A 72,089-nucleotide genomic window follows, 5' to 3' on the forward strand; every position below is an offset into this window, starting at 1 on the left:
GATGTTGTATCAACTTGGTTCTACCCGGTATTGGTGAGAACACATGGGTATGACCGTTGAGGAGTCGGGGTAACTGTTTGTTCTGTTGCAATGAAATTTCTGTAGTTATCTGGGGTATCTCGTTTTCTGTACGGTGGTCAGTGGGACACCATCCTATTTCCAGTTCCTTAACCGTATTAACTAAACATCCAATGGTCGGGCCTCCCATAGGTTCTTCCCATTTTTTTAGCAGATTGACATGAAAGATCTGAGACCTTTTGGGATTAGCCGTGAGTTGGACATTATAGGTAACAGGGGTTACCACTCCTATCACTTTATATGGTCCCTGCCATTTTGCCAACAATTTGTTGTCGGAACTGGGAAGAAGCACTAACACCCTGTCTCCTTTTGTAAAGGTCCGCATTTGAGTATTCCTATCGTAATATCGCTTTTGCTTATCTTGGGCCCTCTCCATATGTTCCCTTACGTTTTCCCATACTGTTTGTAAGCGGGATTTTAAGTCACTGGTGTATTCCAATAGGGACTTTTCCCCATCCTCCTCCTCCTCCCATAATTCTGCTGCCATGTCTAATAGCGTCCTAGGCTGTCGGCCGAACAACAATTCAAAGGGACTATGGCCCGTAGAAGCTTGTTCATGTGTCCTGATGGCGTATAACACTAATGGGAGTTTCCTATCCCAGTCCTTACCTGACTCTGAAATCGATTTCTTTAAGAGAGTTTTCAGGGTGCGGTTATATCTCTCCACCAACTCATCCGTTTGTGGATAATAAACCCCAGTCCTTAATTGTTTGATCCACAGAAGTTGACATATCTGTGCCATCAAATTGGACATGAACTGGGTACCTTGGTCTGTTAAAATTTCTCGGGGAAAACCTATTCGGGAAAAGAACCCTATCATGGCATTGGCAACACTCTTGGTGTTAATACTGGTGATGGGGATGGCCTCGGCGTATCTGGTGGCATATTCTACCAATACGAGTATATAACGGTAGCCTTTAGAAGAAGGTAGGAGAGGACCTACAATGTCCATTCCTATTCTTGAAAAAGGTGTGTCAATAATGGGAAGGGGCTGTAATGGGGCCCTTTTCTTTGGGCCAGGATCGATCAATTGACATTTAGGGCATTGCTGACAGAATTTTCTAATCTGTGAAAAGACCCCGGGCCAGTAGAATTTCCTTAACAGGTACTCTTCCGTTTTCTCCCTCCCATAGTGACCACCCCCCGGCTGACTGTGGGCTAGGTGTAGTACCTGCTGCCTATAAGGTTCGGGAACTAGTAGCTGTTTCTTTTCTTCTCTATTATTGCCAGTGATCCGATATAATAGATTATTAACTATCGTAAAAGACGGACCCTTGTCGTTGAGGGTTCGGGGTCGGGCATGTTTCCAGGCATTGACCAAACTCGGATCTTCTCTTTGACAACTGCGGAAGGGGGGAAGACCAGTAAGGGTATGGACCTGTGTAATTACCCTATTGTGGCTCGAGCTTCCTTGTACATAGGATTTCCTTGCTTCTCTTTTCTCTCTTCTATTAGGTTTGTATCGAACAGCCGGAGGTTGTATTTGCAGGTTAGAGAAGGGAGCGCTCCTCCACCAGGCACTCATGTCCTCTGTGTTCCTTGTACTATCTAGAAGTACCGAAAAGTCTTTGAAATTGGTTCCTATGATGGCTTCCTCAACCAGTCGTTCAACCACCCCCATCCTTATGGGGGTCTCTTTTCCTTCCCATGAAAGGGTAGCCCAGATTAGGGGATATTCTCTTGTTTCCCCATGTATACAACAAATGGATACAGTAAGTCCCGGAGTAAAGGTATGGCTATCTATTAAATCTGCCCTAATTACGGACTGACTGCACCCGGAGTCGATGAGGGCCACCGTTAATCTCCCATTGATAAAAAGTTCCTTGTATTGGGTTTCTTTTCCCCCTGTAAAGAAGACTCTCCCCCTAGTAACTCCTATTTCCATAGGTTCTGGTTTCTCAGATTTCAGGGGACAAACCCTGGCAATATGGCCTCACTCCCCACAACTAAAGCATTGGGGTTGTTGTACGTATGGCCTCTCAGGTCCACGTGGTTTTCCGGGGTCCTCTGCTGTTCTTCGCCCCAGGGACGAGGGTTGTCCGAGGTTCTGTCGGATGGGGTTGGGCGGTGTGTGTGTGAGGGGTGTCTTGAACTCGAGGGAGCGGTGAAAGGCACAGGCTAACTCAATGGTGGTGTTCGTATCAGGGCTTGGTTGTTGTTTGATCCAGTTGCGGGTATTGGTGGGTAGGGCGTCTAGATATTGCTCCAAGAGGACAACTTCAATAATATCTTCCCTGTTAGTTCCAATGGGTCCTAGCCATTTGAGACCCAAATCTTTAATCCGAAAGTATAGCGCCCTGGGATTCTCGGAGGGTCCCCACTTGTCTTTCCTAAACCGGACCCGGTAATGTTCTGTGTCAAAGCCCACCCGTTCCAGGATACTCTTTTTAATGTCCTGATAGGGTGTTGTGCCGTCCGGGTTTACCGCTTGATAAGCTGCTTGGAGAGTCCCTGTTAATAAAGGAGCGATGTACTGACCCCATCTATCCTGAGGCCAGGTGGCAGAAGTGGCAACGCGCTCAAAGTTGGTAAAAAAGGCATCCGGATCTTCACCTTCCTGATACCTCTGTAAGACAGAGCTGGGCACGTTTGGATGTACCCGGGTGGCCGCAATAGTATCTGTGAGGGCTTTTAGTGCATTCTCATGTACCAATTGATTATTGGCCATGATAGTGGCCTGACTTTTGAGGGCGCTTTGGAGTGCCTCCCTCTCCACTTTTGCTTCTTTCTGCCTTTCCTCCCACACGATTTGCAGGTGTCTTTGTCCCTCAGCTAATTGCTGCATCATGTCTGCTATCGTGGGAGTACCCTCCATGGTCTCAATCTAGTTAGCGCCTATTCCAATATCCCACTTCTGACACCACTGTAATGGGTTCTTTATCTCCTGTGGGAGAGATATTGGAATAACTAGATAGGCGCCGGTTTGAGGGGATAAGTGATTTGTTTATTCTTAATTAAGGTTGAATTTAGTCCTTTCTCTTTTCCTACAGGCTAAAGTCTTGTTAGGGTCGTTCAACTCCTTGTTCTCTTTCAGGGTTCTTGACCTGGTCCTGCTGGGGTCTGATCCTGACTTGGGAAGAGGTCCGGTCTTTTCCCGTATGGATGTCGCCCAGATTCCCCAAAAGAAAAGGAGAACGGAAAACATGTAAGTATATAGGTAAAGTAGGATCTATATAGGGTTAATAGGGGTGTGAGGATAGGTATGCGTGAGGGTTGTGTTGGGATACTTTTCACTCCAATGGTGAGCGTCGCCTTCCCGTGAGCTGTCTTGTTTCTTTCTCCGGTTGTGTTCTCTCTCTCTCTCTTTTACTTTCTTTTCTCTTCCCTGGGTTTCCCCGTGAGGTTGGGGGGGGAATATGGTTAATAAGGGTTCCCTGATTTTATAGGGTTTCCCCTTCCTGGCAGGACCTCCCCGCTATCCTCCCCGTATTCCCTCTTTGCTCCCTCGATCCCCTGAGCCACTCGGGTAGGAATCCCCAATCTCGGTACGAACGTACCTGTAAGGGCCACGCCCCTCCGGGGACGTGGCCGGCTGTTCCGCGGTCTCCCGACTTCACTTCGGTGGGGGCGGGAGGCGCCCTGTGGGTTCTCTCCTCCTCTTGCTCTGTTTCTCTCGCGTCGGACTTGGTCCCGTTGGTCCTCAGGGCCTGGGTTCTGGCTTCTCTGCTCCGCGTTTCTCCCGTCTTGCTGTGCGTCTCTGTCTTTTGGCCGTCATTCTTTTCTCTTCCCGGCAAGATGCATTCTGCATCTTACATCATGCCTCCGAGGCTCTCTTGAGTGCCCCAGGGGTATGCTCTTACGGCCCCTATGGCCGTACTGGGTCCGGCGTCGACGGACGTCCGGCTACAGGCATGCAATCTGTAATTTTGAGTTTGGCTCACGCTGGTCATCCGGGTATGTCATCCATGAAAAGATTGATATGTACCTCCTTCTGGTGACCAGGGATGTATAAAATGGCGGAGAGGACGGTTAGGGAGTATAGTGTATGTGTGAATGCTGAAAAAATGTTGAAGACTGTGCCTGCACCTTTGCGTCCAGTTCCGTGGCCCGATTCTCCATGGCAAAAATTGGGATTTGATATTTCGGGTCCCTTCCCATTTTTGCCTCATGAAGCTAGGTTTGCCTTGGTGTTAGTGGATTATCATTCCAAGTGGCCAGAAGTAAAGTTGGTACCACAGGTCACATTGGCTGTTGTCATTGAATTTCTTAAAGAGGTATTTGCTAAGGAAGGGTACCCTGAGATTCTAGTATCAGATAATGGAGTTCAACTGGTATCGAAGGAGATGCAGAGCTTCCTCAAGTACTGCAACATCAAGCATGTAACCACTTTGTTATATGAACCACAAGAGAATGGTCAAGTTGAGAGATTTAATCATGTCCTAAAGGAGTGCATCGGTTGGGCACGGAGTTTTGGAGGATCTTGGAAGGAGAAAGTGAGAGAAAAGTTATGGTATTACCGTATCACTCCCCATAGCACTACAGATGTTAGTCCATTTAGACTATTAAGAGGTAGAGATCCTGTGTCCAAACTTTGTCCCTGGTGGTTTAAAAAAAAAACGTGGTAAAGGATCTGATGGACTTGATCTTGGGAAAATTAAAGATCGTGTGAAGGTAAAACAAGAAAAAAGTAAGGAGTCGTATGATAGAAAGTGGAAGGTGAAAGAGCCGACATTAGTTGTAGGTGATTGGGTTACAGTAAGGAAACCAGGGCTGATAAGAAAAGGTATGCCTAAGTTTGGAAAAGCCATGAGGATCATAAAAGTGTTTAATGAGAAGGTGATTACACAAGATGGCAGCGTTTGGAATGTTAATAGACTGGCAAAGTGCTCTCCTGAACATGGTGATGCAGTATGTGGCGATCTTACGATTTCAGGATCTTTAATGAATGAGAGATCAGTGGAACCTGTTTGTGAGGATGTGAGGGAGCATGGTGCGAGAGGTACGGTTGTTGAGTGTGAAAATTCTGAGTACAATGGAGGCTGGGAGAGTAACGAAGGGAGTAGTATGGGTGAGAGTGTGGAAGAGGATTCCATAGCCTCAAGAGTGAAATTTGAAGGCCGTACTAGACAAAGGTCTTCACGGTTGTCCGATTTTGTGTGAATATCTATATTATAGTGCACCATGTTCTTATTTCTATAGTTAGGATACTTGGTATTTTTTTTAGGTTGTTTATTTTATATGTTTTTATTTTGTTAAGGGGGAAATGTTTTGTATTCTATTAATTAATGTTGGGGGCATCGCTTTAAGGAATGTGGGAGGCTTTGGAATGGGGAAGACGTAATGGGAATAGGAATGGAATGCGGGGAGTGAGGAAGGCTATTCAACGGTGGACGGGGATGAGAGCCAGACGTATCTTGTTCTATGCCAATAAATATTAAAATGATACCTGGATCCTGTGTGCATTATTCTACAGTAAGGATGTGTATTTTATACGAATGTTGGAGCCTAAACTTCTACCACGTTCACCAGCAACGTACCAAACTGTTGCCTTGAATGAAGCACAGAGTGATCAAGAATGTCTTGTTTGAGAACACAGTGCTAGGATAAGCAAAAACTGTTAGATAGAAGAAATTAAAACAAGACCGTAAAACTGGTTATTGTAAAAATAACAATGCGAAGCCGAATGAAATATATCTAGGTTAAAGTGCAGAGCGGCCTAGTGTATTAAACTAACGTGCATGGAGCTATAACTAAAATGGCTACACAACAGAGTGATTCTAGCAGCTGCTGCTTCTTCACTGTAAATGTAGCCATGTCCCTAGTAAAGGTTCTCTAGGTTTGCGGGTACAGAATTTTTGTGAATGCAACCCCAATCTGCTTTTAAATTGATAGGTTTAGCCAGTTTCATGGTAAAATTAGAGATCCCATTATTGGGGAACTTATCTGGTTAAGCCTTTGAAGGTGAGGTGATATTAAAGGATGAGGCCACCATATTTTTAGCTCATCAAGATGTTTTCATTCTGAGGTCCTTTTGAGATCAAGCCTCCACCCAACTGTTAAATTTCCTGGGCAATTCCCGGCTTTGTCCAAAGCTTGATTCTTTGCACTTTTACATTATCATTTTAAAACATTTTTTACCCTGTACACCCTACCCTATGTGGATCATCCAGGACGTTTTGTAACTCCTCCCTTTTAAAGGCCCTTGAACATCTTTGCCATCATGATCTTGCAAGTGACTAATATAAACATCTTCTTTAGGCTCAACCTTCTCCCCTATATTTCTTCCATCACTAAAATTCTGCTGATGAACTTTCATAAATGCATCTTTCAGCTTACACATCCAAATGTGATTGCCTTCTTTCAGAACGTATTTCTTTACCCTCATCCTGAATGATCGACGTACACTATCCTCCATACATCTAGAGTATTCTGCTGTGATGCAGAATCAGGTGTAGTCTTGATGGATCTAAGGTATCTAGTGCTACAAACATCTACAAATTACTATAATACATCCATATATCAGAAGGTGTTGTAAGCTGTGAAATACCTGCATATTTTAGATTTTAAAGTTCTATTAAAACAATCTGTTACCACTGCTTTCACTTCAGTGTGCATAAAAAAATGATGAATTAAGTGTTCTCTTAATAATCTCTGAACCTGCTTGTTCAGAAATTCTTTTCCAGCATCCATTTGTTGCTTTTGAGGTGTTTGGCCTTTGCTAAATTTGTATCTAAAGGGGGCAGTAACACTTTGACTAGTGTTGTCGTTTAGGGGATCCACAAAAACATACTTGGATAGAACATTATAGTCAATATATCTTGTGCACCATTATTATGAGTTAGTACATTTTTTATATCAAATTATATCAGCCTGCCATTGATAGTCTATAGTCACCACAACTGTGAATCTTCTCCCAAACCACTTCCATGCAGGATTCAGTAGAGAATATGTATCTTCCCCAGATAGTCACTCCTTCACCAAAGTTCTCTAAAGTTCAAACTGGTTCTTTTTCAGCCTTGACCCTTCTGAACAGAGTTTCAGCACTTCCAAAACTTCCATCTTCCATAAGCCATGTTACAGACATGTGCAATCCATAAAATGAAAAACAGGTGTTTTGTGTAAGATCACTTTATTAAAAAAGAATTGAAAAATTAATAATCAGAAACAGAGGGTTTTACATTTTGCAAATTTAAAACCTGCAGACATGAGGGAATGTTTCAGTATGCTAACTGCCTGTCACCCATGCCTCTCATTTTGTATTGAGCAGGACATTTTGTACATTTATCCATGCGCTGTTAATAGATGCATTGACGTAAAGTCACCAGTTTTGCTACTTTTTGGTTTATATTGTTAATGGCATAAAATAGGCTGTCCCTATTTGTGCCTATAATGTTTTATGCATAGTCCTCTTGCGGCATTTAATAGTTCATAGATTTCAAGATCAAGTAGTATTTATCCATTATTATTGCAATAACTTCCAATCAAATGTTCTACGGAATCTTGCACTCAGATCGTTAGTGGTAATGTCAATCCATTTATATGGTACTTGTACAAAAGCCAATAGTAGTCCATGTAGGTAACCAATTGTTTACGCAGATGGTGGCAATGCACAATAGGCTATTACAATGTGTTTTATCTGATGGAACACAAAACATCAAATACTTCATAGTAACCAGTTGCAGTTCTGCTATTCTTTTATTAAGAAGCACGTATAGAAATTTTGCAATGCATATATAGCCATATGTAGCCATGTCTAAGAGTCAGATTGTGGATGGTCATTGTGTAAATTGTCTTAAATTTTAAGAGTGTAAAAAAAGTGACCTTGATACCTAGGCAAAGCAATTTTGTGATACAGCCTTCTGGGGCTAAACAACCTCCTTCTAGAATCACCCTTTAGACAGGCATTTACAACAGTGGCTGTAAAGCTCTTAACTTGCCAAATTTCATTGAATGGTCTACCCTGGGCTTATTTTTCAAAATCACCAATATCATCAAAATAAACACAGTTCTTACACCTTTATCTGCTTTGGGTAGCACAACTTTCATTCTGTTTTGAACAGCATAAGCAATGAAAATGTAACTTCCGGCTCCATGTGAGAGTAGCAACAAGAATATCTTCATCCATAAACCCTGCATCTTCATACACGAGCTAGGAACATTTGTAGATTCATTCACAATATCCATATCAGCAAAGTTGTTTTCAGATGGGTTTTCGTTATCCGAGGCATCACTGCTTCTGCCAGCCTGAGTAGATGAAATCTGCTGGGGCACATCACGCATCCTTGTGGTTGATAACAGCTGGCAGAGTTCTTCCTCATACCCTATGAGATAATGACCAGGATCTTTAAATATCGGGTGCTGCAACTCCTCATCTCGAGATAGTGACATCAATCGACTCCCCATAAAATGAAAACCTGAGTCTTTAAGCAAGAATGGAAAAACAGGGAAAGGAACAGGGGAACAGGGAAACAGAACCTAGCTGATACTCTGTTTTAAGGATGATTTCCTTCACCCACCAAAGGTGGCGTGCTTGATTACCGGGAATCTCCTCACACTATGACAGCTGATCACAGTACGGGCTTCAACTCCCTCACCGTGAAGGATGAGCTCTGCAGATTTTATAAAGAGAGGTGATAGGTTCTGGTGCTGAGATAAAAGTGTGCACAGTGTGCAGGTGCTAGTAGTTAAAACTGACTACAGGGTGCACAAGCAACTTTAGTAGTGCAAACCTGGGTCAAGGTTAAAACAAACGGACAGAGCAGGAACACCATCAATTTATTAGTCCTAATTCAATGTGCCACACCAAACAGTTATAGGGTTCTTCCTATGGGCACATCATTGTGAGCGCTAGTACTTTTATTCATAGGTCCTGAAGAATGCCAACACACCTCTGTTGAGGGTAAAATGGCAGAAACATGTTGACCTTCTGGTGTGACACATTGAAACCGGGAAAATGACCTCCTACATGTCCATTTGTTTTAACCCTGGCCCAGGTATGCACTAATAAAGTTGCTGGTGCACTCTGTAGTCAGTTATAACCACTATCACATGCACACTCTGTGTACCTCACTAGCTTTATAGCTCACCACAGAGACCTACCATCTCTCTTTAAAACAGACGCAGAGCTCCTCCTTCATGGTGAGGGAGTTGTAGCCCCCACCTTGATCAGCCGTCATGGTGCGAGGAGATTCCTGATGATGAAACAGGCCATCTTTGGAGGGTGAGGGAAATCGTCCTTAAAAAATAATAGCTCCTTTCAGCTAGGTTCTCTTACCCCTTTCCTTTTCCTGTTGTTCCCTTTTTCTTAAAGACCCAGGTGCTTGTTTTGTGTATGTTATTACTTAGATTGAGAGTCAACTCCTGCAAGTCTATCAATCTACACTGGCCCTCCTATTTGTGTGTGAATGATGGCATAAATCAATTTAATTATCAATAGTATTCACGCCACAGGCAGAAAGCATTTTTTTTCTCATGGTAGCTGACTATCCTCATAGTTCAGGCTGATCTCCTTCATGCAGCGACACAGGCTTTAGCTGGGACTGTCTGAAGACCTCCATTTATATCTACCTTTAGGTAAAATAAAACTCACTTTCTACAATGCAACCTCCTGGTCATATGTGCTATGAGTGATGTCATTTCAAGGATATTACTTCAGGGTCAACCCTCATAGAAAGTGTTATTTCCAGAGCAGGGTTTTCGGGTAGGGAGCCATGGGTGATGTCAGCTGGACTTCTTGGTGAGGCGCCATGAGTGACATCACTTCCTCGTCACATAGCCTGGAAGTGAAGTCACTATCAGGGCGGGGATTGTGCAGGAGCAACATAATTTCTGTCTCAGTGGCTATTGTAGACTTAGGCCCTCATTACCACCTTGGCGGACGGCTGTTTTATGGGGAAAAGTACTGCCAACAGACTGGCAGTACTTTTCCCCACAATATGACATTGGCGGTTTGGCTCAAGCCAAACCGCCAATGTATCACTCCATCCTCCACGGCAATAACAGCCACCGGGCTGGAGACTTCATTCTCCAGTCAGGCAGCCGTCACTAACCCGCCCGCGTGATTATGACCCTGCCTACCGCCATGCTTTTCATGCCAACCTTACTGCCACAAAAACCATGGCAATAGGCACTGTCAGTGACAGGGAATTCCTTCCCTGTCACTGATAGGGGTCTTCCCTGCCCCACTCCCCCTCCCCAGATTTCCCCCCACCCCCCTCCCTCTCCAGACCCACCCCCTAATACACACGCACCATCACACACACTCATACATACATGCACCCAACCATGCATACATCCATTCACACACACATCCAAACACACTGACATACATACAAGCACACACTCAGTCACACAACACACAATACACGCACTCACACCCCCAAACATGCACACACATACAACACACAACGCTCACCTGCATTCACGCACACACAAACATACACACACACCCCCAAACACACACACAACACCCCCCCACCTCCCTCCCCTGTCGGAGTACCCAACTAACCTGATTTCAGGGGGTCTTCCAGCAGGAGACCGGATGGGGCAATGCTGCCAGCAGCAGCATCCGCCAGCAGGACACCGCCAGGCCGTATCATGGGTGATGATACTGTCTGCGGCGGTCTACTGGCGTGGTGCTGCTGCTGGCAGCAACACCACCTTACTGCCATCTGCCGCCATGACTGCAGCCGGAATTCTGGCAGAATTCCCGCTACTGTCATAATATGGCGGACAGCTGGTAACCGTGGCGACGGTCTTTTGGCAGCCATAGCCGCGGCAGTGGGTGTTTTTTACCACCTCTGTCATAATGAGGGCCTTAGGGACTGATTTAAATCTTGGTGGTATTACCACTGATCCACCATGGCGGTGGACCCGAGAACTCCATCAAGTTGACAGTGTTCCAACCGCCATGCTTAGATGTATTCCGGCTGACCACCATGACGGACTGATCTTCTTATGCTTCAGGATGTTACAGTTCTGCAGGCGGTGTACTGGCGGCATATTGCTGGCGGAGGGAGCCCATCACAAGAGCCAAGGTACATTGTACAATGGCAGTGTCCATGGAATAGAGGTAAGTGAAACACACACACTGTAGCTTAGCTATATGTGTCCACCTGCATAACACACTACAAAACACACTACACAACACACTACATAAACACTATTGTCCCTAGCCATTCCACCACAACACAACATGTACATGACAAAATTACACATTGCCATAAATCCTGGACACAGCACACGAACACTATTGAAACTACACACTCATACAAGACAACCACAAGAACCAACACAACTACATATCCATTTACACAAACACTCACACAAAAGCACAACTACACGCATCGCAACAATGACCACCACACAACACTCACCTATATGTTGCACAAAGTAACACAACACACAACCAAATATACACAAAATCAGACCCATATATAAGTGGCACACATACAGACAAAACCATATCACCCACTCTAGCTTCCTCTACCACAACCACTCAATCCAATCTCACACACATACACATACTGATGCACATACACAACTGGTATGAAAATATCACAGGTACAGGTTCCCTTGCAATGTGCACATATGGAAGTGGTGACAGGTGTGATGCCATTGTTATTGTGGTGCCAGCATTCATTTGGCAATGAATACTAACAATTGTGTATGTGTTTTTTTGTATGTGTCTGTACCAGTGTGCCCCCCTTAATCTCTGACACTAATGTGTCCCTGACATATGCATGTCACAGGTATTTTCAAAAAATGACTGTGGCATGTTTATGACTGCAGTGATCCCGCGCTCATGTGCAGTGTCCTTGTTGGTCTACTGGCAGCAGCAACGGTAGGTCTTATCCAGTGGTGAATGGAATTGGAAATGGGAAAAAGTTAAGTTTTTAACTTATTTCTCTTCCAATCCACGCCTCAGGTGTGGATGTAACACTGCCACAGTTGGCTATGCACATCGTAATCTCCCCTGCGGAAAGGGTGGCTGGAGTCCCGTTGCCACACACTATTTTCATTGGCACCATCGAAGCGTGTGAAGATTCTTGCTGGGGTCAGCAGGACTCAGGCAGTCTTTCACTTATGGGACCGCCAACATCAAAATAGGGCAGGCGGAAGGCCAAGGTGGCAGACAAGATTTCAGATGGAAAACCACAGCTGGATCATTACCGCCAAGATCTAAATCAGGCCCTTAATTTGCAGGGCCAGGTTCAGGAGTCATAGGTCACATTGGCTGGAAGTGAGATCACTACCTGGGAAGGACTTCTGGGGCATGTCCACGTCTCGCATTATGCAAACCATGCCTACTATTGAGGTTGATGAAATGTATCCCACTTTTCTACTTATCTTCTTTCTATGATGATAGGGTGGTAATGATATTCTGGATTTCACTTTTTCGTGTGCTGATATGAAAACTCAATATTTTAAAGTACATCCTCCAAAAGTCAATAGGTTTCAAAGTGATGCTTTAAGGTTGTGGGACTTACAACCAATTCCACAATTCCTTTTTTGTAGCAATGAGTTGTAAGTTCCCTTCAAAATATAACGTGTATGGTGGCAATGACCAGTTCCAGTGAAAATCACACCATAACACCACTGCAAAAGATCACACAACAAAGCAACTGAGCAGTAAGTACTTAACTCTGTGAAGAATCTTACTGGTTGGTTCCCTGTCTGCACAGTGCCAGGGTTGCTCATTTGTCTGTGCTGTTCCTCCTTCATGCCAGGGCTATTAATGTGCTAGCTGAATTGACCACATGTGCCATATTGCTCGTGTGCATAGGTTGGTTGTTGGTTGTTTTGTTTGGGCAGACCATGATCCATCACCTCTCATGTGCCAAAGGTGTTCTTCGGTCAGAGCTACTCTTGTGGTTGTGATACTTCCTAAGAGTTGACTCATGAGTCCAGTGGCGAAGCTACCATTAGGGCAGCAGGTGCAGTGCCGTGTCCCATGAATCCTGGTAGTTGTAGTAATTTGCTACACAAGCAGCAGACAAAGGTGTGGGCGCCATGACTGGTGTTTCTACATTAAAAGTAGTGGTATCCAGTAGGGCTTTAGAAATGCCCTGTGGATGATGGGCCAAGTTTGTTCCAAGCTCCCCTCTGAGACAGGCACCAGAGGCTGCTCTGTTCACCAGCAGTGCTCCTTCAAGGTTTGTGAGTTTCGGGACCAAAGCTGCTCTGTGTGCCAGGCAGCCTCCGGCGCCCGGGGCATTCTATGTGCCCCACCATTGGATGAACAAACCCCGCTCTGTGTGCCAGGTCTGCTCTTCATCAAGAGTCGGTTTGAATCACGTAAACAAAAGGTCTTCTGGGGCTCTGCCTACGTGGAGTCATGTTATGCCAGGGCTGTACTGTGCGCCATCGCTGTTGTAACTGCGCAAACATCTCTTGTGCCAAGAATTATCTGAATTCAGGGATGCTGAATGTGTTATTAGAGACTTCATGCCAGGTTCCTTCTTCTGCCACGTATGCTATATCAGCAGCTGGTGCTCGCGTTCATGGTCACTTTATCTAAAAACACCTTTCCAAAAATTGGAGGAAATTGTGAATTTTCTTTAAAAGAAGTTTAAACCTTTCACTGCTAATCGCTCCCGTCCCACTCCTAGGTCTTTTAATACCTATGCAGGGTAGCAAGCGCTTAGGACCCCATAACGCTTTTTTCAAACAAGCTGTCCACACCAAATTTGTGTCCTTTTTTCCAATATCCAGCTGATTCTAATGTTTCACAGGGTTTGTGGATTCTCCCGGAGAGGGCCAAAAAAATAGCCAACATATAGCTACATTTTTGTTTTTTTGGGATAAAAGTGTTTCAGTAAGGTGAATGAAAAAAAAAAAATTCTCGCCCCACTTTTGGCATTTTTCTCAGCAAGGGGACATATGTGTAAATTCCTCAAGGTTTTCCCCCAAAAATTAACTGTTCAAAATAAAGCAATATTGAAAATAAGTAGTAACAAACAGCCATTTGTGACAATATTTAATCTCTAAGTTTTTGTCACAGTGGTCGATTTACAAAAGCAATGTACCATTACGTTCAGTAGACACTTTTGGTTGTGGGGATATATAGGGTCTGCAGGTGCTCCAAGAACCCAAGATATCTAGAGCCAACAACTGAGCTGACAGTACAACGATTTCTCATTGTGTACTGAGTATCGTCCAATCCACTTCTGAAATTGGTACAAGATATCGAGTTTAGGAGCAGTGGTTCGTTGTACATCTCTGAATTTGTGGGTACCTATACGAGCATATGATTTAGGGGGTATTTTTCAAAATGTAATCTAAGGCACAAATGCAGAAAAATTGAATTGGAAATAATAAATACTCTAGTATTCTATGCTCCCACAGGTCCTCTCAACATTTCCTGCACAAATCTGATCTGATGTGGCAATTAGAGTAGTGTTGTTTTTGGCCAGTGATCTACAGCCACCCAGACAAACCTACCAAACCCAGACAGTTCTGAAAACTAGGCATCCAGGGGGGTCCAGAGGGGCATGCCTTGCATTAATCCCACAATGTTTTCTGACCCACAATGCCCTGCAAATCTCAAACCTACAATTGCACATTTTCCTTGCATTTCTGTGACGTAAAAACGTCCAGAATGAGCAGAAATCCACAAAGTTTCTACTACCCAGTGTTCTCTCACTTGTCCTGATAAAAATGCTACCTCACTTTTTGCATATTGTTTAGTGGGCTTTCTGCCCCCTGGGGAGCAGAAAGACAATTGGGCCCAGGGGAGGAGGGGTTCACAAGCCCATTGCCAGGAGAGTCACTCCCCTCCTCCAAATATAGTCCATTGTGGTCCAGTGGGCTTTCTGCCCCTGCAGGGGACACAATAGAGTGAAAACTTCTTCCATCTACTCCCAACAGAAGTTGAAAAACTACTTGGGGTATATCGTTGGGTGGGACTTGGCCCATGCCTGGGTGGGTCGCCCCAACAATTTATGGCCTTTTTAAGGAATCCCTGATGTCTAGTGGGCTTTCTGCCTCCCAAGGAGGGATGATTGGAGGTCAGAACCTACAATCTGCCCCTTTGGGGGGGTGGGGTCAGAAGTACTTCTGTGCCTGGAGGAGGAGGGAGCAGAAGCCCATTGCCAGGGGGACGTTATGTCCAGCTCCACATTGGTAACTCCAAATATGGCCATGTTTGGTATCAAACATGTTGCAATCATACCCCAATGCATTATATGATTTCATGACTTCTGGGGGCTCCTTGGAGGACCCCCAGTACTGACATTACAGCCTTCTGAGGTTTTCCAGGCAGCCACACCTGCTGCCACCTCACAGACAGGTTTCTTCCCTCCTGTTGCTCAAGCAGCTCGAACCCAAGAAGGCACAACAAAGGATTTCCTTTGGGAGAGGAGTGTTACAACCTCTCCCTTTGGAAATAGGAGTTACAGGCATAGGAGGGGTAGCCCTCCAGAGCCTCTGGAAAAGCTTTGAAGGGCACAGATGGTGCCCTATTTGCATAATCCAATCTACACCAGCTCAGGGACCCCCACTTCCTGCTCTGGCATGAAACTGGACAAAGGAAAGGGGAGCGACCACTCCCCTGTCCATCACCACCCCAGGGGTGGTGCTGCTCAGGGCTCCTCCAGAGGGTCCCTGGGTTTGAAGTTGGCAGGGCACTCTGGGAGCATCCAAGTGGCCAGTGCCAGCAGGTGATGTCAGAGCCCTCCCCTGATTGGTGCTTACCTGTTTAGCTGACCAATCCCCCTTTCAGGGTGATTTAGGGTCTCTCTCTTGGGTGGTTCTTCAGATTCAGATTGCAAGACTCCAGCAGGAATCCTCTGCATTCTCTGCATCATTTACTTCACATTCTTACGGAAGAAACTGCATCTGGACCCTCCAGGAACTCTAAAAAACTGCAACAAAGAAGCAAAGAAGCCTTCTGCAACATTGTATCTTCAGCGCCTGACAGCAATTGCAACTGTCTGACTTCCTGTCTTCAGCCTGCACCAGAAGAATGAAGGGATCTCCCTTAAAGTGAAGGAGTCGCTTCCCTGCTTCAGCAGGCACCCCTCTGCAGTGACGACCGGTGGTGTGGGTCCCCTCTCCTGACGACGTGCCTGGATCCAGCAACATGGGTGGTGGACTGAAGTGGTCCAGATGGTCCTAACGTCCAGCTTTGGTGGAGGTAAGAACTTGCCTCCCCAGGCAAGACAGTACCCCCTTGCACCGCATGTTTTGCATTTGCCAAGGCTTGTTGGCATCCTTCCACGAAGTTCTTTGTGCACCGTGCAGCACCGGCCCCCATCACTACTTCCTGTTACGCACAGCTTCCTCAGTGGTTCTCCAGCCACGTCTGATCCCTTTGTGTAGTGCTGTATGGGCCTCCATTTGCTCCTTCTTTGCCCCATGCTGTAGGACTCCTGTACATGCTGCATGGTCTTCTGAGGGCTCTCTGAGTTGCTGAGAACCCCTTCTGACTCCCTCTCCTGGGTAGAGTCCTCCAGGTCCCTCCTGGTCCCGGGCAGCGCCATTTTCCACTAACTGCATGTGCCAAGGCTTGTTGGAGGAATCCAGCAACGCAAACCAGACTGCGTTCATCCATCTGGCGTGGGACATCTTCTGCACCAACCAGTAACCCGCATCTGTCTTCCTGGATGCAATACTGACTGTTGTTCCTCACTGGTGGTTCCTCTTTTGCATCTTCATCTGGGTCAGCAGGGGCCCCTGTTCTCCCTGGAATCTTCAGCGTTTCTTGGACTTGGCCCTTTCTGCCACAGATCTTCAGGTCCAGGTATCCATTGTTGGTGTCTTGCAGTCTCTTGTCGTTCTTGCATAATCTTCTTGTTCTTGTGTGTTATAGGAAAGTTACTGTGATTTACTTCTGCTTTTCAGGGCTCTGGGGTGGGTTCTATTACTTACCGTTGGTGTTTTCTAATACTCCCAGCGCCCCTCTACACACTACACTTGCCTAGGTGGGAAACCGACTTTCGCATTCCACTTTCTTAGTATATGGTTTGTGTTCCCCCTAGGCCCATTTCTAACTATTGTAATTTTCACTATTTGCACTGTTTTCTAACTGTTGTTACAGCTGTTTCTGCGTACAAGTGTATTTAATTTGTGTATTACTTGCCTCCTAAGAGAGAATAGTCTCTGTGGTATTTTTGTCATTTGTGTTACCAAAATAAAGTATCTTTATTTTTGTAACACTGAGTATTTTCTTTCATGTGTGTGAGTACTCTATGACTACAGTGGTATTGCATGAGCTTTCCTTTTCTCATTGTTAGGCGTTGGTTGCTCATCCACACTACCCCTAGAGAGTCTGGCTTCTAGACACTGACTACATTTCACTAGTAAGGGATAACTGGACCTGGTATAAGGTGTAAGTACCTTTGGTACCCACTACAAACCATGCAGCCTCCTGTATAGAGCACTTCTTGCTACCCCATGGTGGATGAATGAATGATTTGTTTGTGGAGACTTCAAGTCCCAATGTCCCTGTGTCACATACCAGTCAAATCTCCACACCTGTCAACGTCTGAAGAATTCTGATTTGGTGGAAGTCCTTCATAACAGTGCCCACAAGTGGAAAAGCTCCTTTGTAGCACTTGGTTTTTACAATGAAAGATTGTCTTGTAACCGCCAAACAATAATATTTTCACTTTTCTGATCTCAGGTATGGAAGATGTACATTAGAAAAGCTGTGATTAAATCTGTTATTGTATTTATACTAAAGTTTGACTCTTGTGCTACAAGAGAGGATGAGGGGGAAAGAACCTCGAACTGTGGAAACTCCTGGAGCCCATTTGGCAGTTTCCCATTGCCTTAATATTTTATAATATTTTAGATTTGTGTCCTTACCTGTTTCTTCTATTGTGAAATCGAAATTATATCTACAGGAAGATGAGCTTCAACTTAGCATGTAGCCTGTGTCAAATGACCCTTTATCTCCAAACACTTCCAATTAGTTGCCTTGTAATAGGACTGAGGGGACAAATGATGGTATTGACTGCTCCTCCAAACATATAGGGGGTCATTCCAACCTCGGCGGTAAAAGGCGCTTACCGCCGTGCAGAAGACCGCCATAACACCGCCGCGGCCGCGGTAAACCGCCACGGTCATTCTGACCCACAACATGCAAACCGCCAAAATACAGACATCCACAAAAGTCCGCCACACCAAAGGTCAGCGAGAAACTGGCGATGACCAAACCTCCACCGTCACGCCAACAGAAATACGCCCATGCCATCATGACCCACGAATCCACGCGGCGGTCTTTCAACCGCAGTATTCAATTGGCGGTACACACCACTGCGCTCGAAATACACACACAGCTCCAAAACACCGCCACATTGGACAATTCAAAATACACACACCTGATACACATACAAACAACACTCCCACACACCCAATACAATATAAAACACACACCCACATCACCCACAAACCCCCACTCCTAGAGATTCGTGAACACGCACAGAGAAAAGAGATCCAAGCACCCAGACGCCCAATTCACTGTCACCCAGCAATATTTGCACGCACTTCACACAACACAACAATACACATCACCACACTTAGCACCACACAATCCACCCCACACATCATCCACACCACCCCATGGCACATCAAAGACACCCCAGGTTTTCGGAGGCTGAACTCCGGGTCATGGTGGAGGAAATTGTACGGGTAGAGCCACAGCTCTTCGGGACACAGGTGCAGCACACCACCATTGCCAGGAAGATGGAGCTATGGAGCAGAATAGTGGACAGGGTCAACGCTGTGGGACAGCACCCAAGAAATAGGGACGACATCAGGAAGCAGTGGAACGACCTACGGGGGAAGGTGCGTTCCATGGTATCCAGGCACAACATCGCGGCGCAGCGGACTGGCGGCGGACCCCCACCTCCTCCCCCAGAATTTACAACATGGGAGGAGCAGGTCTTGGCGATCCTGCATCCTGAGGGCCTCGCAGGAGTATCTGGAGGAATGGACTCTGGTAAGTCTCATCTAAACTACTTCATCCCCCCCACCCCACCAGCATGCCAACTCATACCCCCACCCTCACCCTCACCCCCATCACACCTACTCCTTGCAAATGTCTCACCATCACAACCCACCCATCCCAACACCAAGCCCTGCATGCGTCCACAAAGCATGGACACCCATCACCAAAGCCTGCTCACTGCACATACCCATCCCCCCCCCACAAACCACCGTCACAACAGCCCCCACAAGGGAATGCCAGCACTGGGGTACACGGGCACCCACCCATTGCACGCTATGGCACACATAAAAACAATAACCATACTTTTATACCCTTGCAGGTCCCGAACGCCAGGTCACCGCGCAGGAGGGTCCACAAATGTCCACTCCACCCCCAGAAGAGGCCCACAGTGATGACAGCACCTCTGTCGACCTGGATCTAGATGACCACCCGGCTCATCGGGGACCTCGGGACAGTCGGTTCCCCTCAGACAGCCACAGGCCACAGCAGACCTTCCCCCCTCTGGGAACACCAGCACAGCACCCACCCAGCGGGCCCATACCTCTGTCCCCAGGACACGTCAATCAGCGGTGTGTCCACCACTACAGGGCACCCAGGCTAACCCACCACCCCAACAACAACAGGGACCTGGGGGCAGTGGCAGTGGGCACACGGTCCAGGGGACAGAGGCCCAGGGAAACAGGGGAACTGGGAGGGCTGCTGTGCGACAGGGGGGGGGACAGGCCCAGGGAACCCACTCTCCACGAGGCCCTCACCTCCATCATGGGAGCCTACCACCACTCCCAGGAGACGATGGCGACGGTCCTGGACAGGTTTCAGGAGCTCCAGCTTCTGCAGGAGCAACAGTATATGGGGTTCAGGGAGGAACTAAGAAACATCAGTTCCGCCATGGGCACCATCGTAGTGGCTCTGAATCAGGTAGTCACCACATTGCGGGACACTGTGGCACCACAAAGGGCCCCTGTCACTAGCATGGACCAAGAACTTCCTACCACCTCCGCCGACGCTAGTGGACAGGAGGCCCCGACACAAGACCAACAGGCCACCAGAACCCCACCCCCTGCAGAAGGAGAACCACCCCGCAAGCGGGCCCTGAGATCCAGGAAGAAGACAGAGTAAGATGCCAAGACCCCCGCCAGCAAAGGATACCTCCATGATTGTCATCCCACTGTCCCACATTGACACCCTGTCCAACCTTAAACTGCCCCTGCACCACTTTCCACAGGCATTTGGACAATGCACCTGTGATACTGATAGTCTGGACTCTGCCATGGACACTCCTCCACCATCACCCCTCACCGATTTGCAACCACCCACCAATTTAGAGCACTGTAATAAACACACTTATTGCACACAAAAATCTGGAGTCTGGCTGTGATTTTGAACAAATGTATTAGACATGACCGTGCCAAAATGTTCATTTACATTGTGATGCCAGCATACCACTTTCACACAGCTGTAGTCCATGGGGAAACAAAGCAGATGTCACGCAGTGGGGCCCACATCTCTGAAATCGGAAGGGAAAGTCACAACTCAGTTACCATACACAGGGGGAAAATATTCAGACAGTAGAGAGGTAGTAGGGGTTAAGTATATGTAAGATGACGGGTTGGAATCTTACCTGTGTGTCATTGAAAATACTGCTGTATTACTGTGTTCCTGTTCTCTATGTCGTCCTCTTCGCCTTCCTCCTCTTCACTCTCCACAGGCTCCACATCTGCTACAACACCACCATCTGGACCATCCTCCTGCAGAAAAGCCACCTGTCATCGCAAGGCCAGGTTGTGAAGCATACAGCAGGTCACGATGATCTGGCACACCTTCTTTGGTGAGTACATTAGGGATCCACCTGTCATATGGAGGCACCTGAACCTGGCCTTCAGGAGGCTGAAGGTCCGCTCTATCACCCTCCTAGTACGCCCATGTGCCTCATTGTACCGTTCCTCGGCCCTTGTCCTGGGATTCCTCACTGGAGTCAGTAGCCAGGACAGGTTGGGGTAACCAGAGTCCCCTAATAGCCACACCCGGTGCCTCTGGAGTTGACCCATCACGTAAGGGATGCTGCTATTCCGCATGATGTAAGCGTCATGCACTGACCCAGAGAACTTGGCATTAACATGGGAGATGTACTGGTCTGCCAAACAGACGATCTGGACATTCATGGAATGATAACTCTTCCTGTTCCTGTACACCTGTTCACTCCTGCTGGGGGGGACCAAAGCAACATGTGTCCCATCAATGGCACCAATGATGTTGGGAATATGTCCAAGGGCATAGAAATCACCCTTTACTGTAGGCAAATCCCCCACCTCAGGGAACACGATCTAGCTCCGCATGTGTTTGAGCAGGGCAGAAAACACTCTGGACAACACCTTGGAAAACATGGGCTGGGACATCCCTGATGATATGGCCACTGTTGTTTGAAAAGACCCACTTGCAAAGAAATGGAGTACTGACAGAACCTGCACTAGAGGGGGGATCCCTGTTGGTTGGCGGATGGGTGACATCAGGTCTGGCTCCAGCTGGGCACACAGTTCCTGTATAGTGGCTCGGTCAAGCCTGTATGTCAGTATGGCATGTCTTTCCTCCATTGTCGAAAGGTCCACCGGCGGTCTGTACAAGGGAAGATTCCTCCATCTCCTCGCATGTCCCAGCGGATGGTGCCTATGAAGGACAACAACGAGCACAGAGTCAATCAACCCACAGGTACGTTCCCACAGCTTGCACATAACACGATTCCCAATGCATTGTATGGCTTGAATGAGTGTCGATGCAAGGCCTAGGTATGTGTGACGCAGTAGAAATTAAGCCATGTGGGCCCTTGAAAAGGCGGCTGCCTGACCTGTGAAGTGCGACAATGGGATGTGAGGTCAATGCGCTGGCGTGGCACACCGTGGCGGTAGGCGGTCGAAGACGGCGGCGCAAAGCAGCATTGGTTAACATTGAACCCTATGGGTTTCAGGAGCCAATGACGATGTGCGCCGGCGGTAGGCACCGCCGTGGTACGCACCGCCGCGGGCGTGACCGCCATTTTCTATCTGCTTAATCACTCGATACCTGATCTTCCACAGGAGAGGACCTACACTGCAAGTGCTGCTGTGACCTCGGTCTGGAAGAGACAATGGCTCATGCGACTGGGGAAAGGGCCCCTGCCTTCACTGCGGAGGAGTTGGAGAAACTTGTGGATGGGGTCCTCCCCCAGTATGCGCTACTCTACGGTCCTCCAGACCAACAGGTAAGTACACTGGGACCATGCTTTGTGGGCAATGCCTGTGTTGAGTGGGGTGGATGAAAGATGGTGGGGAGGGGAGCGATTGAGGCATGCATCAAACGACAGATGAGAGCATGTGCCACATGGCAAAGGTGGGGATGGGGGGCCACTCACATGGAGCATGCAGAAGGTGATGATTATACTTCTCTCCTTGTACATGTCACATAGGTCAGCGCCCACCAGAAAATTGATATTTGGCGTGCCATCGCCAAGGACGTCCGGACCTTGGGGGTCCACAACAGACGGGGCACCCACTGTCGGAAGAGATGGGAGGACATCCGACGCTGGAGCAGGAAGACGGCGGAGGCTCAGCTGGGGATGGCCTCCTAACGTGGGAGGGGTGCCAGTCGTACTTTGACCCCCCTGATGTCCCGGATCCTGGCGGTGGCCTACCCCGATTTGGATGGGCGCGTGAGGACATCACAGCAGACACAAGGGGGTGAGTACACTCCAATCCTGGTGACTTTGCGTGCAGTGGAGGTGTCTGGGTGGGGGAGGAGGGCTGTGGGTATCGCTAGGCCAGGGCGATTTCTGTAGGCTAGGCCCCTCCGTAAGGCATGGCCCAGTGCCCCCGCTCCCCACCTCTGTAGGGTGCCAAGTACAGGTATCCATGGCCCTGTGTCATCTATGTGTGCAGTTGTCGTCCATAGGCTTGTAGGCCATGTCCCACGGATTGCGTAGTCGACCCCAAGTGCGCGGCGTAGTGCAGGGGGCTTCTGTGTCTGTCCTCTCCGCCAATGGTGTCGCCAATGCATGCACTCAACATGTCTTTATTTCTCCCCCTCCCCCCTTTTTTGTGGTCTTCCTGTTCATGTGTGCATTAGCATCATCAGGCGGAGGAGAAGTGGCATCGGAGCACGAGGGAGCTGCATCCCACATGGCCCTGGAGGGCCATGCAACGGAGTCCGAATACACCAGTGGGACGGAGGGCGAGGGGAGCTCCACAGCGGGGACTCGTGCAGACATTAGTGACAGCGACTCGTCCTCTGAAGGGAGCTCCCTTGTGGTGGCGGCAACATCCGTGTCCCCCGCAACAACAGGTACAGTCGCCACCCAGCGCACCAGCACCGCCCTCCCAGCAGCCCCTCGGCGTCTCCTTCGCCCCAGGCACCTCAGGCCCTGCCCCAGTCACCCCTGCTGCCCTCAGTGAGGAGGTCATTGACCTCCTGAGGACGATCATTGTCTATCCTTTTGAATGCCATCCAGGGTGTAGAAAGGGAGGTGCACCAGAGCAATGCATACCTGGAGGGCATTTATTCTGGTCAGGCTGCCCATCAGCGATCGTTCAACGCTCTGGCCTCAGCACTGATGGCAGCAATTGTCCCTGTCTCTAGCCTCCCCCCTCCAACTTCCTCCACCCATACGCAATCCCCTGTACCTCTGCCTATCCCAGACACACCATCAGACCAGCCTGCACACACCTCAACACCCAAGGGAAGCTCATCCAGACATAAGCACCACACATCACACAAGCATTCACACAAGCAACATCCACATGCAGACATACCAACACCCACTGCCTCCACTGTGTCCCCCTCCTCCTCGTCTCCCTCCTCCCTCCCTGTGACGTCTCCACTCACACCTGCATGCACAACATCTTCAGCCACTACGTCCATCACCACCACACCCACCAGAACACCCTGCACACGTGCAGTCACCACCCCCACTACCATTTACACGTCCCCTGTGTCCTCTCCCACTGTGTCTGTGACCCCCTCTTCCAAGCTACACAAACACAGGCAGCCACCCACCCAACAGCCATCCACCTCACGACAGCATCCAGCCCAAGCACCTGCACCCAAAGACACCAGACTGAAAACTCCTACAACCACAACCTCTTCCTCCACTCCCATACCCACTACACCTACCCTTCCCTCTCTTCCTAAATTGCTTTTCCTTTCAAAACTTGACCTCTTTCCAACAACTCCCCCACCCCGTCCATCTCATAGGACACCAGTCAGCACCTCAGTCACCACAAAAGCGGGACCAGTAAAGACAGTTTGCCATGGACTTTGGAGTCCCCCACTCTCAAGGGCAGCCAGTTCAGTGAGGAGCCAAGGCACGGCCAGCCCACCCCCGGTAAAGCATCCGAAGATTGCCAGTGCCCTGCGCGAGAGGCCGAAGACACCAGGGACCAAAATTCCTACCATGGCTCCGGCAGGAAGTGTGGTGCCACCTGGCACACCGCCAAAGGTGGGGAAGGGCCACAGGCGAACAGGGAAGGGTGGGAAGGGCAGCACGCCCGACAAGTCCGCCAGCAGGCCAGCTGGCCAGGAGGGCCCCGCCAGCCCCATCCCAGGTGGGCAGGAGGACACCCACAGGCCCGGTACTGCAGCCCAGGAGGGCCCCGCCAGCCCCATCCCAGGTGGGCAGGAGGACACCCACAGGCCCGGTACTGCAGCCCAGGAGGGCCCCGCAAGCCCCATCCCAGGTGGGCAGGAAGGCACCGCCAGCCACAGGTCAGGTGGCAAATGACCTCCATGCCATGGCCGGATACGCTGACCTGGACACTCATCTGATGCACCGCTGAACTGGGCACTTTCACTCAAGCACCGCTGAACTGGGCACCGCCGTCTCAAGCACCGCTGAACAGGGCACCGCCGTCTCAAGCACCGCTGAACTGGGCCCTTCATCTCAAGAACCGCTGAACTGGGCCCTTCATCTCAAGCACCGCTGGCCCATTGGCAGAAGGGGCAGGCCCGCATCTGTGTCGGGCAGGGCTGCACGAAGCACTCTGGGCACCAGTCCCCCTCCAGAACCAGTGGAGACTGTTATCCACTTGAGAGACTGTGGCTTTGCGCTCCCCAGGATGTAACAGTGGGCAAGCCACCCACTGTTATCCACTTGAGAGACTGTGGCTTTGCACTCCCCAGGATGGCACAGTGGGCAAGCCACCCACTGTCGAGACTTGAGAGACTGTGGCTTTGCACTCCCCAGGATGGTACAGTGGCCAACCCACCCACTGTAGAGACTTGAGAGACTGTCGCTTTGCACTCCCCAGGATGGCACAGTGGGCAACCCACCCACTGTAGAGACTTGTGAGACTGTGGCTTTGCACTCCCCAGGATGTAACAGTGGGCAGCCCACCCACTGTCTGGACTTGTGAGACTGTGGCTTTGCACTCCCCAGGATTGAACAGTGGACAGCCCACCCACTGTCTGGACTTGTGAGACTGTGGCTTTGCACTCCCCAGGATTGAACAGTGGCCATGGAGGCCCCTCGTGGATCTGGCGTCATGGACTCATCTGGCTGAGGTGCCCCCCTTCCCTTCCCCCTTAGGTGCCTGTAGTTTTGTTATCTGATGCCCCTGCAGTGTTCTCTCCGTTGGAGTCAGGTATCCTGTGTGGGCTTTGCCCATGTGATTTGGGCCCAGTGGTCCACGGACAATGCCTGCTACAATTTACGGACTTTAAAAATAATTTATATAAAGGTTTTAGATGTGTGATATAATTTTAAGCCAGTGATACAATATATTCCAATGTTTCGAATCATTTCCTTTTGTCTTTGCATTCTTCCGGGGGGTTTGGTGGGGTAACTGTGATGTATTGCTATGCATTAATGTGTGTGTTGTAGTGGGTGAGGGTGGGGGTGGGTGTGAGGCGTATGTGTGTCCCTGTAATTTTTTGCCTCCCCCCTCCCCTGTGTCGTAGGTGCAGTACTCACCGTTGTCTTCTGCACCGGCGTTCGTGCTCCTGGTAGAGGAGCAGGAAGACAATCGCTGGGAGGATGTGGAGTTCGGGTTCCATGCTGTCCAGATTCCTCGTGGGGTGAGCGTTTTCCATTCGAAATGGCTGTTTCCGCCGTGTTTTTATCGGCGGGGCTACCGCCCCGGAAAAGGTGGCGGATTGGTGGGTTGTGATTGGGTGGGCGGTACATTGACTCCCGCCTGTCTGTTGGCGGTGACCGCCGCGCTGTTTGTTTGTCCCGCCGTGGCGGGCGGTGTGTTGAAGTGGCGGTCTCTGTTGGCGGTTTCCGCCAGGGTCAGAATTCCATTTTTTTTACCGCCAGCCTGTTGGCGGGTTAGCCGCCGCTTTAACACCGACCGCCAGGGTTGGCATGACCCCCATAGTGCCCTGCAAAAATACATTTGCTGAATCTCTCATAAAGGTGACCTATTAACCATTGCTAAAGACACTATCCACTTTCTGAAGAATCAACTCAGCTTCTGTAGGAGGCTGGACTGGCTTGTAGTGAGTACCAAGGGGTACTTACACCTTGCACCAGGCCCAGGTATCCCTTATTAGTGTATAGGGTGTCTAGCAGCTTAGGCTGATAGATAATGGTAGCTTAGCAGAGCAGCTTAGGCTGAACTAGGAGACGTGTGAAGCTACTACAGTACCACAAATGCCATATGCACAATATCATAAGAAAACACAATACATAGTTATACTAAAAATAAAGGTACTTTATTTTTATGACAATATGCCAAAAGTATCTCAGTGAGTACCCTCAGTATGAGGATAAGAAATATACACAAGATATATGTACACAATACCAAAAATATGCAGTATAGTCTTAGAAAACAGTGCAAACAGTGTAAAATTACAATAGGATGCAATGGGAGCACATAGGGATAGGGGCAACACAAACCATATACTCCAAAAGTGGAATGCAAATCACGAATGGACCCCAAACCTATGTGACCTTGTAGAGGGTCGCTGGGACTATTAGAAAATAGTAAGGGTTAGAAAAATACCCCACCCCAAGACCCTGAAAAGTGAGTGCAAAGTGCACTAAAGTTCCCCTAAAGACACAGAAGTCGTGATAGAGGAATAATGCAGGAAAGACACAAACCAGCAATGCAACAACAATGGATTTCCAGTCGAGGGTACCTGTGGAACAAGGGGACCAAGTCCAAAAGTCACAAGCAAGTCGGAGATGGGCAGATGCCCAAGAAATACCAGCTGTTGGTGCAAAGAAGCTTCTCCTGGACTGAAGAAACTGAGGATTCTGCAGGAACAACAAGGGCTAGAGACTTCCCCTTTGGAGGATGGATCCCCCACGCAGTGGAGAGTCGTGCAGAAGTGTTTTCCCGCCGGATGAATGCCAACAAGCCTTGCTAGCTGCAAGTCGTGCGGTTAGCGTTTTTGGATGCTTCTGTAGCCCAGGATGGACCAGGATGTCGCCAATTTCGTCTGGGGACAGAGGGGACACCGAGCAAGACAAAGAGCCCTCTCAGAAGCAGACAGCACCCGCAGAAGTGCCAGAACAGGCACTACGAAGAAAAGTGAAATGGTGCTCGCCTGAAGTTACACAAAGGAGTCCCACGTCGCCGGAGACCAACTTAGAAAGTCGTGCCATGCAGGTTAGAGTGCCGTGGACCCAGGCTTGGCTGTGCACAAAGGATTTCCGCCGGAAGTGCATGGGAGCCGGAGAAGTTGCAAAAGTCGCGGTTACCAACAATGCAGTCTGGCGTGCGGAGGCAAGGACTTACCTCCACCAAACTTGGACTGAAGAGTCACTGGACCGTGGGGGTCACTTGGACAGTCTTGCTGGATTCGAGGGACCTCGCTCGTCGTGCTGAGAGGAGACCCAAGGGACCGGAGATGCAGCTTTTTGGTGCCTGCGGTTGCAGGGGGAAGATTCCGTCGACCCACGGGAGATTTCTTCGCAGCTTCTGATGCAGAGAGGAGGCAGACTACCCCCACAGGGTGCACCACCAAGAAAAACAGTCGAGAAGGCAGCAGGAGCGGCGTTACAAGGTTGCAGTAGTCGTCTTAGCTACTTTGTTGCAGTTTTGCAGGCTTCCAGCGCGGTCAGCAGTCGATTTCTTGGCAGAAGGTGAAGAGAGAGATGCAGAGGAACTCTGATGAGCTCTTGCATTCATTATCTCAGGAATCCCCAAAGAAAGAGACCCTAAATATCCAGAAAAGAGGGTTTGGCTACTTAGGAGAGAGGATAGGCTAGCAACACCTAAAGGAGCCTATCAGAAGGGGTCTCTGACGTCAGCTGCAGGCACTGGCCACTCAGAGCAGTCCAGTGTGCCAGCAGCACCTCTGTTTCCAAGATGGCAGAGGTCTGGAGCACACTGGAGGAGCTCTGGGCACCTCCCAGGGGAGGTGCAGGTCAGGGGAGTGGTCACTCCCCTTTCCTTTGTCCAGTTTCGCGCCTAAGCAGGGCTGAGGGGTCCCTGAACCGGTGTAAACTGGCTTATGCAGAATTGGGCACATCTGTGCCCAAGAAAGTATTTCCAGAGGCTGGGGGAGGCTCCTCCTCCCCTGCCTTCACACCATTTTCCAAAGGGAGAGGGTGTAACACCCCCTCGCTGAGGAAGTCCTTTGTTCTGCCATCCTGGGCCAGGCCTGGCTGGACCCCAGGAGGGCAGAAGCCTGTCTGTGGGGTTGGCAGCAGCAGCAGCTGCAGTGAAACCCCTGAAAAGGCAGTTTGGCAGTACCAGGGTCTGTGCTACAGACCACTGGGAGCATGGAATTGTGCCAACTATGCCAGGATGGTATAGAGGGGGCAATTCCATGATCTTAGACATGTTACATGGCCATATTCGGAGTTACAATTGTGAAGCTACACATAGGTAGTGACCTATGTGTAGTGCACGCATATAATGGTGTCTCCAGCACTCACAAAGTCGGGGAATTTGCCCTGAACAATGTGGGGGGACCTTGGCTAGTGCCAGGATGCCCACACACTAAGTAACTTTGCACCTAACCTTTACCAGGTAAAGGATAGACATATAGGTGACTTATAAGTTACTTAAGTGAAGTGAAAATGGCTGTGAAATAATGTGGGCATTATTTCACTCAGGCTGCAGTGGCAGGCCTGTGAAAGAATTGTCAGAGCTCCCTATGGGTGGCAAAAGAAATGGTGCAGCCCATAGGGATCTCCTGGAACCCCAATACCCTGGGTACCTCAGTACCATATACTAGGGAATTATAAGGGTGTTCCAGTAAGCCAATGTGAATTGGTAAAATTGGTCACTAGCCTGTTAGTGACAATTTGAAAGAAATGAGAGAGCATAACCACTGAGGTTCTGGTTAGCAGAGCCTCAGTGAGACAGTTAGTCACTACACAGGTAACACAGTCAGGCACACTTATGAGCACTGGGGCCCTGTGTGGCAGGGTCCCAGTGACACATACAACTAAAATAACATATATACAGTGAAAAATGGGGGTAACATGCCAGGCAAGATGGTACTTTCCTACAGCTTCATCTTCCGGAAAAATGCTAGAACGAGCACCAGTTGGCTTTGGTTTGTATGAATTGTCTTGGCTTTTCTGAGCTCTTATTTAATTCTAGGGTCAGACTGGCAGACAGGCAGTGCCTTATGGGCTAGTCTGACAGGTCAGTGTCTGGGGCTGGTTTTTTGTCTGTTTGTGGACCAGTTTTTATTGTTGATATCCCTGATATTGAAGCAAACATTGCCTTCAGCAAATTCAAATCCATACTGTTTTCCATACCTTGCAAAACTGCTTATACAGTGTGTTGAAAACTATTTCAATTTAAAAACATGGGTCACTTTTTAACTCTCTAACTCACTAGTGAGGGCCCCTATTATTCTGGTGCCCGGGTCTATTTTCTGTCCCAGCTCGATCCTGTTTAAGTCCATGACATTGTGTCTGTCTATGACTAAGGGCCTCATTAAGAGTTTGGCAGATGGCGGAGGTCACCCGCCAAACTCTTTGGGCTGGAAAACCGCCATTCCGGTTTTCTTCCCGCCAGCCCTATTGTGAGTTTCCTGCTGGGCCAGTGGGCGGAACTCACCACAACATTGATGCCGGCTGTTGCTATGCGTCGGGTGCAACAACACCCATCACTCTTTTCACTGCCCGTAATTCAGACATTGAAAAGCACAACGGGGCTGCCCATTGGGGGCCCTGCACTGCCCATGCAAAGTGCATGGGCAGTGCAAGGACCCCCATGGTGCCCCCGGCACCCCGTCTCCGCCAGCCTTTGCATGGCGGTGGGACCACCATGCAAAAGCCGGCGGATAGGGGACTCGTAATCCCCTAGGCAGCACTGCCCTAGTGGATTAAGACCGCCTGCACCGCCAGGCTGTCGACCGGCAGCAACCAGGTGGTGCTGGCAGTCTGAATGTGGCAGGTCCACCACGGTCATAAAATAGCGGTCTGACCGCCACTTTGACAGCTGTCCGACCACCACCGCAGTGTGGCTGTCTCAAGACTGCCACACTCATAATAAGGGCCTTAGGCCCATATTTATACTTTTTTAGCGCCACATTTGTGTCATTTTCTGACGCAAAAAGTGGTGCAAACGTACAAAATACAATTGTATTTTGTGAGTTTGCACCACTTTTTCGTCAGAAAATGGAGCAAATGAGGCGCTAAAAAAGTATAAATATGGGCCTTAGTGTTTCTTTGTTTTTAAGTAAGATTAAGGATATTAAAACAATGTCTTCACTAGCTTGAAATCATAATGATTCAGCCCATAGTGCAAAGGTTGTCTCTGCGGAAGTAGATAGTACATGCAATTTCTCTAATTCAAATTAATTGGCAGCAGAATCCAATCTAGAGTACCAATTGTGCTACCATCTTTCATTTTAGATTCACCAGCTCCCATTGTGACATGAGCTTTAGTTTCCGGGTTCAATGAAGTTAGTTTAGTTTAAGACATTCATCCACATATTAACCTAAAACATAACCTTTGCAGAAAGGTGCATTTTTTACTCATGGTTTCAAAAGGTAGACTGCAGGCATAAAAACTCCCACATAACACTTTTAGGGTTTGATTACAAATAATATTTGACCCAAAGGTATTCCGAATTTCTGAGGAATGACGTGGATTTTGTTGCTCAGCACAGGACAATTCTTTCCCCCTTTTTTACTTTGACCTGCTGAAATTTAACTGACCTGAATTAATGACCCTGAGACTGGCAATATGACCGTAGTAGAGCAGATCTTTGTATTCTTCAATGGTCTTTGGGCATATTTATGTAATAAATGTGGTGCTCTTGTGTCACGCAATGGGTCACAGAAGAAATGCTTCTCTTAAGTCAGATTTATCAAGCCATGCAAGGCCACCATGTGTGGCCCTGAGTGATTTGATAAATATGGAGTAACACAATTGTAGGAAAGTACCATCTTGCCTGGGACGTTACCCCTATTTTTCACATGTATGTAAGTTTGTTTTTGCATATCTCACTGGGATCCTGCTAGCCAGGACCCCAGTGCTCATAGTTTGTGGCCTGAATGTGTGTATCTGTGTAGTGACTAACTGTGTCACTGAGGCTCTGCTAACCAGAACCTCAGTGCTTATGCTCTCTCTACCTTCAAAATTGGCACTATAGGCTAGTGACCATTTTCACCAATTCTAATTGACACACTGGAACACCGTTATAATTCCTTGGTATATGGTACCTAGGTACCCAGGGTATTGGGGTTCCAGGAGATCCCTATGGGCTGCAGCATTTCTTTTGCCACCCATAGGGAACTAAGACAAATCTTACATAGGACTGCCACTGCAGCCTGAGTGAAATAACGCACACGTTATTTCACAGCCATTTTACACTGCACTTAAGTAACTTTTAAGTCACCTATATGTCTAACCTTCACTTAATGCAGGTTAGGTGCAAAGTTACTAAGTGTGAGGGCACCCTGGCACTAGCCAAGGTGCCCCCACATAGTTCAGGGCAATTTCCCAGGACTTTGTGTGTGCGGGGACACCATTACAAGCGTGCCCTACATATAGATCAATACCTGTATGTAGCTTCAAAATGGTAACTCCGAATATGGCCATGTAACATGTTTAAGATTATGGAATTGTCCCCCCATGCCAAATCTGGTATTGGGGTGCCAATCCCATGCATCCCCGGGTCTCCACCATCGACCCCCAGTACTGCCAAGCCAGCTCTCGGGGGTTTTCTCTGCAGCTACCACTGCTGCCAACCCACAGACAGGGTTCTGCCTTCCTGGGGTCTGGGCAGCCCAGTCCCAGGATGGCAGAACAAAGAATTTCCTCTGAGAGAGGGTGTTACACCCTCTCCCTTTGGAAATAGGTGTTAAGGGCTGGGGAGGAGTAGCCTCCCCCAGCCTCTAGAAATGCTTTGAAGTGCACAGATAGTGCCCTCCTTGCATAAGCCAATCTACACCGGTTCAGGTAATCCCCAGTCCCTGCTCTGGTACGAAACTGGGCAAAGGAAAGGGGAGTGACCACTCCCCTGTCCATCACCACCCCAGGGGTGGTGCCCAGAGCTCCTCCAGAGTGTCCCAGACCTCTGCCATCTTGAATCCAGAGGTGTGAGGGCACAATGGAAGCCTATGCGTGGCCAGTGCCAGCAGGTGACGTCAGAGACCCCTCCTGATAGGTGCTTACCTCACTAGCTCACCAGTCCTCCTCTGAGGGCTATTTAGGGTCTCTCCTGTGGGCTTTTCCTCAGGTAACGACTTGCAAGAATTCACTAGAGTTCCTCTGCATCTCCCTCTTCGACTTCTGCCAAGGATCGACCGCTGACTGCTCCAGAACGCCTGCAAAACTGCAACAAAGTAGCAAGAAGACTACCAGCGACATTGTAGCGCCTAATCCTGCCGGCTTTCTCAACAGTTTCCTGGTGGCGGATGCTCTGGGGGCTGTCTGCCTTCACCCTGCACTGGAAGCCAAGAAGAAATCTCCCATGGGTCGACGGAATCTTCCCCCTGCTCCAGCAGGCACCAAACTTCAGTGTCACCGGTGCTCTGGCCCTCTCTCACCTGACGAGCTTGGTAGTCTTTGCAGAATCTCCTATTACGACTTTAGTGTGTTTCTGGGGAAGTAGTATCACTTTACTCCTACTTTTCAGGGTTTTGGGGTGGAGTATCTTTGACACCCTTAGTGTTTTCTTACACTCCCAGTGACCCTCTACACACCACACTAGGCCTGGGGTCCCTAAGTGGTTCGTATTCCACTTTCTTAGTATATGGTTTGTGTTGCCCCTAGGCCTATTGCATCCTATTGTATTCTACAGTGTTTGCACTACTTTTCTAACTGTTTACTTACCTGATTTTGGTTTGTGTGTATATTTTGTGTATTTTACTTACCTCCTAAGGGAGTATATCCTCTGAGATATTTTCTGACATATTGCCACTAAAATAAAGTACCTTTATTTTTAGTAACTCTGTGTATTGTGATTCTTATGATATAGTGCTATATGATATAAGTGGTATACTAGGAGCTTTACATGTCTCCTAGTTCAGCCTAAGCTGCTCTGCTATAGCTACCTCTATCAGCGTAAGCTGCTAGAATACTACTAATCTACTAATAAGGGATAACTGGACCTGGCACAAGGTGTAAGTACCATCAGGTACCCACTATAAGCCAGGCCAGCCTCCTACAACATTGTAGCGCAAATCTCTGTGTTGTGTTACTCTGCCCCAGGGAAGCATTCTATGGGTGAAGCATGGATTTTCCTACACAACACCTATGGACTTTGATGCATTCCCACATTGAACATTGCTGGTAGTTCTTGGAATGCGCCAAAACTGCTATGCATTACCAGCTGAGGTGTAACGAGGAGAAATATCTCTATTTCTCCTTGTTACGTCCCCTTTGTATGAGTGCTGCGTTCTGCAGCACACATAGAAAGAGGAAAATGCCTCAAACTACAGTTTTTGTGCAGGGAGTTGCCCCTTCCTGCACAAAAACAATGCTGCTTACAACACAGACACCCATTGTACCTTCGTGGATGAGTGCCTGTGTTGGCGCTCGGCAGCAAATTGAGCACCAGTGCTGAGAAAAGGCAGGAGTGTGCTGTACAATGTTAAATGCCCTTTCCCTATCAGAGAGCATATCACTGTGGCTTGCTGTGATGTGCTGTGCTGCCCTGCATGACTATTTAATAAATACGCACACCCCGTAGGATTGTACAAGGCTACCAGGATGTTGATTTTCCATCCATAGCGGATCCTAAGGAGCGGCATTCAGGAGTTAACGGTTTTCAGACTAAGTAAGAACAGTTCTTTCACAGCAGCTTGAGGCATATGGTATCCTGGACTACACTTTTCAACCTGGTAGTGCCTCAATATTTTCAACATTTATAAGAGAGGATAGAAAAGCTATCTTGAATTATAAACTCTCAATACTTTATAAAAGAGTTTAATCAACTGTGGTCAGAGGGATAGCAGGGAGCGCTTGTGAGAAGGTAGCCTCTTTCTAGCCTTGTTACCCCCACTTTTGGCCTGTTTGTGAGTGTATGTCAGGGTGTTTGTCACTGTTTTCACTGTCTCACTGAGATCCTGATAGCCAGGCCTCAGTGCTCATAGTGAAAACACTATGTTTTCAGTATGTTTGTTATGTGTCACTGGGATCCTGCTGGTCAGGACCCCAGTGCTCATAGGTTTGTGGCCTATATGTATGTGTCACTGGGACCCTGTCACACAGGGCCCCAGTGCTCATAGGTGTGCATGTATGTGTTCCCTGTGTGGTGCCTAACTGTCTCACTGAGGCTCTGCTAACCAGAACCTCAGTGGTTATGCTCTCTCATTACTTTTAAATTGTCACTAACAGGCTAGTGACCTATTTTACCAATTTACATTGGCTTACTGGAACACCCTTATAATTCCCTAGTATATGGTACTGAGGTACCCAGGGTATTGGGGTTCCAGGAGATCCCTATGGGCTGCAGCATTTCTTTTGCCACCCATAGGGAGCTCTGACAATTCTTACACAGGCCTGCCACTGCAGCCTGAGTGAAATAACGTCCACGTTATTTCACAGCCATTTTACACTGCACTTAAGTAACTTATAAGTCACCTATATGTCTAACCTTTACCTGGTAAAGGTTAGGTGCAAAGTTACTTAGTGTGAGGGCACCCTGGCACTAGCCAAGGTGCCCCCACATTGTTCAGAGCCAATTCCCTGAACTTTTACACCATTACACGCGTGCACTACATATAGGTCACTACCTATATGTAGCTTCACAATGGTAACTCCGAATATGGCCATGTAACATGTCTATGATCATGGAATTGCCCCCTCTATGCCATCCTGGCATAGTTGGCACAATCCCATGATCCCAGTGGTCTGTAGCACAGACCCTGGTACTGCCAAACTGCCCTTCCTGGGGTTTCACTGCAGCTGCTGCTGCTGCCAACCCCTCAGACAGGCAGCTGCCCTCCTGGGGTCCAGCCAGGCCTGGCCCAGGATGGCAGAACAAAGAACTTCCTCTGAGAGAGGGTGTGACACCCTCTCCCTTTGGAAAATGGTGTGAAGGCAGGGGAGGAGTAGCCTCCCCCAGCCTCTGGAAATGCTTTGTTGGGCACAGAGGTGCCCAATTCTGCATAAGCCAGTCTACACCGGTTCAGGGACCCCTTAGCCCCTGCTCTGGCGCGAAACTGGACAAAGGAAAGGGGAGTGACCACTCCCCTGACCTGCACCTCCCCTGGGAGGTGTCCAGAGCTCCTCCAGTGTGCTCCAGACCTCTGCCATCTTGGAAACAGAGGTGCTGCTGGCACACTGGACTGCTCTGAGTGGCCAGTGCCACCAGGTGACGTCAGAGACTCCTGCTGATAGGCTCCTTCAGGTGTTAGTAGCCTATCCTCTCTCCTAGGTAGCCAAACCCTCTTTTCTGGCTATTTAGGGTCTCTGTCTCTGGGGAAACTTTAGATAACGAATGCATGAGCTCAGCCGAGTTCCTCTGCATCTCCCTCTTCACCTTCTGATAAGGAATCGACCGCTGACCGCGCTGGAAGCCTGCAAACCTGCAACATAGTAGCAAAGACGACTACTGCAACTCTGTAACGCTGATCCTGCCGCCTTCTCGACTGTTTTCCTGCTTGTGCATGCTGTTGGGGTAGTCTGCCTCCTCTCTGCACCAGAAGCTCCGAAGAAATCTCCTGTGGGTCGACGGAATCTTCCCCCTGCAACCGCAGGCACCAAAAAGCTGCATTACCGGTCCCTTGGGTCTCCTCTCAGCACGACGAGCGAGGTCCCTCGAATCCAGCGACACCGTCCAAGTGACCCCCACAGTCCAGTGACTCTTCAGCCCAAGTTTGGTGGAGATAAGTCCTTGCCTCACCTCGCTGGGCTGCATTGCTGGGAACCGCGACTTTGCAAGCTACTCCGGCCCCTGTGCACTTCCGGCGGAAATCCTTCGTGCACAGCCAAGCCTGGGTCCACGGCACTCTAACCTGCATTGCACGACTTTCTAAGTTGGTCTCCGGCGACGTGGGACTCCTTTGTGCAACTTCGGCGAGCACCGTTTCACGCATCCTCGTAGTGCCTGTTTCTGGCACTTCTCCGGGTGCTACCTGCTTCAGTGAGGGCTCTTTGTCTTGCTCGACGTCCCCTCTCTCTACAGGTCCAATTTGCGACCTCCTGGTCCCTCCTGGGCCCCAGCAGCGTCCAAAAACGCCAAACGCACGATTTGCGTGTAGCAAGGCTTGTTAGCGTCCATCCGGTGGGAAAACACTTTTGCACGACTCTCCAAGGCGTGGGGGATCCATCCTCCAAAGGGGAAGTCTCTAGCCCTTGTCGTTCCTGCAGTATTCACAGTTCTTCAGCCTAGTAAGAGCTTCTTTGCACCAACTGCTGGCATTTCTTGGGCATCTGCCCATCTCCGAGTTGCTTGTGACTTTTGGACTTGGTCCCCTTGCTCCACAGGTACCCTCAGTCAGGAATCCATCGTTGTTGCATTGCTGATTTATGTTTTCCTTGCATTTTCCCTCTAACACGACTATTTTGTCCTTAGGGGAACTTTAGTGCACTTTGCACTCACTTTTCAGGGTCTTGGGGAGGGTTATTTTTCTAACTCTCACTATTTTCTAATAGTCCCAGCGACTCTCTACAAGGTCACATAGGTTTGGGGTCCATTCGTGGTTCGCATTCCACTTTTGGAGTATATGGTTTGTGTTGCCCCTATCCCTATGTTTCCCCATTGCATCCTATTGTAACTATACATTGTTTGCACTGTTTTCTAAGACTATACTGCATATTTTTGCTATTGTGTATATATATCTTGTGTATATTTCCTATCCTCTCACTGAGGGTACACTCTAAGATACTTTGGCATATTGTCATAAAAATAAAGTACCTTTATTTTTAGTATAACTGTGTATTGTGTTTTCTTATGATATTGTGCATATGACACTAAGTGGTACTGTAGTAGCTTCACACGTCTCCTAGTTCAGCCTGAGCTGCTCTGCTAAGCTACCATTATCAATCAGCCTAAGCTGCTAGACACCCTATACACTAATAAGGGATAACTGGGCCTGGTGCAAGGTGCAAGTACCCCTTGGTACTCACTACAAGCCAGTCCAGCCTCCTACATTGGTTGTGCAGCGGTGGGATAAGTGCTTGAGACTACTTACCACTCTTGTCATTGTACTTTTCATAAGAGAAAAATATACAAAACAAGGTCAGTGTATATACACATAGCCAAAAAGTTTTGCATTTCCTCTTTTCACTCTTTTCTAAGTGCTGAAAAGTACTTCTAAACTTTCAAAAAAGGTCTTAAAAGTTTAAAAAGTTTTTTTCTGTCTTTCCAAAAAGTTCTGAAAACTTTTTTCTCTTTTTCTATCACTTTAACTCTCTCTAAAAAATGTCTGGCACAGGAAAAAATGTTGAACTGTCCAAACTTGCATATGATCACCTTAGCTGTAAAGGAGCAAGGAGTCTCTGCATAGAGAGAGGTTTGAGTGTAGGGAAGAATCCTTCCTTAGAACTGTTAATTAACATGCTTAGAGTACAGGATAAGGCCATAAGTGCCCAATCTGGTGAAAAAGTAGCTAATGGTTCTCAATCTGATCCAGGGACTCCCCCAGGAAAAGATTCAGGAAAGAAACTTCTCAGCCTGCCCATTACTAGACAGTCTAGCATAGTTGGTACAGAGGTTGAATCACACCATACTGATGGTGTGCTCTCACATTATACTGTTAGCCAAGCTGTTAGGGTGCCCTCTGTAAGGGACAGGTCTCCTTCTGTTCATTCCCATTATACCTCTGTATCTAGAAATGTCCCTCCCACCCACCCTGATGACAGATTGTTAGAAAGGGAGCTCAATAGATTGAGAGTGGAACAAACCAGACTGAAGCTCAAGAAGCAACAGCTGGATTTGGATAGACGGTCTTTAGAATTAGAGAAGGAAAGACAGAAGTTGGGTTTAGATACCCATGGTGGCAGCAGCAGTATTCCCCATAGTCATCCTGCAAAAGAGCATGATTCCAGGAATCTGCACAAGATAGTTCCCCCTTATAAGGAGGGGGATGACATTAACAAGTGGTTTGCTGCACTTGAGAGGGCCTGTGTTGTACAGGATGTCCCTCAAAGGCAGTGGGCTGCTATCCTATGGCTATCATTTACTGGAAAAGGTAGGGATATGCTCCTTACAGTGAAAGAAAATGATGCCAAAAATTTCCAAGTTCTTAAGAATGCACTCCTGGATGGTTATGGCTTAACCACTGAACAGTACAGGATAAAGTTCAGAGAGACCAAAAAGGAGTCTTCACAAGACTGGGTTGATTTCATTGACCATTCAGTGAAGGCCTTGGAGGGGTGGTTACATGGCAGTAAAGTTACTGATTATGAAAGCCTGTATAACACAATCCTGAGAGAGCATATACTTAATAATTGTGTGTCTGATTTGTTGCACCAGTACCTGGTAGACTCCGATCTGACCTCTCCCCAAGAATTGGCAAAGAAGGCAGACAAATGGGTCAGAACAAGGGTGAACAGAAAAGTTCATACAGGGGGTGACAAAGATGGCAATAAGAAGAAAGATGGTGAAAAATCTCAAGATAAGCATGGGGATAAGGGTAAAACCAAAGATCCCACTTCAAATCTTAAACACTCTTCAGAGGGTGGGGATAAAACGAATTCTTCCTCTTCTTCTCAACCTGCACACATTAAAAAGCCTTGGTGCTTTGTGTGTAAAAACAGAGGCCATAGGCCAGGGGATAAGTCCTGTCCAGGTAAACCCCCTGAGCCTACCACCACTAATACATCAAGCTCTAGTGCCCCTAGCAGTAGTGGTACTAGTGGTGGGACTGCTGGCAACAGTCAAGCAAAGGGTGTAGTTGGGTTCACTTATGGGTCCATAGTGGAAACTGATGTAATCAGTCCCAAGACAGTTTCTGTCACACCTAGTGGCATTGGCCTTGCCACACTGGCTGCTTGTCCCCTTACAATGGATAAGTACAGGCAGACAGTTTCAATAAATGGTGTTGAGGCCTTGGCCTACAGGGACACAGGTGCCAGTTTCACTTTGGTGACTGAAAACCTAGTGCACCCTGATCAACACATCATTGGACAACAGTATAAGATTATTGATGTCCATAACTCCACTAAGTTTCTTCCCTTAGCTATAATTCAGTTTAGTTGGGGTGGAGTTACTGGCCCTAAGCAGGTGGTGGTATCACCTAGCTTACCTGTAGACTGTCTCTTAGGTAATGACCTAGAGGCCTCAGGTTGGGCTGATGTAGAGTTTTATGCCCATGCAGCCATGCTGGGCATCCCTGAGGAATTGTTCCCTCTCATTTCTACTGAAATGAAAAAGCAAAGGAGAGAAGGCCTGAAAACTCAGGAACCCTCTCCATCAACAGGTAAAAAGGGTATCACAGTATCCCCTAACCACCCTACCATTCAGGATACCATTCCTGTGGTGGGAGAAACCTCTCCTGGGGTGGCACCTGTTCCAAGGGAATCATCAGTTGGCAAAACTGTACTCCCTGAGGTGGAAGTACCTCTCTGTGGGATAACTAACATTGGTGAGAAAAAGAGCACCATTTTAGTTAACATGGAGCATCCCTCCAACCCTCCCAGAGAAACTTTAGTGCAGAAACTCTGCACTGCCTCACAACACTTAGGACAACATCCCTGCCCTAGTGTGGAGCTGATAGGACAGCATCCCTGCCCTGCTCCAACCCAAGAGAAACAGCATCCCTGTTCTCTCTTCCAGCCATATGGACAAAGTTTTTGCCCAGCTATGGCTTTTCTGAGACAGCATCCCTGTCTGGCATTTCCATCACTACAAATAGGTTCAGTGGACAATTCCCACTGCTCTAAACTAAAACTTACTGATAGAAACTCTGAAAATACATCTTCACATTGTTGCTTAGCTAAAAAACTTCAAACAGGGTGGTTTACATCCCCACAGGGAAGTAACCATATAGTGGATGATAAAGGGAGTAACCAGTCTATTGCAGAGCTACTCTCTACTTATCACCACTTAGACAATAAAGTCTCAACTGGCCAAGGTTAGCCTTATTGTCCTTCGTTTGGGGGGGGGTTGTGTGAGAAGGTAGCCTCTTTCTAGCCTTGTTACCCCCACTTTTGGCCTGTTTGTGAGTGTATGTCAGGGTGTTTGTCACTGTTTTCACTGTCTCACTGAGATCCTGATAGCCAGGCCTCAGTGCTCATAGTGAAAACACTATGTTTTCAGTATGTTTGTTATGTGTCACTGGGATCCTGCTGGTCAGGACCCCAGTGCTCATAGGTTTGTGGCCTATATGTATGTGTCACTGGGACCCTGTCACACAGGGCCCCAGTGCTCATAGGTGTGCATGTATGTGTTCCCTGTGTGGTGCCTAACTGTCTCACTGAGGCTCTGCTAACCAGAACCTCAGTGGTTATGCTCTCTCATTACTTTTAAATTGTCACTAACAGGCTAGTGACCTATTTTACCAATTTACATTGGCTTACTGGAACACCCTTATAATTCCCTAGTATATGGTACTGAGGTACCCAGGGTATTGGGGTTCCAGGAGATCCCTATGGGCTGCAGCATTTCTTTTGCCACCCATAGGGAGCTCTGACAATTCTTACACAGGCCTGCCACTGCAGCCTGAGTGAAATAACGTCCACGTTATTTCACAGCCATTTTACACTGCACTTAAGTAACTTATAAGTCACCTATATGTCTAACCTTTACCTGGTAAAGGTTAGGTGCAAAGTTACTTAGTGTGAGGGCACCCTGGCACTAGCCAAGGTGCCCCCACATTGTTCAGAGCCAATTCCCTGAACTTTGTGAGTGCGGGGACACCATTACACGCGTGCACTACATATAGGTCACTACCTATATGTAGCTTCACAATGGTAACTCCGAATATGGCCATGTAACATGTCTATGATCATGGAATTGCCCCCTCTATGCCATCCTGGCATAGTTGGCACAATCCCATGATCCCAGTGGTCTGTAGCACAGACCCTGGTACTGCCAAACTGCCCTTCCTGGGGTTTCACTGCAGCTGCTGCTGCTGCCAACCCCTCAGACAGGCAGCTGCCCTCCTGGGGTCCAGCCAGGCCTGGCCCAGGATGGCAGAACAAAGAACTTCCTCTGAGAGAGGGTGTGACACCCTCTCCCTTTGGAAAATGGTGTGAAGGCAGGGGAGGAGTAGCCTCCCCCAGCCTCTGGAAATGCTTTGTTGGGCACAGAGGTGCCCAATTCTGCATAAGCCAGTCTACACCGGTTCAGGGACCCCTTAGCCCCTGCTCTGGCGCGAAACTGGACAAAGGAAAGGGGAGTGACCACTCCCCTGACCTGCACCTCCCCTGGGAGGTGTCCAGAGCTCCTCCAGTGTGCTCCAGACCTCTGCCATCTTGGAAACAGAGGTGCTGCTGGCACACTGGACTGCTCTGAGTGGCCAGTGCCACCAGGTGACGTCAGAGACTCCTGCTGATAGGCTCCTTCAGGTGTTAGTAGCCTATCCTCTCTCCTAGGTAGCCAAACCCTCTTTTCTGGCTATTTAGGGTCTCTGTCTCTGGGGAAACTTTAGATAACGAATGCATGAGCTCAGCCGAGTTCCTCTGCATCTCCCTCTTCACCTTCTGATAAGGAATCGACCGCTGACCGCGCTGGAAGCCTGCAAACCTGCAACATAGTAGCAAAGACGACTACTGCAATTCTGTAACGCTGATCCTGCTGCCTTCTCGACTGTTTTCCTGCTTGTGCATGCTGTTGGGGTAGTCTGCCTCCTCTCTGCACCAGAAGCTCCGAAGAAATCTCCCGTGGGTCGACGGAATCTTCCCCCTGCAACCGCAGGCACCAAAAAGCTGCATTACCGGTCCCTTGGGTCTCCTCTCAGCACGACGAGCGAGGTCCCTCGAATCCAGCAACACCGTCCAAGTGACCCCCATAGTCCAGTGACTCTTCAGCCCAAGTTTGGTGGAGGTAAGTCCTTGCCTCACCTCGCTGGGCTGCATTGCTGGGAACCGCGACTTTGCAAGCTACTCCGGCCCCTGTGCACTTCCGGCGGAAATCCTTCGTGCACAGCCAAGCCTTGGTCCACGGCACTCTAACCTGCATTGCACGACTTTCTAAGTTGGTCTCCGGCGACGTGGGACTCCTTTGTGCAACTTCGGCGAGCACCGTTTCACGCATCCTCGTAGTGCCTGTTTCTGGCACTTCTCCGGGTGTTACCTGCTTCAGTGAGGGCTCTTTGTCTTGCTCGACGTCCCCTCTCTCTACAGGTCCAATTTGCGACCTCCTGGTCCCTCCTGGGCCCCAGCAGCGTCCAAAAACGCCAAACGCACGATTTGCGTGTAGCAAGGCTTGTTAGCGTCCATCCGGCGGGAAAACACTTCTGCACGACTCTCCAAGGCGTGGGGGATCCATCCTCCAAAGGGGAAGTCTCTAGCCCTTGTCGTTCCTGCAGTATTCACAGTTCTTCAGCCTAGTAAGAGCTTCTTTGCACCAACCGCTGGCATTTCTTGGGCATCTGCCCATCTCCGAGTTGCTTGTGACTTTTGGACTTGGTCCCCTTGCTCCACAGGTACCCTCAGTCAGGAATCCATCGTTGTTGCATTGCTGATTTATGTTTTCCTTGCATTTTCCCTCTAACACGACTATTTTGTCCTTAGGGGAACTTTAGTGCACTTTGCACTCACTTTTCAGGGTCTTGGGGAGGGTTATTTTTCTAACTCTCACTATTTTCTAATAGTCCCAGCGACCCTCTACAAGGTCACATAGGTTTGGGGTCCATTCGTGGTTCGCATTCCACTTTTGGAGTATATGGTTTGTGTTGCCCCTATCCCTATGTTTCCCCATTGCATCCTATTGTAACTATACATTGTTTGCACTGTTTTCTAAGACTATACTGCATATTTTTGCTATTGTGTATATATATCTTGTGTATATTTCCTATCCTCTCACTGAGGGTACACTCTAAGATACTTTGGCATATTGTCATAAAAATAAAGTACCTTTATTTTTAGTATAACTGTGTATTGTGTTTTCTTATGATATTGTGCATATGACACTAAGTGGTACTGTAGTAGCTTCACACGTCTCCTAGTTCAGCCTGAGCTGCTCTGCTAAGCTACCATTATCTATCAGCCTAAGCTGCTAGACACCCTATACACTAATAAGGGATAACTGGGCCTGGTGCAAGGTGCAAGTACCCCTTGGTACTCACTACAAGCCAGTCCAGCCTCCTACAGCGCTCTTGCATGGTATTACTTGCATGAAATTTTAGCACCCAATTTACGCCTCTAACAGAACATCAGGCAATTGATGAGGATCCAGTGTGAACTGTACTGGGCCCTCATGAGTTACCTGCATCATGCAACAAAATAACTTTTTTTAATATGGGCTGTGAGCATGTGATGGGAGTACTTTTTATGTTAGTCCAGGCTAAGATATATGTGTTGAACTTCTATATCAACTATAACTCATGCCATTAAGATGCATTGCTTATACTCTTTCGCATTACATTACTTATACCATGTGAAATCATAACATTCATAACAACATGTATGACCTCTCATATGACCTCATTTGTGTAAACACTGTGATGATACAGTGATGAGCCATTGTGTAGTGAGACCCTCGTGGACCTACATTGTTTTTTAACTTTATACTATATTCTACATTTACACGTTTTAGCTGCATTGTTTTTAGAATGGCTTTTTAGCGCACACATTTTACACACTTTGCTGCATGATTATTTTCTAGGAATATAGGTGGTCATTACAACCCTCGTGGTCGGTGTTAAAGCGGCGGTAAGACCGCCAACATGCCGGCGGTAAAAAAAATGGAATTACAACCGTGGCTGAAACCGCCAACATAGACAGCCACTTTAACACTCCGACCGCCACGACGGTACAAACAAACACAGCGGCGGTCACCACCAACAGACAGGCGGAGGACAATGTACCACCCACAGGATTACAACCTACCAATCCGCAACCTTTTCCGGGGCGGATTCACAGCTAACAAAAACAAGGCGGAAACAGTACACAGAAGGGAAAACGCTCACCTCTGCACACCCCACCAGGAACCACGACGCCATGGAACCAGAGCTCCACATTTTATTAGCCGTTATCTTCTTGCTCCTCTACCAGGAGCACGAACCCCGGCGGCGAAGACCACAGTGAGTACTGCACCTACGACACAGGGGAGGGGGGAGGGAAAAAACAGTGACACACACACGCAACACGCAACACCCCCACCCCCACCCTCACCCACCACAACACACACACAAATACATCATGATACATTACAGTTCCACCCCCCAACCCCCTCGGAAGAATGCAAAGACAAAAGGAAATGAGGTGAACAACTGTAATATATTAAAATTCAGTATTCACAAAATATACATACACTATTGACAAATATATACACCAATCATATAAGTCCAAGGTATTCCACCATTTCAGTTCGTGGACCACTGGGTCCAAAATGCATGGGCGAGGCCCACACAAGATACCCGAACAAGACGGAGAGAACACTGCAGGGGCATCAGATAGAAATAAAACAGGCACCTCAGGGGGGAGGGAAAGGGTGGACACCTCAGCCAGTTGAGTGCACAACGCCAAATCCACGAGGGGGCCCCACTGTTCAATCCTGGGGAGTGCAAAGCCACAGTCTCTCAAGTCTCCCAAGTGGGTGGGTTGCCCACTGTTCAATCCTGGGGAGTGCAAAGCCACAGTCTCTCAAGTCTCTACAGTGGGTGGGTTGCCCACTGTTCAATCCTGGGGAGTGCAAAGCCACAGTCCCTCAAGTCTCCCAAGTGGGTGGGTTGCCCACTGTTCAATCCTGGGGAGTGCAAAGCCACAGTCTCTCAAGTCTCTACAGTAGGTGGGTTGCCCACTGTTCAATCCTGGGGAGTGCAAAGCCACAGTCTCTACAGTAGGTGGGTTGCCCACTGTTCAATCCTGGGGAGTGCAAAGCCACAGTCTCTCAAGTGGATGTCAATCTCCACTGGTTCTGGAGAGGGTCTTGTGCCCAGAGTGCTTCATCCTGCTAAGGACAGAGGTAGTGGATGTCTCTCTCCACTGGTTCTGGAGGGGGTCTTGTGCCCTGAGTGCTTCATCCTGCCAAGGACAGAGGTAGTGGATATGATACTCCACTGGTTCTGGAGGGGGTTTTGTGCCCAGAGTGCTTCATCCTGCTATGGACAGAGGTAGTGGATGTGGATCTCCACTGGTTCTGGAGGGGGTCTTGTGCCCAGAGTGCTTCATCTTGCTAAGGACAGAGGTAGTGGATGTCTCTCTCCACTGGTTCTGGAGGGGGTCTTGTGCCCAGAGTGCTTCATCCTGCTCTTGGCGGCCTCAGTAACATCAGAGCTTTTGGCACTCATGGGCACTGAGTAGAGACGAGACTGGGAGGGATGTGGGAGACGAGGAGGAGGGGGACACAGTGGAGGCAGTGGATGCTGTTATGTCTGCATGTGTGTGATGCTTGCGTGAGTGCCTGTGGGATGTGTGGTGCTTATGTTTGCCTGAGCTTCCTTTGTGTGTTGAGGTGTGTGCATGCTGGTCGGATGGTGTGCTTGGGATAGGCTGAGGTACAGGGGTGTGGGTCTGGGTGGAGGAAGTTGGAGGGGGGAGGCTAGAGACAGGGACAATGGCTGCCATCAGTTCTGAGGCCAGAGTCTGAAAAGCTCGCTGAAGGGCTGCCTGACCAGAATGAATGCCCTGCAGGAATGCATTGGTTTGTTGCAACTGCCTCTCTACACCCTGGATGGCATTCCGAATAGTAGGCTGCCCAACAGTGAGGGACCTGAGGAGGTTAATGGCCTCCTCACTGATGGCAGCAGGGGTGACTGGGGCAGGGCCTGAGGTGCCTGGGGCGAAGGTGATGCCCACCCTCCTGGGTGAGCGGGCACGGGTCAAAGGCTGAGGGGCTGCTGGGAGGGCGGTGCTGGAGGGGGGGGTGGAAGCTGTACCTGTAGGTGCGGGGGCACAGATGGGCCCGCCACCGCAAGGGAGCTCCCATCAGAGGACGAGTCCGTATCACTGGTGTCAGCTCCTGTCGCCGGCGTGGAGCTCCCCTCGCCCTCCGTCCCACTGGTGAAATCAGACTCCGTAGTGTCGCCCTCCAGGGCCATGTGGGATGCAGCTCCCTCCTGCTCCGGTGCCATTGCTCCTCCACCTGATGATGCTAATGCACACATGTACAGGGAGACCACAAAAAGGGGGGGGAGACAGAAGAAAGGCATATTGAGTGCATGCATTACCGCTACCGTTGGCGGACACAACAGACACAGAGGCCCCCTGCACTACGCCACGCACTTGGGGTCCACTATTCAATCCCTGGGACATGGCCTACAAGGCTATGGCCGATATCTGCACACATGGATGTCACAGGAGCCCGACTAGATGTCGGTGGCACTGTACCCAGGTGGAGTTGGGTGCCACAGGGTCTGCCTGAAAAAGGGGACTTAACTACCAAACTCGCCCTGGCCTAGGGGAACACACAGCCCACCTCCCGCACCCAGACACCTCCACTGGGCGCTGAATCAGCAGAATGAGAGTGTACTCACCCCCTTGTTGCTGCTGTGATGCCCTCAAGCGCCCATCCAACTCCGGATACACCACCGGATATGATCCTGAACATCAGGGGGGTCATGGTGCGACGGGCACCCCTCCCACGTTAGGAGGCCATCCCCAGCTGGGCCTCCGCCGTCTTTTTGCTCCAGCGGTGAATGTCCTCCCATCTTTTCCGGCAGGGGGTGCTCCGTCTGTGGTAGACCCCCAGGGTCCGGACTTCCTTGGCGATGGCACGCCAAATATCCTTCTTCTGGTGGGCGCTGACCTACAAGAATTGTACAGGGGAAAAAGATAAGTTTAACCAACTGCACCATCACAGTCATTGTCCCGCATCCCTAACCTTGCCATGTGGCACATGCACTCACCGTCGTTTCATGCAAGCCTCATTCTCCCCCCCCCCATATCTTTCATCCACACCACTCCACACAGGCATTGCCTATACAGCATGCTCCCAGTGTACTTATCTGTTTGTCTGGAGGACCGTAGAGTAGCGTGTACTGGGGGAGGACCCCATCCACAAGTTTCTCCAACTCCTCCGTGGTGAAGGCAGGGGCCCTTTCCCCAGACGCACGAGCCATTGTCTCTTCCAGACTGAGGTCACAGCAGCACTTGCAGTGTAGGTCCTCTCCTGTCAAAGATCAGGTATCGAGTGATTGAACAGATAGAAAATGGCGGTCACGTCCGCGGCGGTGCGTACCGTCACCGCCGGCGTACATCGTCATTGGCTCCTGGGACCCATAGGGTCCAATGTTATCCAATTCAGAATTGCGCTGCTGCCTTCGACTGCCTACCGCGACGGTGTACAACACCAGCGCAGTTACCTCACATCCCATTGTCCCACTTTACAGGTCAGGCAGCCGCCATTACAGGGGCCCACATGGCTTTATTTTTAACTGCGTCACACATACCTAGGCCTTTGCTCAAAACTCATACAGGCTAATTTCGGTTTATGAATAGTTTTCTGAGTAAGCTGTGTTTACGTACCTCTGAGTTGGTTGACTCTGTGCTCGCTGTTGTCCTCCATAGGCACCGTCCGCTGGGACATGTGAGGAGATGGCGGCAACCTCCGGTGTACAGACCGCTGGTGAACCTGTTGACAATGGAGGAAAGACATGTAATCATCACCTACAGGCTTGATCGTGCCACAATCCTGAGACTGTGCACCCAGTTGGAGCCAGACCTGATGTCAGCTATCCGCCATCCCACAGGAATCCCCCCTCAAGTGCAGGTGCTGTCAGTACTCCTTTTCCTTGCAAGTGGGTCATTTCAAACTACAGTGGCCATAGCATCAGGGATGTCCCAGCCTATGTTTTCCAACGTGTTGTCCAGAGTGTTGTCTGCCCTGCTGAAACACATGCAGAGCTACATCGTTTTCCCTCAGGTGGAGGATTTGCCAACAGTGAAAGGTGACTTCTATGCCCTGGGACATATCCCCAACATCATAGGTGCCATTGATGGGACACATGTGGCCTTGGTCCCCCACGCAGGAGTGAACAGGTGTACAGAAACCGGAAGAGTTACCATTCGATGAATGTGCAGATGGTGTGTTTGGCCGACCAGTACACCTCCCATGTTAATGCCAAATTCCCTGGCTCAGTGCATGAACTTACATTTTGAGGAATAGCAGCATCCCTTATGTGATGGGGCAACTCCAGAGGCACCGTGTGTGGCTACTAGGTGTGCACCTGGAACCAATACAGTGTGACTAGGTGTCTGGGTCTGGGGATGTCCCTAAGGGTTAGTGTGTGTCTAACAGTTGTCCCTCGCCATTTGCAGGTGACTCTGGTTACCCCAACCTGTCAGGGCTACTGACCCCAGTGAGGAATCCCAGGACAAGGGCAGAGGAACGCTACAATGAGGCCTATGGGCGAACTAGGAGGATCATAGAGCGGACCTTCGGCCTCCTGAAGGCCAGGTTCGGTGCTTCCATATGACAGGTGGTTCCCTCTTTTACTCACCAAAGAAGGTGTGCCAGATCATCGTGGCCTGCTGTATGCTTCACAACTTGGCTTTGCGACAACAGGTGCCTTTTCTACAGGAGGATGGTCCAGATGGAGGTGTTGTGGCAGCTGTGGAGCCTGTAGACAGTGAAGACGAGGAAGCAGAAGAAGAGGACATCGAAAACAGGAACTCTGTGATCCTGCAATACTTCCAGTGAGACACAGGTAAGAAGACAAACCTGCCTACTACCTGTACTTTAACACTACTACCTCTCTACTGTCTGTCCTTTTCACCCAGTGTATGGTCACTGAGTTGTCACTTTCCCTTACGATTTCACAGATGTGAGTCTCACTGTGTGACATCTGCTTTGTTTCCTCATGGACTAGAGCTGTGTGACATAGGTATGTTGACATTACAATTGAAAGAGCATTTTGTCACTGTTATTGCTAATACACTAATTTGAAATCACAGACAGATTGTTTTGTCCTTTAAGGGTGTTTATTTACGTGGTCAATATTGGAGGGTGTTGTAAAATGGTGAGGGGTGATGGTGGAGGCATGTCCATGGCAGAGTCCAGTCTATTAGTCTCACAGGTGCATTGTCCAAAGGGGCATAGGAAGTGGAGCTGGGGCAGTTTGAGGATGGACAGGTGACAAGGTGGGATAAAAGGATGACATTCAGGGTGGTCTCATTTCTTGGTGGGGGTCTTGGCATCGTTCTCTGTCTTTGTCCTGGATCTCAGGGACCGTTTGCGGGGTGGTTCTCCATCTGCAGGGGCTGGGGTGCTGGTGTGGTGGTCCTGTGGCGGTGCCTCCTTGTAGGAGGCTGGACTGGCTTGTAGTGAGTACCAAGGGGTACTTACACCTTGCACTAGGCCCAGGTATCCCTTATTAGTGTATAGGGTGTCTAGCAGCTTAGGCTGATAGATAATGGTAGCTTAGCAGAGCAGCTTAGGCTGAACTAGGAGACGAGTGAAGGTCCTACAGTACCACTAGTGTCATATGAACAATATCATAAGAAAACACAATACACAGATATACTAAAAATAAAGGTACTTTATTTTTATGACAATATGCCAAACGTATCTCAGTGAGTACCCTCAGTATGAGGATAGCAAATATACACAAGATATATGTACACAATACCAAAAATATGCAGTATAGTATTAGAAAACAGTGCAAACAATGTATAGTTACAATAGGATGCAATGGGGACACATAGGGATAGTGGCAACACAAACCATATACTCCAAAAGTGGAATGCGAACCACGAATGGACCCCAAACCTATGTGACCTTGTAGAGGGTCGCTGGGACTGTAAGAAAACAGTTAGGGTAAGAAAAATAGCCCACCCCAAGACCCTGAAAAGTGAGTGCAAAGTGCACTAAAGTTCCCCAAAGGACATAGAAGTCGTGACAGGGGAATTCTACAGGGAGGACACAAACCAGCAATGCAACAACAATGGATTTCCAGTCGAGGGTACCTGTGGAACAAGGGGAACAAGTCCAAAAGTCACAAGCAAGTCGGAGATGGGCAGATGCCCAGGAAATGCCAGCTGTGTGTTCAAAGAAGCTGCTACTGGACAGTAGAAGCTGAGGATTCTGCAGGAACGACAAGGGCTAGAGACTTCCCCTTTGGAGGATGGATCCCCCACGCCGTGGAGAGTCGTGCAGACTTATTTTCCTGAAGAAAGACTGCCAACAAGCCTTGCTAGCTGCAAGTTGTGCGGTTAGCGTTTTTGGATGCTGCTGTGGCCCAGGAGGGACTAGGATGTCGCCAATTGCGTCTGGGGACAGAGGGGGCACCCAGCAGGACAAAGAGCCCTCTCAGAAGCAGGCAGTACCCGCAGAAGTGCCAGAACAGGCACTACAAAGAGGAGTGAAATGGTGCTCACCCGAAGTCGCACAAAGGAGTCCCACGTCGCCGGAGGACAACTTAGAAAGTCGTGCAATGCAGGTTAGAGTGCCGTGGAACCAGGCTTGGCTGTGTACAAAGGATTTCTGCCGGAAGTGCACAGAGGCCGGAGTAGCTGCAAAAGTCGCCGTTCCCAGCAATGCAGTCTGGCGTGGGGAGGCAAGGACTTACCTCCACCAAACTTGGACTGAAGAGTCACTGGACTGTGGGAGTCACTTGGACAGATTTGCTGGATTCAAGGGAACTCGCTCGTCGTGCTGAGAGGAGACCCAGGGTACCGGTGATGCAGTTCTTTGGTGCCTGCGGTAGCAGGGGGAAGATTCCATCGATCCACGGGAGATTTATTCGGAGCTTCTAGTGCAGAGAGGAGGCAGACTACCCCCACAGCATGCACCACCAGGAAAACAGTCGAGAAGGCGGCAGGATCAGCGTTACAGAGTTGCAGTAGTCGTCTTCGCTACTTTGTTGCAGTTTTGCAGGCTTCCAGCGCGGTCAGCAGTCGATTCCTTGGCAGAAGGTGAAGAGAGAGATGCAGAGGAACTCTGATGAGCTCTTGCATTCGTTATCTAAGGAAATCCCCAAAGCAGAGACCCTAAATAGCCAGAAAAGAGGGTTTGGCTACTTAGGAGAGAAGATAGGCTAGCAACACCTGAAGGAGCCTATCAGAAGGAGTCTTTGACGTCACCTGCTGGCTCTGGCCACTCAGAGCAGTCCAGTGTGCCAGCAGCACCTCTGTTTCCAAGATGGCAGAGGTCTGGAGCACACTGGAGGAGCTCTGGGCACCTCCCAGGGGAGGTGCAGGTCAGGGGAGTGGTCACTCCACTTTCCTTTGTCCAGTTTCGCGCCAGAGCAGGGCTAAGGGGTCCCTGAACCGGTGTAGACTGGCTTATGCAGAAATGAGCACCATCTGTGCCCATGAAAGCATTTCCAGAGGCTGGGGGAGGCTACTCCTCCCCAGCCCTGACACCTTTTTCCAAAGGGAGAGGGTGTAACACCCTCTCTCTGAGGAAGTCCTTTGTTCTGCAATCCTGGGCCAAGCCTGGCTGGACCCCAGGAGGGCAGAAACCTGTCTGAGGGGTTGGCAGCAGCAGCAGCTGCAGTGAAACCCCGGGAAAGGCAGTTTGGCAGTACCAGGGTCTGAGCTACAGACCCGTGGGATCATGGGATTGTGCAAACTATGCCAGGATGGCATAGAGGGGGTAATTCCATGGTCATAGACATGTTACAAGGCCATATTCGGAGTTACCATTGTGAAGCTACACATAGGTAGTGACCTATGTGTAGTGCACGCGTGTAATGGTGTCCCCGCACTCACAAAGTCCGGGGAATTTGCCCTGAACAATGTGGGGGCACCTTGGCTAGTGCCAGGGTGCCCACACACTAAGTAACTTTGCACCTAACCTTTACCAGGTAAAGGTTAGACTTATAGGTGACTTATAAGTTACTTAAGTGCAGTGGTAAATGGCTGTGAAATAACGTGGACGTTATTTCACTCAGGCTGCAGTGGCAGGCCTGTGTAAGAATTGTCAGAGCTCCCTATGGGTGGCAAAAGAAATGTTGCAGCCCATAGGGATCTCCTGGAACCCCAATACCCTGGGTACCTCAGTACCATATACTAGGGAATTATAAGGGTGTTCCAGTATGCCAATGTAAATTGGTAAAATTGGTCACTAGCCTGTTAGTGACAATTTGAAAGAAATGAGAGAGCATAACCACTGAGGTTTTGGATAGCAGAGCCTCAGTGAGACAGTTAGTCATAACACAGGTAACACATTCAGGGCACACTTATGAGCACTGGGGCCCTGGCTGGCAGGGTCCCAGTGACACATACAACTAAAACAACATATATACAGTGAAAAATGGGGGTAACATGTCAGGCAAGATGCTACTTTCCTACACTCCTGTCCACTAGCGCCGGCAGAGGTGGTGGGCAGTTCATCATCCAGGCTAGTGTCAGGGGCCCCTTGTTGTGCCACAGTGTCCCTCCTGGTGTTGAGGACTTCCTTCAGCACCCCTACGATGGTGCCCAGGGTGGAATTGATGGATCTGAGTTCTTCCCTGAAGCCCAAATACTGTTCCTCCTGCAGCCGCTGGGTCTTCTGAAACTTGGCCAGTACTGTTGCCATAGTCTCCTGGGAATGAAGGTAGGCTCCCATGATGTTCGAGAGGGCCTCGTGGAGAGTGGGTTCCCTGGGCCTGTACTCCCCCTGTCGAACAGCAGCCCTCCCAGTTCCCCTGTTTCCCTGGGCCTCTATCCCCTGAACGGTATGCCAGTTGGACAGAGCTGTTGTCATCACTGTGGGCTCTTCTGTTGGTGGTGTGGACATGTCTGTACCCTCCTGTCCGGTGACGTTGGGTAGGGGCCTAGCAGGGGTGTAAAAGCATGATTATTGCATCTGTGTGTGCCATGGTGTGCAATGGGTGGGTGACCGTGTACCCCAGTGCATGCATTCCTGTGTGGGACCTTGTGTGACAATGGTTTAGGGGGGTGTATGGGTATGTGCAGTGGCCATGTTTTGTTGATGGGTGTCCATGCTTTGTTGTTGCATGCAGGGCTTGGTGTTGGGATGGGTGGTTTGTGACATTGGGACATTTGTGAGGAGTTGGAGTGATGGGGGTGAGGGCGAGGGTGGGGGTATGTGATGGCATGCAGGTAGGGTGGGGGAGATAGTATTGAAGATTTGACTTACCAGAGTCCATTCCTCCATCTACTCCTGCGAGGCCCTCAGGATGCAGCATAGCCAAGACTTGCTCCTCCCATGTTGTTAGTTGTGGGGGAGGAGGTGGGGGTCCGCCGCCAGTCCTCTGAACCGCCAGGTGGTGTCTTGAGACCACGGAACGCACCTTCGCCTGTAGGTCGTTCCACCTCTTCCTGATGTCATCCCTAGTTCTTGGGTTCTGTCCCACTGCGTTGACCCTGTCCCCTATTCTTCGCCATAGCTCCATCTTCCTAGCTATGGAGGTGTGCTGCACCTGTGCTCCGAATAGCTGTGGCTCTACCCAGATGATTTCCTCCACCATGACCCTGAGCTCCTCCTCAGAGAACCTGGGGTGTCTTTGCGGTGCCATGGGGTGGTGTGGGTGATGTGTGGGGTGGGTGTGTTGTGATGTATGGGGTGATATTTAGTGGTGTGTTGTGTGAGGTGCGTGGATGTTATGTGGGTGATGGTGTTGTGTGCCTGTGGATGCTTGTTTGTAGATTGTGGTGTCTCTCTCTAGCCTTCTTTTGGAATTTTTGGGCGTAGGGGTTTGTGGGTGATGTGGGTGTGTGTTTTATATTGTATTGGGTGTGTGGGAGTGGTGTGTGTATGTGTATCAAGTGTGAGTATTTGGAATTGTCCAATGTGGATGTGTTTTGTAAATGTGTGTGTATTTTGAGCGCAGCGGTGTGTACCGCCAATGGAATACCGCTGTTGAAAGACCGTCGCGTGGATTAGTGGGTCGTGATAGTGTGGGCGTATTCCTGTTGGCATGACGGTGGAGGTTTTGTTATTGCCAGTTTATCACTGACCTTTGGTGTGGCGGACTTGTGTGGGTGTCTAAATTGTGGCGGATTCCGAGCTGTGGGTCATAATGACCGTGGCGAAATTCCGCTGCCGCGGCGGTGTGTTGGCGGTCTTCTGCACGGCGGTAAGCGGCTTTTACCGCCAATGTTGTAATGAGGGCCATAATGTACGAGTTGCGTGTTTAGTTAACTTTTTCTCAACATATAATCAGAACATCATTTTTTTCACAATTTTTTTATTTTCATTGAGAATCATGAACCAAGAAACATAGGTATGCATGGTTTTAGACATTGCACCAGGATATGAAAAAGGCGCATAACCAAGGAGCAAAATAACGATGATGAGAACAGTGAAGAAAATAAGAGTAAGAGTATTCCATCCTCAAAAACCGCGTCCCCAATCTGTTAACAGTGAGCAGAACCTCAATAAGATTCCTCATTGTCAGAATGATACAAGTCCTGAGTGATAGAAGCGAACGATCATACAAATGTGTTGGGTCCCCAATTCACGTCAGTTATAGAAAATACCATTCAATGGTAGGTGATAAGGCGAACCATAATCAGTGGTGCAAAGCTAGGCCTAGCACTAATGTCCCCGGTGACAGCATATTCAAGGGATCCTGTGTTCTTTCTGCTGATGGGGGAAATGGAGGTGGGGGGAACTCATAATAGTCCCAGGGCTCCGTGTATAAGGATAGCATTGCCAGGTGTAGCAATACAATAAAAAGGGACATGGGAGTCATGTATGAAGTATAAGGTCGCACACATTGGGGGTTGGTAACATATTGGAGAAACAGAGAGGGAGAACATGCTTGTACAATGGAAGAGATGAAATAAAGGGAAGATAAGAAAGAAGTGTAGACAGGAAAGACCGAAAGACCAGGGGAGGCATAGAGAGAGGGGACAGAAAGAGAGAGGAGAAAGGAAGAAGGAGGGGAAAGGGAGAGAGAATATGACATAGCATTCAATGCGAAAAGACTAGAGAGAGAGGGGAGGGGAGGTGGGCAGGAAAGGAGTGCAAGTTGTCGAGTTCGGCCGGCAGAGAGGGTGGGGGTAGAGGGGTGAGCGTGGGGGGTGAGGAGAATGAACATAGGGGAAGGAGGGGGGAGATTAAGCATTTGCTAGTTGGACAAAGGGAGCCCATGTTCGCAGGAATACCTCTGTTTTGTCCTGTAGAGTATAAATGATGCATTCGTAAGCTATAGTTTGAAACATTGCTGACAGCCATTCGTCGTGGGAGGGGGCCGCGGCCACACAGCAGTATCGACGAATACAAAGTTTAGTGTACAAGATATGTCGTATATATCCCTAGTATCATGAAAGAGAAGCAGGGCATTCAGTAGAGGTTGGCAAGGGTAGAGTCTCTCTCAGAGTGATCCCCACTGCCTCCCAGTATGGTTGTATAGTCAGGCAGTCGCATAGTATGTGCAATAAATCACAGCACAGATGGGAGCATTGCCAGCAAGTCGCATGTAGCTATAGTCCAGCTGCTCTAAGCTTCTGGGGTGTCCAGTACCAGTCATGCAAGGTCTTAAAAAGGCAAAGTTTTACTCTGGCCTCTTGGGCCCCCTTTTCTCGCGCTTGTAGCATGTCAACCCAATCCTCCATATCATAGTCTGTCTGCAGTTGGGTTTGCCATCGGGTCCTAAGGAAGAAGAGAAGAGGTAGGGAAAATATGTGCGGATTTAAGAGGTTATGCAGTCCCAAAATCATTCCTCAAAAGGAACCCCATGTTTGCAAATGGTCAAGTATTGGAGAATGTTGTAGGGTCCACAGGGGGGCCCCAAGCGACTCCAGAGACAATGTGAGAGTTGCCGGTACAGCAGGAACAATGATCTGGGAGTCCAAATTCAACTTGCAATTCAGGGAATGATTTTAACATCCCATCATCAAGAGTTGATCAATGGATATGATGCCCTTGACCCGCCATTCCCCCAGTCAACCACTCTCCCCCTATTAAGAAATAGGCATTGCCCCAGAGTGGTGCATGTGTGAATCCGTGGATCCACTCCCAGAAGGTGGCGAGCTCGGCTCCAAGAGTCTAATGCAGTCTGTATTACCAGATGGGCAGGGTGTGGTCGGGGGGCTCCAGAGCCATATAGCAGGTCCAGACCTAGTGGCGTATTTGAGAGTATCTGTTCTGTTTTTACCCATTGAGGAGGGTCCAAGATATCTGGAAGCATGAAGGTCAATTATGAGAGATGCAACACCAGCACGTAGTGTTCTATGGAGGGCAATCCCAGTCCCCACATAACTGCCGTGCGATGAGTTTAGCTTTAGAGAGCTGGGGTCTGAGGGAGCCCCATACAATTTTTCGTATGTAGGGGTCAACCGTCCTGAGCGTGGAGATAGGGGCTAATAGAGGTTACATCCCCAACACATAGGTATAACATGGCAGATCGACCATCCGCACAGCTTGCATCTTCCCCACAGGGAGAGCCCTAAATGGGGCCATTTTTCAAAATCACGTTTGGTTTGCTCTAACAAGGGTTCCAGCTTATCCTGTACCATGTGGGCTAAGCCCCTATTGATGAGGATCCCCAGATATTTAAGGCGCAATTGTTTCCAGGAGACCGGGAGCGTTGTAAGAGCCGCCCTCGTGGTTACTGGGGACAGGGGTAGGGCTTCACTCTTCTCCCAATTGATTGTATATCCTGACAGTGTTTCAAATTCTGCCAGAATATTTTGCAGCGCCGGAAGGGAACATGAAAGGTCTGTAAGTGTGAGCAATATGACGTCCACATACAGGTAGAGCGTGGAGCACCCTCCTGGAATGGGTACTCCAGCTATGGTAGACGACCGTCAAATAGTGGCTGCCAGGGGTTCAACTGCCAATAGAAATAGCAGCGGTGACAGGGGGCAGCCCTGTCGGGTTCCTTGCTGAACAGGAAACTCAGCAGAGAAGAACCTTCTGCAGGTGACCCGTGCCGTGGGTGAATCGTACAGCCATCTGACTTTAGCGATAAACACCTCCCCCAGGCCCAAGAGTTTCAGCGTCTCAAAAAGATGCCACCACTCTATCCAGTCGAAGGCCTTCTCAGCATCAAGGGAAGGGGCAACAGACTCCTCTGCAGAGTTTCGGATAGCCCAAAGCGTATGCGCTAGGGTACGTAAGTGGTTTCTGGAGGAGCACCCGGGTACAAAGCCTACCTGTGTGGGGTGAATGAGGGTCAGGATAACTTGTTTGAGACGAGACGCCAAGATACTAGCCAGTATCTTAACATCGCCATTAAGAAGGGAGATGGGGCGATAACTGCCACAGAGTAAGGGGTCTTTCCCTGGTTTCGGGAGGACCGCTATGGATGCTCTATTCGAAATAGGCTATAAAGCCCCAGTTTTTTCCGCTGCTCAAAAGGCTTCATAGAGGGAGGTAACCGTGTCCGCCCCGGTCCACTTGTAGTATTCTGCCAGGAAACTGTCTTCTCCCGGGGCTTTATGGTACGGTAGATTAGATATTGCACAGATAATCTCCTCTTTTCTAATCTCACCGCCTAGCAGCCCTCTGCCTTCCTCAGCAAGGCAAGGGATCTGTGCATTTTCAAAAAATGCTGCTAACCTGTCGTGATCCTCCACCGTTTTGTGGGTATAAAGGGGTTGGTAGAAGCATCAGACTGTATCAGCTATATCCTGAGGGTGGATAGAGAGTATGCCATCGGCATCCTGGATGTCAGGGATTGCAAGCGCCACCTCCCGTTGACATAACTGGGCCGCTAGTAACCAACCTGCCTTTTCACCCTCCTCATAGTGTCTGCCTCTCATCCTTTGCAGAACATACTCCGCCTGAGAGGTGTACAATGCATTGAGCTCCATCTTTGCCTTCTCAAGGCAACAACGCATGGTAGGGGAAGGAAATATCGTATAATTGCAGGTATATGTTGCTATTAATCCCTCTATTTCTCATTAGCGAGAGTGCCTCTGGTTGTTAGCAAAGGCTGCATCCCTCATAAGTTGTCCTCTGATCGTCGCCTTTGCCGCTGCCCAGTAGACTTGAGGAGAGGAGACCGAGCTTTGTTATCGGTTACGTAGGCCAAAACGTGAGCACGTAGTTGATCTTTACCTTGTGGCGTGTTATAACGAGATAGAGGTAGACTCCACGGTTTGCAGCCAGGAGAAACCAGACCCATGTCTAGCGCCAAACTGACAGGTGCATGGTCGGAGATTGTTGCTTCCTGTGTCCGGGAGTCGCTGATCATTGGGACTAGTGTATGAGAGACGAGGAAATAGTTCAAGCAGGACTGTGTCCCGAGCACCAGTGATAGAAAAGTAAATCTCGGTCCGCCAGATGTGTTAAACGCCAGGAATCTTCCAAGCCATGGTCCTAGATAATGTCTCCCCACAATGTTCTCTCTTCATTATTACCTATGTCCAGACTGCCTGTTCTGTCAAGGATTCGGTCTCAGGCTAGGTTCCAGTCTCCACCTGAGAAGTATTGAGAGGCACCAATCTCTGTCAGAAGGCGGTTCAGTCGCAGGAAGGAGCGTTTGGAGCACGTAGGGGCGTATACGGACCTAACACATTATGTACAACTTCCAATATTGAGTTTGGTAAGAACATATCGACCGTCCAGATCCGACCATGACTGAAGCACATTAAATTGCAAAAAGCGGCGAAGAAGAAACGCAACTCCACATTTACGTACAGACCCAGAGCTTCCCGATGGAGACAGCGGGCTGCAGCTTTATAGCACTTTACCTACCTAGTCCCGACATCATTTTTTGGATTCCAGGGATGACAAGTGCATTTCCTGCAAAAGGGCAATTTCCGCATGTTTGGATCGCAAATGAAAGAGGACTTTCTTTCTCTTAATATAGCGCGTGAGGCCATGAACATTCCAGGGGACTGTCATCAATGGTAAATTGGCCCCCATGTCAGAGGATACCAGAAGTATTTACGAAGGCAAAAGGGGGCCTGTCTGGATCCAGAAAACACAGGAGAAGGGTTCAAGGGTCTCTTGCAAGAGGATATGGCGAAGGGGAGGGACAAAAGCGAACGCACAAACAAACAAACGAACAGGGGGCAGGGTAGGGAAGGTAGGGAGTATCAGACGTCGTACTCAGGGGCAGAAACCAGGTGAGGAGAGGTAGAGAAGTGACGGAGGAAATAGGGGGGAGAAAAAGAAAGAAATGAAAAGAGCGAGAAAAGAGAAAGGAGAAAGGAGAAAGGCGGGGTAGGGAGCAGGACCTACCGGTTATAGATAGGGTCAGGTCCTAAGAGGGGCTACAACTGCAGAGTCCTAACAGTCAGCAAGGAGGGCCCACTACGCACACAGGGATAAAGATTCCTAGCCAAGGCGCGGAAGTGAATACAGGCAAGTAAATATGGAGAGGTTTTAGTGTGAGATCTCCCAGGTTGCGGGTGAAGGTTTCAAGGTGAGGAGGGAGAGAGGGGGAGGGTGCAACCCCTATTTAGCATACCTTATGACATATAGAAGGGCGAGTGGCATGGAGTAGGTGGGGTGGGTACTGGAGCCTACAATACAATCCTGGTCAGAAACAATTGTGAACTATTGTCACTGGGGCCACGTAAACCAGGGGGGGTGGCTGACCAGCCCGATTTCAACAAAAGCAGGAGCATAGAAATACAATATAGGAGATATAACATGTGATTTACAAATATGATAATGCATTATTAACTTAATGAGCATATGGCCCAACAATAACCATGTACGGCCTGGCTAAAGAGGTATACCACATCCTGCAGGCAACAGAGCACATGGTCATACAAGTGTTCTAAGTAGGCCCCAATGAGCCAACTAAATGAATAAAAAAGTGGATAGAGGGTAGCGTTAGTGGATAACTAACGAGTAGCACAATATAGCCAGATCTTAAGCCGTCCACCAATACTGGGGTGGGTCTGATCAAAAATTACTTTGGGTTACAATCGTAGAGCCCTAAGTACCTAGGCAGTCCAGTTCAACCTCTACTGAAACATAAAACAATATAACAGCTCTGTCTGCAAATTTTTAAAACCAGGTATTGTGGGCCTATATCACATGTATAATCTCATGCAGCTTAGCTACAAAATCATATACTTCATCCCATGTCGCACACATGTTGTGCCACAATCAACACCCATTCCTTCAGTTATTCTAGTTGAACAGAATAGAAACATAGGTGGGAGGGGGAGAAGAGAAAAGTGAAGAGAAGGAAAGATAAGATACAAGGGTCAAAATCCGGAGAGAAAACAGCCAGCTAAATGCCTCCGGACTAGTTAAGAAATCCAAGCCAGTATTTAAGCACATCAGGTCCTGAATGTCATTAGCAACAGTTAGTTCAACATAGCAGGGTACACATCTGTCCACCGATATCAGGGCAAATGTTCCGTAGCTCAATCAAGCCTTTCAGGTAGTGAACGGTCACTGGTATCTTGGCAGGATCAGATGGGAGCAGAAAATGGTTTCAAAGGGGAGCGGGATTTGTCTCTATCTAACAGTTGAGTATGTTGTGCTACCACCTGCAATAATTGATCCCTGTCACTATGGATCCTAGTTAGCCTCTCTGGATCCCTGCCTCTGAGACAAAGATCATTATCATGGTGAGGTTCCACTTCCAAGGTAGCTGAATGAGGTGGCGTGCTCTGAGCGCCAACGATCTGTGTTGAAGGTCTTGTCATAGTGGACGTGTCCATCCCCATTGGAGACAGGGAGTCTAGATACAGCCGTAGATCCACTGGGTCGTAGAAGTAACTGGAAACACCGTCTTTGGTGATCCTCATCTGCGCTGGGTCGAACAGGCCAAATTTCACATCTAGATGGCGCAGTTGGGGACTGAGTGCCAGGAATGCTTTTCGATGGTCATTGGTCTCTTTCGAAAAGTCCGCTGTAATGCAGACCTCGTCGTCTGCTGTTCGGAATGGTCCTTGAGATTGGGCTATAAGGAGTATTTGAAGGACTCCTATGTGGCGCATGAGACAGGCGATGATTGGGCGAGGTCTGGAGGCTCCATCCGGCCGCTTGGGGCCCAATCTGAGTGCCCTCTGAAAACTCCAAGGGTGGATCAAAAGCTAAGCCTATCAGTGTGGGGAGGGCAGACCGCAGGAAAGTCTGGATATCCGACCCTTCAATGTGTTCCGGGAAGCCGAAAAATAGATATTATCTCTGCTGCCCCTGTCCTCCAAATCAATAAGTTTACTGCGGAGATACAGAAGTTCTTAGTCACGGTCAGGGGTGGTATTAAGGTGATCCTCCATTGTCGCCACTCATTGTTCCAGCCTTGATACTCTAGCCTGGAAGCCTGCAATGTTCAAACATATGGATTTCGTATCTGTGGCCAGTGAGGATATAGTAGAGTCCATGTCCTCAAGTCTATGCCCCACAGCTGTAATTTCTTGAAGTATACGATCCATTGTTACTTCCTGTGGTGAAGTGGCAGTGGCGTGGGGTAGATTAGTTGGCTGCAGGCCCCATGATGAGGACATGGGTCAGGTATTGAGAAGGGCTTCTGAAAAAAGGAGTTGTCTCGCTGATTTGCTTTTGCCACTGGGCATCTCTTTGACAGCTTCCCCGTATTGGCACTGCAGGATCCGGACCCCAGGGCGCTCCCCTGGCTCTCATAGTTAGTCCAATATCCAGAGGGGATTGGCCAAAAGGAAGGAAGGGTGCAGAGGCCCCACTAGTCACAGTGTAACTGCTGTCACTGTAGGGGTGGGCGAAGTGTGGGTGGTCAAAGGTATGTAAATTTTGTGGGGTGTGGGTAACTCCAGCAGCGCAGAAAACATCCACCAATGGGCTCCATCCCTCTCAGATCCCCTTTGTCAGGGTCAAGTTAGCATCACCCCTTCCTGAGCGGCACTGATGAGAGCAAATATGGAAAGGAAAGAAAGTCGGGGATGGTGGACAGCAATACTTCCGGATAATCTCAGAGCCCAGGGGTCTAATGTTAGGCCTCTGGTGCAATGGCCATTTAGTGTAGACGGTAGGCATGCAGCTTCAGAGGGTGGGTAGAAGAAGAACTACGCTGGAGCTACTCATGCTGAGGCGAGGTAAGATATGGCACAAAAGGACAGAGGGGCTTTCTAGCAGCGGCTGAGATGAATGCTGTGTTCGACATGCAGCTCTGCGGTCATCAATCTTCCAGAAATAGGTCACCTTCCACCTTACAGGTTGATTTCTGATGCAGTTTACAGGTATAGGGCTAAGGCGAATCTCTTAGATTGGGCAGAGGCAGATGGGTATACCTGCTATGTTCTTAGTAGAGACTTAGGGTTAGGTAGGAACCCCTAGAACTTCTAGAACTCATTTACCATGGTTGTTCATCTTTACCATGTTTATAATGAAGATAACTGCTTTGCTTCAGCTGCCTAATAATCGCAGCTCAATCTCTCTATGCAAGACTACAATTGTTTCAATAAATGTATTGAAAACGTATCTTGTATCTCTTTTGTGTTTTTGCCTGGGCATGAATGAGTAAAACCACGAAAGGGTGAGATCTGTTACCATGGTTTCCCTGGGCAGTCAGAGTGTCATGTTTAGGTTACTGTAGGAGGCTGGACTGGCTTGTAGTGAGTACCAAGGGGTACTTGCACCTTGCACCAGGCCCAGTTATCCCTTATTAGTGTATAGGGTGTCTAGCAGCTTAGGCTGATAGATAATGGTAGCTTAGCAGAGCAGCTTAGGCTGAACTAGGAGACGTGTGAAGCTACTACAGTACCACCTAGTGTCATATGCACAATATCATAAGAAAACACAATACACAGTTATACTAAAAATAAAGGTACTTTATTTTTATGACAATATGCCAAAGTATTTTAGAGTGTACCCTCAGTGAGAGGATAGGAAATATACACAAGATATATATACACAATAGCAAAAATATGCAGTATAGTCTTAGAAAACAGTGCAAACAATGTATAGTTACAATAGGATGCAATGGGGAAACATAGGGATAGGGGCAACACAAACCATATACTCCAAAAGTGGAATGTGAACCACGAATGGACCCCAAACCTATGTGACCTTGTAGAGGGTCGCTGGGACTATTAGAAAATAGTGAGAGTTAGAAAAATAACCCTCCCCAAGACCCTGAAAAGTGAGTGCAAAGTGCACTAAAGTTCCCCTAAGGACAAAGTAGTCGTGTTAGAGGAATAATGCAGGAAAGACACAAACCAGCAATGCAACAACTGTGGATTTCCAATCTAGGGTACCTGTGGAACAAGGGGACCAAGTCCAAAAGTCACAAGCAAGTCGGAGATGGGCAGATGCCCAGGAAATGCCAGCTGCGGGTGCAAAGAAGCTACGACTGGACAGAAGAAGCTGAGGTTTCTGCAGGAACGAAAAGGGCTAGAGACTTCCCCTTTGGTGGACGGATCCCGCTCGCCTTGGAGATTCGTGCAGAAGTGTTTTCCCGCCAGAAGGATGCCAACAAGCCTTGCTACACGCAAATCGTGCGTTTGGCGTTTTTGGACGCTGCTGGGGCCCAAGAGGGACCAGGAGGTCGCAAATTGGACCTGAAGAGAGAGGGGACGTCGAGCAAGACAAAGAGCCCTCACTGAAGCAGGTAGCACCTGGAGAAGTGCCGGAAACAGGCACTACGAGGATGTGAGAAACGGTGCTCGCCAAAGTTACACAAAGGAGTCCCACGTCGCTGGAGACCAACTTAGAAAGTCGTGCAATGCAGGTTAGAGTGCCGTGGACCCAGGCTTGGCTGTGCACAAAGGATTTCCACCGGAAGTGCACAGGGGCCGGAGTAGCTTGCAAAGTCGCGGTTCCTAGCAATGCAGCCCAGCGAGGTGAGGCAAGGACTTACCTCCACCAAACTTGGACTGAAGAGTCACTGGACTGTGGGGGTCACTTGGACAGAGTCGCTGGATTCGAGGGACCTCGCTCGTCGTGCTGAGAGGAGACCCAAGGGACCGGTGATGCAGCTTTTTGGTGCCTGCGGTTGCAGGGGGAAGATTCCGTCGACCCACGGGAGATTTCTTCGGAGCTTCTGGTGCAGAGAGGAGGCAGGCTACCCCCACAGCATGCACAAGCAGGAAAACAGTCGAGAAGGCGGCAGGATCAGCGTTACAGAGTTGCAGTAGTCGTCTTTGCTACTATGTTGCAGGTTTGCAGGCTTCCAGCGCGGTCAGCGGTCGTTTCCTTATCAGAAGGTGAAGAGAGAGATGCAGAGGAACTCGGCTGAGCTCATGCATTCGTTATCTAAAGTTTCCCCAGAGACAGAGACCCTAAATAGCCAGAAAAGAGGGTTTGGCTACCTAGGAGAGAGGATAGGCTACTAACACCTGAAGGAGCCTATCAGCAGGAGTCTCTGACGTCACCTGGTGGCACTGGCCACTCAGAGCAGTCCAGTGTGCCAGCAGCACCTCTGTTTCCAAGATGGCAGAGGTCTGGAGCACACTGGAGGAGCTCTGGACACCTCCCAGGGGAGGTGCAGGTCAGGGGAGTGGTCACTCCCCTTTCCTTTGTCCAGTTTCGCGCCAGAGCAGGGGCTAAGGGGTCCCTGAACCGGTGTAGACTGGCTTATGCAGAATTGGGCACCTCTGTGCCCAACAAAGCATTTCCAGAGGCTGGGGGAGGCTACTCCTCCCCTGCCTTCACACCATTTTCCAAAGGGAGAGGGTGTCACACCCTCTCTCAGAGGAAGTTCTTTGTTCTGCCATCCTGGGCCAGGCCTGGCTGGACCCCAGGAGGGCAGCTGCCTGTCTGAGGGGTTGGCAGCAGCAGCAGCTGCAGTGAAACCCCAGGAAGGGCAGTTTGGCAGTACCAGGGTCTGTGCTACAGACCACTGGGATCATGGGATTGTGCCAACTATGCCAGGATGGCATAGAGGGGGCAATTCCATGATCATAGACATGTTACATGGCCATATTCGGAGTTACCATGGTGAAGCTACATATAGGTAGTGACCTATATGTAGTGCACGCGTGTAATGGTGTCCCCGCACTCACAAAGTTCAGGGAATTGGCTCTGAACAATGTGGGGGCACCTTGGCTAGTGCCAGGGTGCCCTCACACTAAGTAACTTTGCACCTAACCTTTACCAGGTAAAGGTTAGACATATAGGTGACTTATAAGTTACTTAAGTGCAGTGTAAAATGGCTGTGAAATAACGTGGACGTTATTTCACTCAGGCTGCAGTGGCAGGCCTGTGTACGAATTGTGAGAGCTCCCTATGGGTGGCAAAAGAAATGCTGCAGCCCATAGGGATCTCCTGGAACCCCAATACCCTGGGTACCTCAGTACCATATACTAGGGAATTATAAGGGTGTTCCAGTAAGCCAATGTAAATAGGTAAAAATGGTCACTAGCCTGTTAGTGACAATTTGAAAGTAATGAGAGAGCATAACCACTGAGGTTCTGGTTAGCAGAGCCTCAGTGAGACAGTTAGGCACCACACAGGGAACATATACATGCACACCTATGAGCACTGGGGCCCTGTGTGACAGGGTCCCAGTGACACATACATATAGGCCACAAACCTATGAGCACTGGGGTCCTGACCAGCAGGATCCCAGTGACCCATAACAAACATACTGAAAACATAGTGTTTTCACTATGAGCACTGAGGCCTGGCTATCAGGATCCCAGTGAGACAGTGAAAACAGTGACAAACACCCTGGCATACACTCACAAACAGGCCAAAAGTGGGGGTAACAAGGCTAGAAAGAGGCTACTTTCTCACACAACCCCCCCCCCAAACGAAGGACAATAAGGCTAACCTTGGCCAGTTGAGACTTTATTGTCTAAGTGGTGATAAGTAGAGAGTAGCTCTGCAATAGACTGGTTACTCCCTTTATCATCCACTATATGGTTACTTCCCTGTGGGGATGTAAACCACCCTGTTTGAAGTTTTTTAGCTAAGCAACAATGTGAAGATGTATTTTCAGAGTTTCTATCAGTAAGTTTTAGTTTAGAACAGTGGGAATTGTCCACTGAACCTATTTGTAGTGATGGAAATGCCAGACAGGGATGCTGTCTCAGAAAAGCCATAGCTGGGCAAAAACTTTGTCCATATGGCTGGAAGAGAGAACAGGGATGCTGTTTCTCTTGGGTTGGAGCAGGGCAGGGATGCTGTCCTATCAGCTCCACACTAGGGCAGGGATGCTGTCCTAAGTGTTGTGAGGCAGTGCAGGGTTTCTGCACTAAAGTTTCTCTGGGAGGGTTGGAGGGATGCTCCATGTTAACTAAAATGGTGCTCTTTTTCTCACCAATGTTAGCTATCCCACAGAGAGGTACTTCTACCTCAGGGAGTACAGCTTTGCCAGCTGATGTTTCCCTTGGAACAGGTGCCACCCCAGGAGAGGTTTCTCCCACCACAGGAATGGTATCCTGAATGGTAAGGTGGTTAGGGGATACTGTGATACCCTTTTTACCTGTTGATGGAGAGGGATCCTGAGTTTTCAGGCCTTCTCTCCTTTGCTTTTTCATTTCTGTAGAAATGAGAGGGAACAATTCCTCTGGGATGCCCAGCATGGCTGCATGGGCATAAAACTCTACATCAGCCCAACCTGAGGCCTCTAGGTCATTACCTAAGAGACAGTCTACAGGCAAGCTAGGTGATACCACCACCTGCTTAGGGCCAGTAACTCCACCCCAACTAAACTGAATTATAGCTAAGGGAAGAAACTTAGTGGAGTTATGGACATCAATAATCTTATACTGTTGTCCAATGATGTGTTGATCAGGGTGCACTAGGTTTTCAGTCACCAAAGTGAAACTGGCACCTGTGTCCCTGTAGGCCAAGGCCTCAACACCATTTATTGTAACTGTCTGCCTGTACTTATCCATTGTAAGGGGACAAGCAGCCAGTGTGGCAAGGCCAGTGCCACTAGGTGTGACAGAAACTGTCTTGGGACTGATGACATCAGTTTCCACTATGGACCCATAAGTGAACCCAACTACACCCTTTGCTTGACTGTTGACAGCAGTCCCACCACTAGTACCACTACTGCTAGGGGCACTAGAGCTTGATGTATTAGTGGTGGTAGGCTCAGGGGGTTTACCTGGACAGGACTTATCCCCTGGCCTATGGCCTCTATTTTTACACACAAAGCACCAAGGCTTTTTAATGTGTGCAGGTTGGGAAGAAGAGGAAGAATTTGTTTTATCCCCACCCTCTGAAGAGTGTTTAAGATTTGAAGTGGGATCTTTGGTTTTACCCTTATCCCCATGCTTATCTTGAGATTTTTCACCATCTTTCTTCTTATTGCCATCTTTGTCACCCCCTGTATGAACTTTTCTGTTCACCCTTGTTCTGACCCATTTGTCTGCCTTCTTTCCCAATTCTTGGGGAGAGGTCAGATCAGAGTCTACCAGGTACTGGTGCAACAAATCAGACACACAATTATTAAGTATATGCTCTCTCAGGATTGTGTTATACAGGCTTTCATAATCAGTAACTTTACTGCCATGTAACCACCCCTCCAAGGCCTTCACTGAATGGTCAATGAAATCAACCCAGTCTTGTGAAGACTCCTTTTTGGTCTCTCTGAACTTTATCCTGTACTGTTCAGTGGTTAAGCCATAACCATCCAGGAGTGCATTCTTAAGAACTTGGAAATTATTAGCATCATTTTCTTTCACAGTAAGGAGCCTATCCCTACCTTTTCCACTAAATGATAGCCATAGGATAGCAGCCCACTGCCTTTGAGGGACATCCTGTACAGCACAGGCCCTCTCAAGTGCAGCAAACCACTTGTTAATGTCATCCCCCTCCTTATAAGGGGGAACTATCTTGTGCAGATTCCTGGAATCATGCTCTTTTGCAGGATGACTATGGGGAATACTGCTGCTGCCACCATGGGTATCTAAACCCAACTTCTGTCTTTCCTTCTCTAATTCAAAAGACTGTCTATCCAAATCCAGCTGTTGCTTTTTAAGCTTCAGTCTGGTTTGTTCCACCCTCAACTTATTGAGTTCCCTCTCTAACATTCTGTCATCAGGGTTGGTGGGAGGGACATTTCTAGAAACAGAGCTATGATGGGAATGAACAGAAGGAGACCTGTCCCTTACAGAAGCCAACTTAACAGCTTGGTTTACAGAAACATTACTACCAGAATGGTGAGAATAAATGCTTTTGCTATGATGTGAGACAACACTATTTATTTGGTGTGGTTCATCATCATTACCATCTATGCTAGATTGTCTAGTAATGGGCAGGCTAGGAAGTTTCTTTCCTGAATCTTTTCCTGGGGGAGTCCCTGAATCAGATTGGGAACTATTAGGTACTTTTTCAACAGATGGGGCACCTATGGCCCTATCCTGTTCTCTAAGCATGTTAATTAACAGTTCCAAGGCAGGATTCTTCCCTACACTCAAACCTCTCTCTATACAGAGACTCCTTGCTCTTTTCCAGCTAAGGTTGTCATATGCAAGTTTGGACAGATCAACACTTTGGCCTGTGCCAGACATTTTTAGAGAGAGTTAAAGTGATAGAAAAAGAGAAAAAAGTTTTCAGAACTTTTTGGAAAGACAGAAAAAACTTTTTAAACTTTTAAGAACTTTTTGAAAGTTTAGAAGTACTTTTCAGCACTTAGAAAAGAGTGAAAAGAGGAAATGCAAAACTTTTTGGCTATGTGTATATACACTGACCTTGTTTTGTATATTTTTCTCTTATGAAAAGTACAATGACAAGAGTGGTAAGCAGTCTCAAGCACTTATCCCACCACTGCACAACCAATGTAGGAGGCTGGACTGGCTTGTAGTGAGTACCAAGGGGTACTTGCACCTTGCACCAGGCCCAGTTATCCCTTATTAGTGTATAGGGTGTCTAGCACCTTAGGCTGATAGATAATGGTAGCTTAGCAGAGCAGCTTAGGCTGAACTAGGAGACGTGTGAAGCTACTACAGTACCACCTAGTGTCATATGCACAATATCATAAGAAAACACAATACACAGTTATACTAAAAATAAAGGTACTTTATTTTTATGACAATATGCCAAAGTATCTTAGAGTGTACCCTCAGTGAGAGGATAGGAAATATACACAAGATATATATACACAATAGCAAAAATATGCAGTATAGTCTTAGAAAACAGTGCAAACAATGTATAGTTACAATAGGATGCAATGGGGAAACATAGGGATAGGGGCAACACAAACCATATACTCCAAAAGTGGAATGTGAACCACGAATGGACCCCAAACCTATGTGACCTTGTAGAGGGTCGCTGGGACTATTAGAAAATAGTGAGAGTTAGAAAAATAACCCTCCCCAAGACCCTGAAAAGTGAGTGCAAAGTGCACTAAAGTTCCCCTAAGGACAAAGTAGTCGTGTTAGAGGAATAATGCAGGAAAGACACAAACCAGCAATGCAACAACTGTGGATTTCCAATCTAGGGTACCTGTGGAACAAGGGGACCAAGTCCAAAAGTCACAAGCAAGTCGGAGATGGGCAGATGCCCAGGAAATGCCAGCTGCGGGTGCAAAGAAGCTTCGACTGGACAGAAGAAGCTGAGGTTTCTGCAGGAACGAAAAGGGCTAGAGACTTCCCCTTTGGTGGACTGATCCCTCTTACCTTGGAGAGTCGTTCAAAAGTGTTTTCCCGCCGGAAGGACGCCAACAAGCCTTGCTAGACGCAAATCGTGCGTTTGGCGTTTTTGGACGCTGCTGGGGCCCAAGAGGGACCAGGAGGTCGCAAATTGGACCTGAAAAGAGAGGGGACGTCGAGCAAGACAAAGAGCCCTCACTGAAGCAGGTAGCTCCTGGAGAAGTGCCAGAAACAGGCACTACAAGGATGCGTGAAATGGTGCTCGCCGAAGTTGCACAAAGGAGTCCCACGTCGCCGGAGACCAACTTAGAAAGTCATGCAATGCAGGTTAGAGTGCCGTGGACCCAGACTTGGCTGTGCACAAAGGATTTCCGCCGGAAGTGCACAGGGGCCGGAGTAGCTTGCAAAGTCGCGGTTCCCAGCAATGCAGCCCAGCGAGGTGAGGCAAGGACTTACCTCCACCAAACTTGGACTGAAGAGTCACTGGACTGTGGGGGTCACTTGGACAGAGTTGCTGGATTCGAGGGACCTCGCTCGTCATGCTGAGAGGAGACCCAAGGAACCGGTGATGCAGCTTTTTGGTGCCTGCGGTTGCAGGGGGAAGATTCCGTCGACCCACGGGAGATTTCTTCGGAGCTTCTGGTGCAGAGAGGAGGCAGGCTACCCCCACAGCATGCACAAGCAGGAAAACAGTCGAGAAGGCGGCAGGATCAGCGTTACAGAGTTGCAGTAGTCGTCTTTGCTACTATGTTGCAGGTTTGCAGGCTTCCAGCGCGGTCAGCGGTCATTTCCTTATCAGAAGGTGAAGAGAGAGATGCAGAGGAACTCGGCTGAGCTCATGCATTCGTTATCTAAAGTTTCCCCAGAGACAGAGACCCTAAATAGCCAGAAAAGAGGGTTTGGCTACCTAGGAGAGAGGATAGGCTACTAACACCTGAAGGAGCCTATCAGCAGGAGTCTCTGACGTCACCTGGTGGCACTGGCCACTCAGAGCAGTCCAGTGTGCCAGCAGCACCTCTGTTTCCAAGATGGCAGAGGTCTGGAGCACACTGGAGGAGCTCTGGACACCTCCCAGGGGAGGTGCAGGTCAGGGGAGTGGTCACTCCCCTTTCCTTTGTCCAGTTTCGCGCCAGAGCAGGGGCTAAGGGGTCCCTGAACCGGTGTAGACTGGCTTATGCAGAATTGGGCACCTCTGTGCCCAACAAAGCATTTCCAGAGGCTGGGGGAGGCTACTCCTCCCCTGCCTTCACACCATTTTCCAAAGGGAGAGGGTGTCACACCCTCTCTCAGAGGAAGTTCTTTGTTCTGCCATCCTGGGCCAGGCCTGGCTGGACCCCAGGAGGGCAGCTGCCTGTCTGAGGGGTTGGCAGCAGCAGCAGCTGCAGTGAAACCCCAGGAAGGGCAGTTTGGCAGTACCAGGGTCTGTGCTACAGACCACTGGGATCATGGGATTGTGCCAACTATGCCAGGATGGCATAGAGGGGCAATTCCATGATCATAGACATGTTACATGGCCATATTCGGAGTTACCATGGTGAAGCTACATATAGGTAGTGACCTATATGTAGTGCACGCGTGTAATGGTGTCCCCGCACTCACAAAGTTCAGGGAATTGGCTCTGAACAATGTGGGGGCACCTTGGCTAGTGCCAGGGTGCCCTCACACTAAGTAACTTTGCACCTAACCTTTACCAGGTAAAGGTTAGACATATAGGTGACTTATAAGTTACTTAAGTGCAGTGTAAAATGGCTGTGAAATAACGTGGACGTTATTTCACTCAGGCTGCAGTGGCAGGCCTGTGTAAGAATTGTGAGAGCTCCCTATGGGTGGCAAAAGAAATGCTGCAGCCCATAGGGATCTCCTGGAACCCCAATACCCTGGGTACCTCAGTACCATATACTAGGGAATTATAAGGGTGTTCCAGTAAGCCAATGTAAATTGGTAAAAATGGTCACTAGCCTGTTAGTGACAATTTGAAAGTAATGAGAGAGCATAACCACTGAGGTTCTGGTTAGCAGAGCCTCAGTGAGACAGTTAGGCACCACACAGGGAACATATACATGCACACCTATGAGCACTGGGGCCCTGTGTGACAGGGTCCCAGTGACACATACATATAGGCCACAAACCTATGAGCACTGGGGTCCTGACCAGCAGGATCCCAGTGACCCATAACAAACATACTGAAAACATAGTGTTTTCACTATGAGCACTGAGGCCTGGCTATCAGGATCCCAGTGAGACAGTGAAAACAGTGACAAACACCCTGGCATACACTCACAAACAGGCCAAAAGTGGGGGTAACAAGGCTAGAAAGAGGCTACTTTCTCACAGTTACCATAATCACCTTCTATCCCGATAGGTTAAGGGTTCAGTGAGGCACGATGAGGTAGGCAGGAATAAGGCCGACA

The sequence above is a fragment of the Pleurodeles waltl genome, chromosome 5 (genome assembly GCF_031143425.1).
Source record: "Pleurodeles waltl isolate 20211129_DDA chromosome 5, aPleWal1.hap1.20221129, whole genome shotgun sequence".
In the NCBI taxonomy this organism is placed as follows: domain Eukaryota; kingdom Metazoa; phylum Chordata; class Amphibia; order Caudata; family Salamandridae; genus Pleurodeles; species Pleurodeles waltl.